Source organism: Neltuma alba, unplaced genomic scaffold, assembly GCF_004799145.2.
Source record: "Neltuma alba isolate B1F8T4 unplaced genomic scaffold, ASM479914v2 tig00005247_pilon, whole genome shotgun sequence".
In the NCBI taxonomy this organism is placed as follows: Eukaryota; Viridiplantae; Streptophyta; class Magnoliopsida; order Fabales; family Fabaceae; genus Neltuma; species Neltuma alba.
Window position 1 is genome coordinate 1 of NW_021634035.1, and position 53086 is coordinate 53086.

General features: G+C 34.8%; 4 protein-coding genes and 2 pseudogenes across 6 annotated transcripts; 2 read left to right on the top strand and 4 right to left on the bottom strand.

Moving 5' to 3' along the window:
• Positions 1 to 32: 32 nt before the first annotated feature.
• Positions 33 to 5263, bottom strand: LOC114747203 (citrate synthase, glyoxysomal-like; annotated as a pseudogene).
• Positions 5264 to 6879: 1616 nt separating this feature from the next.
• Positions 6880 to 11086, bottom strand: LOC114747206 (protein MAIN-LIKE 2-like; annotated as a pseudogene).
• Positions 11087 to 13359: 2273 nt separating this feature from the next.
• Positions 13360 to 22037, bottom strand: LOC114747204 (serine/threonine-protein phosphatase 5-like). Of its 3 annotated transcripts, none has more exons than XM_028935495.1 (14): positions 21976 to 22037; positions 21101 to 21262; positions 20672 to 20841; positions 20509 to 20580; positions 19335 to 19485; positions 17177 to 17350; positions 16621 to 16729; positions 16416 to 16533; positions 15327 to 15474; positions 14860 to 15108; positions 14579 to 14704; positions 14402 to 14502; positions 14006 to 14080; positions 13360 to 13869 (listed from the first exon to the last, which is right to left on the bottom strand). In XM_028935495.1, the coding sequence occupies exons 2-14, from the start codon at positions 21168 to 21170 to the stop codon at positions 13810 to 13812; spliced, it is 1623 nt and encodes a 540-aa protein (XP_028791328.1). In that variant the 5' UTR covers positions 21171 to 21262; positions 21976 to 22037; the 3' UTR covers positions 13360 to 13809. The 3 variants fall into 3 exon arrangements, with proteins under 3 accessions (XP_028791328.1, XP_028791327.1, XP_028791329.1); XM_028935494.1 differs by having other exon boundaries at positions 17144 to 17350; XM_028935496.1 differs by lacking the exon at positions 17177 to 17350.
• Positions 22038 to 35165: 13128 nt separating this feature from the next.
• LOC114747208 (uncharacterized) lies at positions 35166 to 43503 on the top strand. The gene is made up of 3 exons (XM_028935499.1): positions 35166 to 35263; positions 35441 to 36596; positions 40660 to 43503. Exons 1-3 carry the CDS (start codon positions 35232 to 35234, stop codon positions 43384 to 43386), a joined length of 3915 nt encoding a protein of 1304 aa, XP_028791332.1. The 5' UTR covers positions 35166 to 35231; the 3' UTR covers positions 43387 to 43503.
• Positions 43504 to 45016: 1513 nt separating this feature from the next.
• On the bottom strand, positions 45017 to 46162 carry LOC114747209 (HVA22-like protein f). Its single transcript, XM_028935501.1, has 4 exons — positions 46026 to 46162; positions 45879 to 45905; positions 45668 to 45790; positions 45017 to 45333 (listed from the first exon to the last, which is right to left on the bottom strand). The coding sequence occupies exons 1-4, from the start codon at positions 46070 to 46072 to the stop codon at positions 45045 to 45047; spliced, it is 486 nt and encodes a 161-aa protein (XP_028791334.1). The 5' UTR covers positions 46073 to 46162; the 3' UTR covers positions 45017 to 45044.
• A 2890-nt stretch (positions 46163 to 49052) lies between these two features.
• On the top strand, positions 49053 to 51273 carry LOC114747207 (zinc finger BED domain-containing protein RICESLEEPER 2-like). The gene is made up of 2 exons (XM_028935498.1): positions 49053 to 49144; positions 50035 to 51273. Exon 2 carries the CDS (start codon positions 50044 to 50046, stop codon positions 51271 to 51273), a length of 1230 nt encoding a protein of 409 aa, XP_028791331.1. The 5' UTR covers positions 49053 to 49144; positions 50035 to 50043.
• Positions 51274 to 53086: the final 1813 nt, after the last annotated feature.

Sequence of the window (53086 nt, forward strand, 5' to 3'; positions counted from 1 at the left end):
TTTCCTTACAGGCTTCGGATACCAGCTTTTATTATTTATCCAGTGCACAGTTTTACTGATTAATCCAGATTAAGGCTATAAGCCAGATCCAGCAAGTCGCCGCCTTGAGGCGTTTGATATGGCCAGTTGACCAAGCTCGTCAGCATTACTTGATGCAGATCGTTCATAACAGGCGTATAATGCCGCAACCATTCCCCAACGTAAGCCTGAAGTGAAAACAGATTGATGAAATCAGGAAACACAATCCAATGATTTCTGATTGAACGGAACAATCTAATATGATGCTAAAATAATTCAGTGCTCAATTGATTGATGGTCGTAACATGTTATATACAGACAGGTAATCATATGTTCTTAATCCATCACATGTTGGAACATACCGCCACCTTATTCCACCACCAATCCTAAAACCAGCCATAAACTGCTCAGATTTCCAAGCCAATAGTAAAAAAGTAGATTACCTTCAGTGTGCTGCTTCGGGCTGTTTTAGGGATTAGGCGGCTTTCTTCTTTAAAGAGTGTTCATACTTGTTATCTTGCTTCTCTATTTGAAAGATGTATTTTGCAATAAATGCCTAATACATGCATTAGGTAGGAATTGCAGCCTTAAAATGACCCACGAAGCCCAACCATTTTTCAGTAAATCAGAAGCTATGGAGATCAACACCATATGGCCAATTCTAATTTCCCTAAGCATGAAAAGCATAACCAAAGTAAGCATAAGGGGAAGTAACCTGTTGAGGTCTCATAATCTTCGTATCAGGATCATCCAAGGACTCTCGCCAATGCGCCAAGTACCCAGCCATTCGAGGGATTGCAAATAAAACTGTGAAAAACTCAGGCGGAAATCCCATGGCCCTGATTACAAAAATTCATCATTCCAAACCCTGTTATATAGGCTGGGAAAAATTGCACATCTTATCCATGTTAGTTACAAAACTGAATTCAATGATAGATTACCTATAATTAACCCAGAGTAGAAGTCAACGTTAGGATATAGCCTCCTCTTAATGAAAAATTCATCAGATAACGCAACCTTCTCCAAGGCAACTGCAATCTGCACGGCCGAAAAATTTTACCCGCAAATCAGAAGTTAACCAAATATATTGAATTGAATTCACATTAAATAAAGCAGAAGTTCTCCCACTGCGATATTTATATATATATAGTGGTATTATAAACATTAGCCAATAATCTATTATAATGAAACAAGTTGCTCAAGATTTAGAATTGACTCTAGACCCTGACCAGAAGTGGATGGCTCCTTTTTTCCCTGGACGAAATATGACTTCTAATGAATGCTCATGCAAACACATGAAAAACATAAACCAAATCAACATTGTCTAAAAGCAAGTGCCTTAAAATAACCCCCCCCCCCAAAGCTTATGTCCCCAATAACAACCCTAATATTTCACAAAAGTGATTCTATTTTCCTGGAAGAATACCAAACTGTATTAAAGAGCATGCAAAGTTGAAAATCTAGTGGTCTGTTATTGTATTCATAACCCATGGCCAGAAAAGTTTAAAGCTTCAGGAATATTAAATAGGCAATTAGAAGAAAGAAAACCCATGGGATAGATAAACACCTCAATAAGAGGGTCCCGACCAACAATGGAAAACACTTCATCTGCCAGTCTCCTTAGGACCCTTGCTCTGGGGTCATAGTTCTTGTAAACACGATGTCCAAAACCACTGAGCTTTCGTTTCCTAGAGAAAAGATAAAGCACAGGATGACAGGATAGATATATCAATTATAACTTTCATTTTCACAGCTAGCAGTGAAGGTCTGAGGCAAAACCACATAAAAGGAAGGCACCATAATGACATCACCATTTCAGAGTAAATGATAAACAGGGGGAAATAAGACCCCAAATACAAGAAGGTAATAATCACCTGGCTTTGACACCCTCAATGAATTCTGGAATGTTCTCAACCGTTCCAATTTCACTCAGCATCTTCAGGACAGCCTATAGAACCATCAAAGGTCACATTATTATGCTTGCCAAAAGTATTGTGTTTACGCAGGGAAATGGTCAGAAACAAGCTATAGTGAAAAGTTAGTGATAGTTTGCATGACGCATTTAGAGGTACCTCATTGGCTCCACCATGAAGAGGCCCATATAGTGCTCCAACAGCACCAGCAATAGCGGTGAATACATCAACACCACTGCAAAGGATAAGGTGGTTAGGATACACTGAACGTAGAATGATTTATGTTGTTTAACAATTTTGAGCCTCAACCTTGAGACGAAAGGTGCCGGACAGCGGACGTAGAGCAGTTCATTTCGTGTTCCGCATGCAAGATGAAGATAATATCTAGTGCGCGAGTTAGCCTAGGATTCGGTTTATATGAGCGATTGCCTCTGAAAACATGCAAAAGAAAATGTTATTTGAGTTTAAAGCTCCAAGATGATGTAATTACCGTGCATGTGTATGTGTATTATTATATCATCTTAAGAATACTATATACTTTGTGCCAGAAAAGAAATTATTCCATGCAAGCAAGAGCAAGAGACCAAAAAAAAAAACTAGTGAGTACTGATGATGATTTACCTCACTCGGACAAAAAAATTAAATCAATAGAAATTGAAGCTTTATATCATTCCATATTAACAATAAGACCTTTAAAAACACATAAGACATACAAAGAATCCAGCATGTATAGGAAGTTCTCCGTGTAGGAAGGTGGCTGGATGGAAGCACTGGTGGCCTTCCTGCCAATCTAAGATAAGCTGCTGCAGCAATTGTTGTTATCTGCAATCAAAAGAAAACATAATAGATATATTAGGTATATTGCGAAAATGCATAAACTTGTAAGGTAGCTGCTCAAAACTCCGCAGAATGCAAGCTGTAAACCCAGTTCTAGACACACCAATATCAGCTAAATAAATTACGCGTGCCTAGGTAGAAGGGTAAGGAGGAACGAGGGGAAAAAAACTGTATATGCAAACCTTTCCAAGGATTCGTGCTATTTGTTTGTCTCTTACTTGTTTTGACTGGTATACATCAAGACCCTGCATCGAATTTTAATATGCATTAAATAAGAGTAGAATGGGAAAATTCTACTAGTTATGAGAGAAGTATATATTGCTAAAAAAAAAAAAATCAAGATCCACAAAACTATATGTCACCATCATAAATGTGCAGCATTGTAAAACAGTGCACAAGCTGAAAAACTTTAAAAGTAACTCGTCTTGCTTACCCTAAGAGCAGGATTTGCATCTGGGTGAAAAACTGACAGAGCACTTATGGCACTAACAAGTACACCCATTGGATGTGCATCATGTGGCATTGATTGTATGATATCCTACAACACAAAAGTAAAAAGATAACACTCCATTAGGTTAATAGACATATTTCTCTGGGGGAAAAAACTCAGTTACTCCCCCTAAAATGATCACTGCAAGGAAATAATTTCCACAAACCATAATTAAAATACAGACTGCCGCAGTAAAATAAAAGTGAGTTTCTAGGACATTTTGTCCAAAAAAGCGCCCCAGGGGGAATAATAAGGACTTGCCACTTCAATACTTAGCAGTAATGATCAACCATTCAAATTGAGGCTTCTTTAACATTGCTCTGCTCTTTATCATTTTACTACATGCTAAAAATACAAAATTTTATCTCCATGGGATACATGCAAGTTAAGTCACCCATTAACAAACAAAACAAACAGATGAAAGAAAGGATGAAAGAAGTAAAAGGAATAAAAATTTATAGCATGAAATGATCAAATAAAACAATAAAAGTATTACTGAACTTGATTAGAATAAACAATCCACAATATCATCACATAGCAGAGAACCTCACCAGAACTCCTTGCGGAACAGCTGAATGCTGAGATATAGCAAACTCCCAATCGGCTAACTGACTTTGAGTAGGCAAATTTCCATACACTGAAAAGGCAGAAACGGATGAGTCAAACAGTTGACAGAAACACGCATGCTATAAATAAATTGAAGTATATTGCTATCATAATTTAGAAGTTTGGGCACTGTGCTTGCCCAAGGGAATCATCATTTTAGAATTTTTATGGTTTTACAGAACATATATGCTGCAGATTAGTTATAGACTGGCAATATAGTTCTTGAAGATGCTCACTTATGAGATATGCAACTTCCATATAGGTGCTTTTCTCCGCCAACTCCTCGATTGGGTAGCCTCTATATCTAAGGATTCCCTCATCGCCATCAATATAGGAAATTTTTGATCGGACAGGAGCTGTGTTCAAATATCCCGGGTCGTATAGTTTGAGCCCCTTGTCATTCTTTCCGGTCGATATCTGCACGTTAACAATTGGAGTCCCACAATAAAAAATCCATAACGCATAAGACGGTAAGTTGCACTTGTGCTGCAAATCCAAACTACCCCATGGCACACTTGGATTGATAGATTCTGAATAGCATATGACTAAAAAATTAATAGGCAGAATGCTAACATTAACAATAATTGGCCGCACAGAAAAAATACGCATCCAACCGATTCAAAGAAGCCGAACAGATCAGAATTGACCAAATCCCAGTTAGCCAATCACAAAAAGCTTTCAAAATCAAAGCTTACGTATATAACTCATTGATCAGAAAATACCTTCTTGAAGTCAGCAGCCTTGATCGTTCCCTCTTCGGAGACCTCAATCTGGTACTTTTTCCCAGTCCTCTCGTCGACGATCGTCAAAGACCCCTTGAGGTTGCCGGGTGGCAAGATTGAAGTTTGAGCAGAGAGAGGGAAAGGGTCGAGCGAACGTGCGTGATCAAGTTGCTCAGTGTAAGAAGGTCGTAGGTGAGCAGTGAGCCGGGCCAAACGGCCCCGAGCAAGCACCACCGTGGATTCGGAAGAATCGTGGACATTCCGTATTCGCTTTTTCAGTTTCGTTACAGAATTGAATGGAAACAACGTAACTCAGAAAAGAAAGACTGGGGAAGAAGACGAGAAGATCGCAGAGAAGTTGGGTACGCAATTGGATCGTTCAAGAGGAAGGGAGAAAATTTAAGCAAACTAGCTGGATTACGTGGAGCCTGGTCGGTATATTTGGATCGACCAAGACAAATTGAAATTGCAATTTACAAATAAATACATTTCTCCTTGGGATTCGAAAAATAAAACCTTATATTCCAAAAGATAACATCGAAAATTGAGCTCACAGGTTCTATCCTTCAACACAGTAAGAGTGTAGACGACAGGTGAGGGAACTTTATACCGATTGAATATGCAGTGCAGACAATGTGCACTGTGAAAAGAGTATATACTTTCAATTGATCATACATATTTATCACTTTTAATTATTTTTAACAGTTTTCTCAAACATGTAATTCAGTTAGTTATAAATATAAATTATACGCAGCGAATAAAATTCAGCTTAAAATATCTATGCGGATAATGATTAATGATGTTGATTTAAGGGACCCACCAAAAGAAACAAATAGGATATGAGCATTTGGCGAAAGGATCTAAAGAAAATATAAATATAAATATACTACTTCAGCTTTTTAATATGAAATTACTTACCTAATTTGAATAAATTAAAAAAATTAGTTAAATTAGTTATTGTAATAAATAGGTATTTTTTTCAAATATCATTGCTAATTAAGTGTATTGATCAGAATACCATTATTACAAAACTACCTTAAAAAAATAGACAGATATGAGAGACAATGTCTTATATTTAGTATCAAAACAAAAGTCAAATGAGTTCCTATATTAAAAATTGAATAAAATAAGCTCTTACGTTGAGGAGCAGTCTATTTATTTTTGGAAAAAAGGCACTATATGCGTAGAGGCTTTGGCCAAAGAATTTATCTACCATACGCTTAAACAAAATGAATTTAATCGTTTTATAAGTAAATACTTGAGTTGTGTGGCTCATTAATGTATTGAACATTTTATTGAGAAAAATTATAATATCGGTACGATATGTGCTGAAATTTCGGAATAGTTTTCCAGGGAAGTAATAAATAAAATTTTTATAAATTGATATAATATCCAAAAAAATTTAGTCATTCTTCATTGATATTATATATTGAGTGAATTATAATACTTTTTATAATAAATTCCAATTACACTTACTTTTATTTTAAAATTATGCTGGAAAGAATAGTTTAGCTCCACAGTTTCATATCTATGGTTGATGATGATTCATCCTTGGGAATTGGCCCGTGAGTTGCAGATTGTTTAGATTCATCTGGACAGGCAGTCAGGGTCTTATCAATGAATAATTATTTGTTAATAAAGTAGAGATAAATTCACTTTTTCAAGATAATTTTAAACCATGATGAGACTTATTTCATGACAAGCTGACAACTTGGGTCGCTCAATCTTGCCAAATATTCAAATATGGCATGCAGTAATAATCTGGATCTTTTCAGTCACAATAATTTGAATCATTTCAAAATTAAATTACATTTGAGTTTAATATTAGACTTTTTTACTGAGATAGTTTTTGGTTAACTCAGTAAATTTTTTCAAAAAATCCAATGCAAACAAAAATTTTTACCAAAAAAGAAAATAGAAATATTAGTTATTAAATTAACACTTGATATCCAGTGACAAAAATTTTGAAAATTAAAGTATAGTTTATATTATAAAGCTAAAAATTATACAATTTAAGGCCTTGCCCCTATACAGCAGCCACCACAATCACCTTGCTCTGTATGAGAGATCAGTTGAATTGCATTGTGGTGAGCTCAATACCAATCCTCTTCATTTATAAAAACCAAAGCATAATTGCATATAATAAACACATTCAAAGAGAGATGGAAAAAAATTATGAATATAAATATGATATCTGTCTCCCAAATCCCAGTCACATTCTTTTTGGTCATTCTCTCCGAACACATACAAACTGTAGAGGATCTAATTTAGTGATGAGTGGAGCTGACCTTGCTCAAGTCACATGATCTGAGTTATTGGCCTCTAATGAAGCATCAGAAGGACTGGTGTTCTTGATCTCATGACTTGCACCAGAGAGCTGTGAATCATCAACTTCCTTAGAGATATCAGAAGGTTGTACATCATGAACCTCGTTGTTAGTTGCATCCATTTGCTCAGCATTTTCATCGCCATTCACTTGGTTCAGTTCTTCCTTTATAACTGCATCAGCTGAATGCTTCAGTTCTTCATTGTTACCTCAGAAGCCAGATGCCAGCTTCTTCACTTTATTTCAGAAGCTAAATGTTTTAGTTCTTTGTTAACCTCACCAGCTGCATGCTTTAGTTCTTCATTGTTAACCTCAGAGATATATGCATTGGCTCCTCATTATTTTCTTCACCAGCTGCAGAGGCTAACGCTGACTGATCCATCTCGAAGTTTGCATCACAAAGATGCAGATTCTCACCACCATTGTCACCATCTGCATGAATTAACAGGACAGAATTGACCTCATTATCTAACGCATAGATTTGTGATTGATCCGGTTCTCTGTCGACTTGACTTAGTTGTAATTCTTCAATCTTCATAGCAGCACCGTAGAACTGAGGTTGCTCGTCCTCACTAGCTGCATTATACTGAACTGCATCATCATCTTCATCTCTCCGCAATCGTTTACCAGAACCTTTTCTTCTGACCCTCTCCTTTCCTCTCACCCTCTTTCCAAGCTCAACTTGTGGGGTGGCTGGCACTATGGCTGGACTACCAAACTGGTCTCTCAAACATTCATGTGCAATTAATCTTATTCTAGAAATTGATTCAATTTGATCTGCATCCAGCCCATCAGTTGCAAAAGTGTCCGCTATATGTGCGATATCCCTCAAACCAGCATTCTGAAAACATTTGGGTTTGTTCTTTAAAAAGCATTTCAAACTTAATCTATAATATCTATAAGATGTAAATGCTAATTCGTGAAACATATATACTCACTGTTCTTTGAAACTCGGATGAGAGAGAAATAGGCCTTCCCACAAATCTGCGAGAGTAATTTTTAGATACCATTGTATGTACTCATTTTCATCTACCTCATCATAACCCTCGACAATATGGAGATGCCGGTCCATCCATTCACTAAGCTCCGATTCCATTTTCCCTGACAAATTGACACCACCATCAACTCCTCGACTCTTCCTCTCCCAGTGCTCCACATGCTCTGGAATTGATTGAAGCATGCCATATTGCCTTAGGCATCGATTCGGAAGATGCCTCTCTGCCTTGTCAAAACATATCAACATTGTCTTTGACCTCCCAAGAATTAAAGTGCTTTTGATGTCTTCTGGAATTACCGTACTGTCCATGCTTTTGTATGGCAGCCACTCCACCTGTGCATCAATTACACTAAACAATATTCTCTCTTGACAATATATGAGACTCTAATCAGATCACGAAATGGAGATAAGCCTCTTTTTGTGTCCATTAAAAATGGTAAGATATCGATTTGATACTCCAAAGGTTTTTTGTATCACAACAATACCTATATACTTAGTTTGAATTTCCCCTTTCCTGTGAAATTAAAATGATGCTATAAAATCTCTACAGAATCAAATCTCCTATAATTTGAAACATAATCATCTCATCAAATCATTTTTAAAAAAAGAAAAGAAAATCTACAGAGAAATCTAAGAAAGAAAAACAGAGAGAATTTTCGTTTAAAATAAATAATTAAATATAAGACTTACATCACTTGGTTTTAGGGAATCCAAAGCCTTCCGGTAGAAAATTACATCACGATTTGCTGTTGGACCACTTTGTTTTCCTTTCCATCTTAGCACAAATGGAAATTGATCACGCATAGGATCGTGGTTAAGCTTTGGCCGGCCAATATTCAGGTAAAAGTAACTCCAGCACTGCAGAAGTACAAAGACTAGTTAGACAAGCATTTTGAAGAACGTTAAAAAGATAGCATTAAAAAAATTATATTTAAAAAATCATATGAGCAAACTTAACTGACCTGCAGTAGTGTTAAACAGCCACTAATAGTGCTTTGAGTTTTCAGAGAGGCATTTCCCAGAGCTCTATATAAAAATGCTAATGCTGCTGCACCCCAGGCATATCTTCCACATTGCTCAAAATTCCCAAATAACGGCAAGTACATTACGGGGACTTTGTTCCCAGTGGTGGTGGAAAATATGGTACTACCTACAAGATAAAGAAGATAGGCACGAGTATGTTGTTCTATTACTTCCATTGAAGCATTTTCAGGACAGTGAGAAAAGAACTCTTTCAACCAACTCAGCTTCACCATTCCACCACTTGTATAACCAGATTCAGGTGCTTTGCCAAGGTACTTTTCACAGACTGAACTGCATGCAGTATATGTTATACCTATTACAGGGTCCCCATCTATAGCCAGACCTAGTAAGAGAGCAACATCTCTGAGGGTTACCGTCATTTCTCCAACATTTAGGTGGAAAGTATTTGTTTCTCTTCTCCACCTTTCAACCAGGGCAGAGATAAGAGGGTTATCGAGACTAATGGCTGGAATTGATCTTAAGTACCCAAAACCAGCCTTCTGTACCAATTCAATCTGTTTATGAGTAAGTGTCCACTGATCAAGCTTTGAAGTGTGTTCATGGCATCTGAGAGCACCACGCTCCTGTTGATTCATTAACAAGACAACAATATAGCATAAGAAATCAAGACAGTGACGAGATTTTTCGAAGACAAACAAAGATGAAGAAAAAAGGACTGCCAGAAGGGAAAACTGCACCTGTCCTTCCCAAACTGCCGTAGATACATGCTTATCTTGATCATATAAAACTGAACCATCAATTGGTCCTGCATTAGTCGCATAAAGGTCCGCCACTTCTACTTCCATCAGTATAACTAATGAAAGAAACCCAAAACGAACATAAAATAAGAAGGAGCACCTTACAATTATTTAGGTTATCTTAACACATAAAAGAAAGAACTTGACAGGAAGGAGAGGAGTACAATAACAAAGGAAAAAGCATCCTATTAAAAGGAACAAAGAACATATAACGAAATTCAACATAACAAATCAAATCCCTACAAAAAGTCATTAGCTTATGAGTAACATATTCGAATAAATGAATAAACACAAATCAATTTGATGTAAGATGAAAAGAATTCCACCTTAAAAGGGGGGGTCTAAAGAATGTTCGAATGTAATACTTGAGAAAAATGAACGTCTAGTCAACTTCAAAGTAGCATTAAGCATGAATATAGGGAACAAAAATAATTTTCATTACTTGATCATATGTCTATGTTCTCGCGTCTTAAAACCAACATAAACAAATGTTAAAATCAATCTACTATTATTACCAAAGACGTCAAAGGATTTATACAGCGGATTCTAGTGCCCCCTCCAAAATAATTCTTTCGACAACAGTAGACATTAAAATTGATTGCTGTGAAGACGTCTTTAATTAAAAGCCCAAATTTATAAATAGTTGGCTTTCATATGAACGGCAAACAAGCAAACACATCAATCAATGAGAAAAGAAATAGTTAAAAATTACTTTCAATTGATCACTTTTCAATTTTCATTCAACGGCAATACGGATAGTATTAAGTTCATTAATTCACTTATTTGATTCAACAAAACCAGCTTCCTTCAAACTTTCATTCTTTCCTTCTTTTTTAAGATCAAGAACTCTTCAGAAAACAAATTCCTCCTCGCACCCCATGCCTTTCTCAGACCCCACCAACGTACTTCAATAATCATCACGTTTCCAGGAGGTTTCCTCAATCAGCTTTAAGGAAACAAAAACACGATGGCATTTACATTGCATTGCAGAATTATTTATTAAACCAAACAAAAACCCTAAAATAATCCAATTTGACAACCTTCAAGCTAGGGCTTGGCTGAGCATTGCCAACAATTTCTCAGGGACACAAACCCAGAAGAGAGCAAGCAGGGGAAGCAGCTGGCCCCCACTAGTATCTGGGATCAAGAAGCGAATCGAAACATCGGAAGAGATTGAAAAAAGAGAAGAAATCTGCATGGCCATGGCAAGGACTCGGACGAAGTAAATTGACATGCGTTTTAACTCCGAAAATTTGAAACGAAACAAAAGATAAAAGAGAAGTGAATTGTGAGGGAGAAGAAGGGAGGGGGTGATGGGTCCTTACAGTGAATGGAGACGAACACGATACGACCTCCTCCGGCGTCGTTGCTTAGCTTAGCAGAGTGAGGGCAACAAACAAAAGAGTACAATTATTATTTATTATTATCTTAAGTGCGGCAGAAATAGGGATTTTCTTTTTTAATGGGCCCGAACATTACGTTGATCCGCTACGAGCCGCCCAACTTGGACCAACTTGTAAACAAATAAAAGATTACTGATTACAAAGGGTCGGGTGTAAGTTACAGAGCCCGTGCTTTACAATGTAATGAATCAAAATTCAAATTCTCGCTTAAAAAAATATTCATATTTACCAACAGGGATTAGGTCTAGTGAAAAGGGCTAGTCCCTCACAACGTAAAGAACCAAGGTTCAAATCCCCACTAGGAGAGATGTCCACATTTAGTGCCCTACAGTGCCTCGAATAAGATTATCTCTAATAGAAGGATACTTATGTTTTAGCAAAACAAATATTCATATTTAGTGCTCCGACAGTGTTTTAAATAGAATTGGCTTTAATAAGAGGATACATGTACCTAGCAAAAAAATATTGATTACAAGGAAATTATCCAAAAAATATATATAATGAAGGTTGATTTAATTACCAAAGTGCAACTCATAGCCTAAAAAATATGACAAATACTTTTAATTGTTTGCCTGACCTTACCAGCTGTGAATTAACAATCTAAAATTACAAGTGAGGTTGTACACGTAATTTCTCAGTTACAGAAGAATGTATTGCTATTAGGCTATAGGGCTACTGACAAAAGCAAGATTTTTTTGGCTTGTTTAGCTAAGGTAATTTCTCCCATGTTGAGGCTTGAGCACTCGGGGATTTCAGGGGAAAAAACGTGAACAAAAATATTTTAATCAAATAATTAAAAATTCAATGCAAAAACAAATCAGATGTTTCACATGGAGTTATATAATTTAAGCGCTTAATTTTAACATGTAATTTAGCACTTAATATTAAAAAAGTTCTTCTAACTTTATTTTTGGAGGGCCAAATAATCCTTAGTTGAATCAAAATCAAACATTGAAATGGCATTCTAAGTGTTTTAAAAGAAATAACGGTTTTGAGAATAAAAAAAGCAGTTCCTAACCTTAAGCAATTTCCAAGTAAAATAATTCATGATCTTCCAACCCACTCTATATCATGACTTTCCTAAAACATACTCCTTGTCTGCATTGTAAGAACTCTTTTTCTAGAAGAAATTTTTTAGCCGAGGTTTTCATAATTTCAGTGAGGATTAACATAATATTTGTTCCTTCAAGTTTGTCTTTTATTTTAATTTTAATCTATCAGGTTTTAAACCATAAGTTTTACTCTCTCAAAAAACAAAATAGTTTAAATTTTTATTAAATTATATAAATCAATGTTTTAAATGAAAATAAATTTCGGAGACTAAAACCTATGATTTTAAATTTAAAAAATCAAAACTAAAATGACAATAAACTTAAAATATCAAAGTTTGTATTAACCCTTTCAATAAATATTTATTATTTTTTCTCCTATGCCCATTTTAATAAGGGTAACGAAAGAGAGTAAAAATTAATATGATATTAAATTGTTATTTAATCAATGAAAATAATACCACCCTTCACGAATCACTGGTAGTATATTTAATATTTATTTTTTAATCTTGTCCTTGTTTAATTTCCATTAAAAAGAGAGAAAGAATGCTGAGATATGAAAATAATTTGTAAATGTCGAGAGATAGATAACTTTAACAAGAATAAAATTAAAAAATTTTGTCAATTTAATACACTTCTTAATACATGAAAATATAAGTGACTTTTATTTAAGACTAGCAACATACTTAGAATCACTTAAATTTTATAATAAATTTGATGCCTTTAACTAAATTCATTTTATGGATTAATATTTTAATCCTTCAATTAGGATCACGTACTACAACAAACCCTTCAAAAATTCAAAGCGCAGCAAGACACTAATCACTTTTTGTAAAATTCATTTCCTTAACGGAAGTTCATCAGTGCTGCAAACTCGTTTGGTTAGAGCCTGCACTGAGTCAGATCAAAACAGGAACTAAAACAAAAGGCCAATTGGCAATTTCACTTTCTAAAATTCAGAAGAGCTTGAGTGACACTTGACATTTTGATAGGGCCAGTCCATCTTTTTCAACGCAAAAGCATTACATATTTATATATATTTATTTAGTTTAAAAATATTTGACCCTTTTGAACAAACATAACATAATAAGCAAGTTTACAACAAGAGTATTTTCTGCAACTTACCTGTTTCGAATTCAATCCCTACAATTGAAAGAAAAAATCAACATAATTCAGGAAATAGTTAAACATTTTAAATATCAGAAGCTCTAATACACTATAGGAACAAGTTCTATTTGATGCAGTAGAAAACAACACAAGCATCTTAAAAATTAGCAGCTCAAGATGCTTAACAGTTGGTATTACAAAATGAGCGATTTCGGCTCCATTTAACTTAGAAGAGGAAGCAACAGAAAACGACCTAAGCACAGCAATTAACAAAGCTCACGAAAAAACAACATTAAGAGTTTCATAAAGCTAATAAACCTTACTCCGTACTTCCCTGCACATGGTTCACACAAATAACCAAAATGACAAAATACAGAGGGAAACTTGTGGGGAAAAAATGAATTTGAATAACGTTAAGCCCAAAAGAAAAAAAAAAGTATATATATTATCACAAAGTTGTCAACTTGTACTGGTTATTCTATGGCCGAGTTCCGAATCTTGCAGTTGTTGGATTGCAGAGATGTCACTAACCAGAATGAACCCCAGAAAGCCATGCAAGACTATGAGAACATCCGAAGAAAGTTGTTTGCATAAGCCATTGGCTTCACATCCGGGTGTGGCTGCAAATTCCACAAACATAAAGATCATGAGAACTGAAGAAAGTTGTTTGGGAATCAGAAGCACATCAAAAGAAGTGGCTTCAAACTGGAAAATCATAAAGTAACAGCACAAATGGAAAGCACAAAAGATACTAACCACTGCTGAGTACGTAACAATGTTTGGCTTCAAATCAGGTGCTTCAAATCGAATAAATGCACCTTTGTTACCCATCTGCATGGAATGGAAATATCAACATTTTACTGATGGTAACAACAAACACCCAACTATGCTTCAGTGAGGGCAATTGATTCTATTAGATATAAACGGAAATCTCCACATGTTAAGCATGCCATATGTTCATTATATTGCCCATCCCATTGAAAACAAAATCAAGCCAACCTTCCCTACCGGCCCCCAGGCCCCAAAAAAAAAAAAAAGCCTTCATATACAGAGCATCAAGCGAGAAAAAACAAATAAGCAGTATTTATAATTTTATATCACTTAACTACTAGAAAGCATTAGATTGCTACAGAAAATGGAGGATTTAATTACCTGGTCACAGTAATTTGGAGCAGAGAATACAGTTATGAGTTTACCATCATGTTCAATCTCATAACCCTCATCCTTTACTTCATGAGATCTGACAACTAACTCTGAAAATTGATAGAGAATATACATTAATTCACGGATTAAAGAGCAGGAGCATTATCAAACTGGTAGCAAAGATACCTAAATTATTTTCCTGCAAAAAGCTTTTTGTCACATCTGGACCAAAAGAAAGACCGACACCACGCTTGCTTGGGCCCCGTCCAGGAAGAGGTTGTGGATCACTCCATAGCAATTCACACATTAATCCTATTCATATGAAACCCAGATTCATAAGACTCCCATTAAAACAGAGAAAACAAAAGGGGAGGCAACTATGAAGCACAGGAATATTTTTGTTCAAGGCTTAAGGTACGTGACGTCAAGAACAACTAAACCAAAAATAACAAAAGGGTGCATCTAACCTTCTTCCGGAGGCTCGCAAAATCGGTTTATTGCTCTGATGTCAGAGAGTTTCACCCCATCAACACTAAAAAGACCTCCATGAACCACAAATACCTTATCATTGATCACATGAGCCAACGGTAAACAGCAGAAGACTTCTGCAAATAGTTCCACAAATGTGTCGCTTAGCTTCGAGCGAACCTCGCCCTCAAAACCATATATCTTGTTCATGCTCTTGCTCTCATGATTCCCTCTTGCTAGATATATGGCTGGAAGTCAAATGAAAAGAAAATAAGATATGATACCCAGCACATACAAATTTATGAGAATCCAATCATACAAACAGCAATAGATAATTAAACATATCCCAAAAAAATCAACTTAAACAGCACACATCTAGATGCTGCCATTAATGAAGCCCAGCTGCACAAAGTATCCAAAAAAATAACAAAACAAACATAGTGACGAAGGTGTAGCAAGGATTCACCTGAGGGAGACATGCACTTGAATGCAAACAAAGTGAGGATGACTTCCAGTGAAAAAGATCCTCTATCCACAAAGTCACCATTAAAAAGGTATGGATTCTCTTCTGAGGGAAGCCCATTAAGCTCAAAAATATTTAAGAGATCATAGTACTGCAGGAGTTTTGAAAGAAAAACATTAAGTTCTACAGATAGAGAGCTAATGAGAGAAAATTTCTCCGAAAAACCAAGCAGCATGGTGGTAGTAAAAGCGTAAAACAGTTTTCACATTCAAGTATACAAAGCAAAAATTGGAGAACTGAAAGAACTATGAGCACAAAATGGTTTCAAAAAAAAAAAAAACCAAGACATGAAACTCGACAATAGAATGAAAATTTATGAGCGAGTTTCGCATGATTATGGTTATTCACATTACTTTAGCAACATTATCCATTGCATTGTTGAGAAAAATGAGGACTAAACCTCATGCTAACATTCAAGCCTTACTCTTCATGCATTATACATCAAGAAAATAGAGAAGTAATTTAAAATCAGGCTACCATTCCATTAAGAAAAAAGGGAAACAAAATTGCAATCCTAGTGTTTAATGGTTCCATTATATTATGGCTTGAGTAAGATAGACAAAGATGCACTCCCTCCAGTCCTATATATCCGTCACCTTCTAAAACAAACTGGTGGTCCTAAACATTAGTCACTTCGGAGAAAAATGCGGAGCTCCAAAATTGACCCTTGTTTACATCTTCCTAGAATTTGTCTTTCTAAATTCATGCTTTTAAATAGGGGTAAACTTGCAAAATAATTTTGCTTTTAGACCATTCTAATGATTTAACTACCTCAATGATTTTGATGAGGTAGTTACAAGTACCTCATATCTAGGACACGAGAGTGTAATATGTCAAAGTCGCATGTGAATTTCCAGGACACCTAACTGAAAACTTAATTGAAGATGACTTGGAACCGATGCTGAACAGTTATATCCGATAATTAAAAGTTTAAAACAAGGTCGCTCCTATCAACTTCTGCTGCCAGAAGTCAAAGACAGAGCTGAAAACCAAAAGCGATTCCATGCAATTTGAAAACTATAAAGTATTTACCTGACCATGCACATCACCACAAACAGTGAAATGTTTGCCATCAGGAACATTTATATCAACAAGAGGAGGCAAGGCTAACAACATCTCTCTTGTTTGCAATACAATTTGGTAGGCATACCTACAAAAGTGAAGCAAGATCATGAAGAAGACAATACAGTAAACCTTCAAGAAACACAGAAATAAATGATAGATTCTGCTTCAATACCTTTTGTGTATGCACTTTTGGTTCTTAAAATCATCCATCATTTTTTTCACAAAATCCAAAGTAACAACATCCCCCTCTATTCTTGCTCCTGAGTATTGTGGCTCCACATCTAGCATTATAGAACACAATTTTGTTCAAGCTCCATGAATACAGGAACACAAATGCCAGAGTGTATATTTCGGCAAGGACAAAACCAAAAACACATCACATCGAATACAAAAGTAGCCCAAATAGTTCATTTTCATAGTAATGCAGACCTTCTTATAAAGTATAAAAAGATTTTAGATAGGAGGGGGGAAAATCGAAAAAATCCAATACAGGGCCACGATTTTGTTTTCTAATAAGAAATATATCATTATAATGCACAACAAAAAGACGTTAAATTTTCTCAATGCATTATTAATAATGATTCGACTGGTTTGCTGTAAATTTTTCAGATGCCTGAAGTTTATGATTTAGACCATATGAAATTTTAAAATGATTATCAACTGAGCTCAGATCTTGATTTGCTTTTAGCTCAGACCTAGGTCATGTAAATCACTCCTGCTAATTATACCAGCATCGTAGCTACTCCACCAATATGCCCCAAGGAGCAACAGCAGACCAACCACAACTGCAGCTACCATTGTGGCCACTGATGTCCTGAACAACATCACAACTGCTGCCATAACTGCCACTGTCACTGCTGCTATAGCCAATTCGGTGGGCATCAAAGAATTGTGACCCTTTCCTAAAATAATACAGTATATACACAGAATGATAATTCATAGTAAACCACGACTGATGTCCAAACACAAACAAAAATAACAGAATGACCCCAGCATTCATGATAATAGGAATTGGGGAGAAAAGGCAGGCGCTGCTTGTGTGATTGGACTACTTATCATTAACTTAGAAAAAGAAAATCCCTTTGACCTCATACAAGATGAAGAAAGGACTGAACACCAAAAATGGTGATTAGATTCTAAGCATTGTTGGTAAGACATATTCTTTCACCAAGGGACAAAACCTTTTGAGAACAAGGTATTTTGCTAACAATTACTGATAGAAGGAAGGAGATAGAGACTTGACAAGAATTTAGGAGTTTAAGAAAAAAGAAATTACAACAAAGAAAATTTTTTGAAGAAACTACAGTAGACAATATGTTGATTGATGAGGATAAATTGTACAAGATGTCAAAAGAGATCAGGTCAAACAAGAATTTTGATTTTAGAGGCCCTTCATGCCTTCATGTAGCCATGATTTTATTGAATGTAAACAACTGAGGAAAGAACTGGGAAAGAAACCAAAGAACAAAAGAAAGGCCCCAGTCCAATCCCGAACCTTTTGATTTCATGAAATGAGGAATATAACATCCTTTGGGAGGCAAAAGGTTTGCAGTGATACAGTTTTTACAGAGGGGGAAGAAGGCTTTGTGTTGGAAGGCTGCATAATATTGCCATTTCTGCATCTCTATAAACTAAACTAAACAGTACGCGCAGGTCTTAGCATATTCAAATGTTGCGGGGGTGAAAGCAAGGTAAACTAGAGACAGACTGGTCGCCCCCAGCTAAACTTAATGCTCAGTGAGGATAACCAGTTAATGACATGAACAAAATAAAATTAACGGAGCAATATTAAAGGAATAAACTGGATCCACTAAAGGAGTCTGACTAAGAGAAACAGAAATTGCAACCATAAAATTGAAATGACAACAAAGTGAATTAAGAATATCAAGCTCCTGTATCTTGGAATTGAACTAAGTCACACTTTCATCAGTCCTTTTCAAGGGGTAGAAATTGTTAAATATAATTAAAATATGGAAAATGAAACTGTCATTTTCGGGAGGTTAAAATTTTGTTTCTTCTACCACCAATCTATTAAATGCCCTTACGAAATATGAAGGAAAACAATATCCCCATCTAAAGGGAATCCTAGAAACACCAGACAAGGCTAAACATATTTTGGTTTAAGAACTAATGAGAGGCTAGACTCAAGTGAAGCGCCCAGCATTTCAACAAAATAGAACCCTACGGCAAAAGGCATCAATGGGAACAATCAAAATCAACAGCCACGATACATGGTCAGATTGGATAGAAGCATGAACTTGCAGCATCACCCTTGTTGATGCTAAAGAATGCCCTGGCCAATAATATTAGTTCCTTCAATTTAGTAATCTCTACTTATAATAGATTCACTTGAACTTGTAAAGCTCTGCATACTCGAGTTTTTTTTCCCTCTGATGACACATGCTCAAGTTTTAGATATGCAAATATAGTTGTTTTCTGCCAAATTATTTTTTCCCTTCATGAGCAAATTCATGAATGGCACGAAAATCATAGCCAAAAGACTTGATTAATTGCTTGGCTAAAAGAATTAAAAACACAAAAGGTTGCTCCATGACAACTTGTTTCCTTCAAGAGAATCAAAACACATTTATACACTGATCTATTTAAGAGAATGTCAATCTAAATATCACAACATATTCACATCATAGGGCATGATACAAAGAATAAAAAGATAATATCACATCCAAGTTATAACAATTGTACCTGGTATAGACCCTAATATAGACACATGTCCAGAATAATGGGCAACATAAAACAATAAAAGAACATAGAAATAGTATACAAATAATCACATTAAACAATAAAGAGAAAACACTATCGGAAAGAGAGGATAAAAAAAAATGATAACTCAAAAATATCAGCACGATGACATGTTTAGAATAGTACCTATAGAACGGAAATCTATGGATTCAGCTACTGAACGCCTTTCAGCATCTGGTGCAGAAATTGCTTCTTCAAATTTAAGTTTCATAACTGCCTTTTCACATTCCTTTAGTTTCCTTGTCGCATCAGGATCATTTGGGCACATTTTCTTGACCTAATTCCACATAAGTAAATTAAAATAAATATGGATATATTTCAACAGAGTACATGTTACAGACTAATAAAAGTGAGGTAGTCATTTCACCAAAAGGGTGAGGTAGTCAAAGTTATTTTTTGACGAATTAATACCTAAAAGAGAACATTTATCAAACCCCAGCAATTTCCATGAACATTATAATAATTGTCTTTTTCCTCTTTTGGCAAAATTTCATTGATAGAACAAGAAATTGATTTTTGAAAAGTTTGCTTCTACTGAGACAGAATTCCACAATGAGAAATTTATTAATAAATTCGAAGATGAAGAATAGACTACTGCTAGAACAACCAAAAGCTTTGGAGCAGCCTTGACTGGTTCACAGTTCACATCACAAGACAGGTGGCTAATACCTTCCTCACTCCCTCTCTTGCTAAGAAAACAAACCCTTTGTTTATATTGATTGTGGGCATGCCTGAAAGTCGCCCCAACTTTTAAACCCCAAGACAGCATTTCAGAAAATATTTCTAAACTCAGTAAACCAGTTTCTTCTATGCTACATAGTATGTCCCTTCTATTCTGTCCAGTCATTTCTTTCCATATCTATGTTTCAGTATCATCTTTTTCTCTAGCTCCCCTGTGTTTTCAAATAAATTACTACAGATATTCCGGACCATCTTTATTGTACAGCAATGATAACTAGTTGGTCTGTCACTAAAAGTACACATAAGAGATCACAGAGATCTTCCATATAGCTAGGAAGGTATCAATCTCTTCACCAGACCTAGGCAGGTAGCGAAAGATTTCAGGCACACCTAGCAACAGGTTGATTTTATATGCTCAAATTCTGGGAGATCTGTTCCATTCTCATATTTCGACATCCTCTAATATGCCTGGATTAATAACTGCCAATAAAAATAGTTAATTTGAAGATACAGCGCTAAAAGGCCTTTTCCCCCCTGAAATTTGGATGTTTTACAGTAAATCTTCTGGCCTGGTACAATTATTGCCCATCACTGTTTAATAATCTTGTGAGAAGGCTACCTGCTGAAAATCCTTCAGTGCTTCCTTGAACTTCCCCATGGCAAGATGAGCAGCACCTCGCCTGTAATAACCCTGCAACAAGAAGCCATAATCAGGATATATTCATCAACAATCCATTCATGCAAATGTAAGTAGGCCACATTAGCTTTAGTATGCACAGCACCTTTGTATATTTAGGATCAACTTCAATAGCCTTTGTAGCATCTTGTATCGCACTACCATATTCCTCAAGCCTAAGATGTGCAAAGGCACGATTGGCCCAGTAAACAGCATTTCGACTGTTCAGTTCAACTGCTTGTGTATATAAATCAATAGCTTGGCCATATTTGCGAGCTGAAAAGGGAATTCACACTATCAACAGATAAAGTAGACTAAAGAAGCAGCACATCAAGGAAAAGATCATTTAATAATAATGAGAGCAGGAAAATAAAGCAAGTCTAATATCTGACTCCAGTTTGAGAACCAACAAAGGAATACAAAGGCGATGCTAACGAAAATTTGCACAAGTTACAAGGATTTAGCTTATATTTAACAACTAGACAAAGAAAGCAATATAATCACATCAAAAAGTTATAATCAGAGTATTAATTACCATTGAATGCTTCGTTTGCAAGGATTTTGAATTCTTCAGCCTTTGACACATCAGAATTTTCAGTTTCCATATTGGAAATATTTTTTGTTAAAGTCTTTGATAAGAGTTTCAGAAGAGAACAGCGTCCATTTTTTACCGCTAATTTTCTTTACAATGTTTCACCTGCTCCATTAAAACAAAGAAGACAAATTAGCCATGTGATTGCAACCGCCACAGGAATACTCGTATAGGAGATAAAATTCAAAAGCATACAGTTTCCATAGCTAAATTCAACTTAAAGCGACTTCGAATACTATAGTAGCACGGCAAAGACTGACATAGTCACATGGGCGGATACCCTACTCCTTGCTGCTGCCATTTATAGTAAATCAAGATACCCCAATCATAAGGATGTTCAATCTTTTTAATCAAGTTAAAAATGCATAAAAAATGGGAACCAATTCAGAATACATGGAAACTCTAGTACAAGGGTCTGCCAATATAACTTTGAACTCCATCATTTCTATTCCTACTTAAAATCCAAATTTTAAAGCCAATACAATCAAAGTATTTGCTTTTGTTCCTCAAAGACGAGACCATTCACCAAAACGATTTCACTACACTATATGGATCAACAAATTGACTGAATCCCAAGAGATAATGAAATATCATGTTCTTCTGTATTCAGTAATCCCAGAAAAGGAAAAAAATTGATTATCTATTTAAGCTTTGAAAGAGGCTAGTCATTACGGGGAGTAAACAGGTAGTTGTAGTAGTTCTGACAAAGAAGGGAGTGAAACAACATTGAAGTAGAAGATCTGAGTATAGGTCGATTGCACGTGTGACGAGACAGGAGGTGGAAAGAGAGAAGAAGAGAGGGAAAGACGGAGACTTACTGGAAAGAAGGAGGCGACGCTCTCCACTTTCACCGGCGTCGTCGCTGGAGGGTTCAGGAAGTGAGTATTAAAAGACTGATTTATGGAAATTTTGACAATCTCAACCGGGTTTCGCCGACCCGACGTGTTTCTAACTTTTCGGCCCCAGATTGTCTCATTTTGGCGGGCCTGTTGGTGAAGTGGAGTTATGCCACTTAAATGGGTAGGGCTTACTTTTAAGTGTTCAGGATTTTCTTAAAAAATACACTTGATTCCTATTAATAGAATTCATAGATAACCAACAGAAATTGAGTCTAGTCACAATATAATAAACTAATATTCGAATCTCTGCTGAGAGAAGTATCTATATTTAGTGTCTGACAGTGTCTTGAATAGAATTGTCTCTACTAGGAGGATACCTATGTTTTAGCAACAATAAAAAAAGAATTCATAGATACATTTCTCAGTAAATTTTACTAATAGAATTCATAGATACATTTTTCAGTAAATTTTAGTAACAAACCACGTTATTCAAAGTTGAGGGTAAATGTGTAATTTTAACTTAATCTATTTTTTAGGTGCAATTTTATCCCAGATCTTTGGGTCTAATTAAATTAATCAGGGATAAAATTGCGTATCTAAAATGATTAGAGATAAGATTACATTTAGAAATAATATCAGAATTAAAATGGCACCTAGACCAAATGTAAAATTAAATACATTTCTATAAATCCAATAATACTAGTATACTATATGCGTACATTTTTAAGTTCTTAAATACTGTAAGCGAGATTAAGCTCACATTGTTCATTTACATGAAAAATTTTATGCATTAAACTATAAGATTATTGGTTATAAACTAGTCGTTAAAATAATATTAAGGACGTGACATGTAAAGAAGAACTCCCAAAATAAATGAAACTGCGAAAAGATGACATGGATTTTATTTATAATTTTATATATTCTGAATAAACAAAAGGTAGGCAATAAATATTTTTCTGAAGCGTGATGCGAGACTGTCATTTATAATTAAGCACGCATGAAAATATCTTGTCAGTTTCATTTATGAATAGCTGAACCGAAAATGACCAAACCGCCACCATAACATGTTATATATGGCAGTGAATATTAATATAGAGTGTCAGGAATTGTAAAAACAATCACAATCACGCTGGCACTTAGTTCAGGGGGACTCACGTATATACCATCAGCTGTTTATAATCTACGAACGAAATCTTATAATTATAACTCATAGTAATTTATTATTGTTATTTGATTGATGTATCCGACGTTAGGTTGATCGGAACATACAAGACACCTTGTCACTCTAAGAGAATAATTAGACTTTAATAATATTAAGAGAGCTACTTAATTAATTTAATTAATTAAGTTAAATAAATTATTTTGTGCTAGCAAATGTGAAATATACAATAAGGAGAATTGTAGTAAAGTCCTGATAAAAAATATAATTATTATAAAGTCTTAATAATAACTCAGAAGCTTATAATAACAAGTTCAGAAATGACAACCCTTCATTTGTTATTAATTAAGACTTTTTTGCCATTATTTTTTTTATACGAGACTCTATTACAATTCTTCTTATATGATATCTCTAAGGCTCTATACTTTTTTTTCTTTTTTACTGAGTGTTTATTATTTACTGTATTAATTACCTCACCGTTTTTTTTGTTAAAGCCTATGTATCCTCTAATATAAGGCAATTATATTTAAGACATTGTCAGGTACTAAATGTGAGTACTTTTTTTAGTAGGAATTTGAATTTTGATTCGTTATATAAATTACTAACTCCCTTCACTAGACCCAACTCTATTAGTATTATCTCAACCCTTTTAACTAAGCCGTTAATTAATCGACGGTGAATGAGGTGGCAACTGAGCACGCTGATCTTCCCCTTCTTCCTCGTTTCTCTCTCTACTCCTCCCAGTCTCCTTGATGTTAAAAAAAACAGAGGGAGGTGCGAACAGCAAGGTGCAACCAACTCCTTTGTTATTACTACCCTGCTCTTTAATATAATAGCTGATACATTAATTTGAGTAGATTAAGAAAATTAGTTAAATTAGTTATTTGTAATAAATAAGTACTATTTTTACTATATTCAAATGTATTGACTAGAACTACCATTATTATAGAGACTATTTTAAAAAATATATATATAAAAAAAATTGAGGTATTATATTTAGGAGCTCTTATAATTTTGTAACAGATGATTCCAGTGTAACCATGAGAAGCTTCAGATGCTTTATTCTTGCTAGTTTCCCCATTCCTCGTACATCCAAAAATTGGTTCATATTCACGGAAAAATTGGCTGCTGTCAAACATTATGAAGGTTATAAATTTCCTTGTTTTCCCCCGTAAAACCATAAGTAACGTTGAAGAAGAAGATGCTGAAAGGTGAAGGCCAAACAAAGGAGAACATGAACAGTTTAGTTTACTTCGAAGCAGGCTTGAGAGGAATAGAGAGAGAGAGAGAGAGAGAGAGAAACCGAGGGAGGAGGCGAAGATCAGGATGCTCAGTTGCCACGTCATTCCCTGTCAATTATTATTTTAACAGCCTTGTTAACAGAAGGGCCTAGATAATTAATAGAGTGAAAATAAGAACTTAATAAAAAGAAGGAAAAAAACTACAGGAATTCGATTCAAAATTTGATAAGATCATAAGAACTATCATATTAGTTTTTCCTCTCTCTAAAGCATCTCTATATAAATATTAAATTGGATTATTATCGTTAGTAATCTTTACAGTGCGACAAGATTTTGGTTCTAATTCGTATAATTTCATAATTTTTTGGTCTGAGTTCTAGATACTTTTAATGCATTTTATCTTTAGTTTTTATACTTAGACCAAGTTCTTATATAATTATAAGGATCAAAATTAATTATTTGAAAATACAAGGACAAAAATCAAATTGAATCAAGCTGTAAAAACCAATAATAATATTAACCTTATATATCAATAAATTAGTTTGAAAAAAAATGATAAATATTAAAAATAAAATAAATTAATATCTTATAATTTAAAACAAAAATCAACTTTTTAACTAGTTCTTACATTAAAAATTAGGAAAGTATACCTCCGCTCTTTACTATTACACCCAATTAACTAATTTAAAAAGATTAAGAAAACTAAATAAATTATTTATTATAACACACATCACATGACCTCTCTAAAACATCTATGTGTATTATTAGATTATATATTAATTTATAATTAAGTGAGGCAAGTTAGCTTTAAAAAAATATATAAATATTTTAAAGTAATTTATGTAGCTTACTTAATCTCCCAAATAAATTAATTGAGTGTTATATTAATAATAGGACTTAGTATAATTTAACGCCATACAATAATATTATATTGTATGCTTCGTAGGAGGTATATGTCCCGCTGTTATCTAAAATGTCCGAAGACGCCATTGATAGAGGGACAAGAACAATCTTAGAGGATTGAGCTTGTACTACTTGGGATTTTCTCAAGAAAAATGTTGAGGCATTCAAATTCTTTCCTCGTCCTTAATTAATTTAATTATCTACTACCATGTCCTAAGAGCAAACACTCTTTAAACTAAGAGACACAATGATTTTGCTGTATGTCTCTTGTTGTGCACAAAATACTGGTACCTTATGACTATATATAAGAGGAAGATTTGAGGCAGAGATTAGGGGAATAAGGCTAAGCACTTCATAAAGCATTTTAATACATATTTCTCTCGAGTCGAGTTATTTGACTCACCTGACACTTTGTACTTTTTTAAACTTTGTTTCAGGATGAGGTTGTGTGTTTGACTCTCCATGAATACAGTAGATGTATGAGTTAATTCTACTAAGTGAAGGTCGAAAAAGAATTTTCTCTCAAACAAATGCTTATTAAAACATCTATAAATGATCTCTTACTCAGTTTTTGTAACCATGATGGATGGGACATTAATTCTCTGTTTAGCTGGCAGGAAATTGGGAAGGAAAGGAAATGAAAACAAAGGTTTTAATGAGTTCAATTTAAAAAATGAATAAATGGGATTATCAAATTTTAACAGGAAGAAGTAAGAGGAAACAGTGATAAAAACTGATTAAAAACTTCAATATCATTGTCAAAGAAGTCCTAAATATAAGACCTTTTTTGTGGTGTAAATTACACCACAAAAAAAGTTTTATATTTAAGACAAGAGAGAGTAATTATCAAAAAGTCATATTAGAGGTAGATAGATCTGTCCTCAATAATGGAGATAGCGCCTGTGGCCGTGCTATTTGGGATGAGGAAAAGAGATGGCTGGATTAGCGCCAATGGAGGTGCTATTACGGAGTTAACTGTTATAACATCGAGGTGCTATTACAGTGTTAATTGGTATAACATCGAGGATACAGTTTCGCAGGGACAAAAGTTATAGAAATGTGTTGCTTTTCTCATACTGCATGGAAGGGGAAGAGACAGAAATCACCCCTTCTGTAAATCTCATTGATGAGTTTGCTCTATCCTTGTGCACAGAGGTTGGACTGTAACTATTACTCACCCTCCTAGGAAAGCATTTGCTTGTCCGTAAGTGTCTCGCTGAGGCCTCACATAATAAAGAGGTCAATTTCTATATTCTTGCTCAAACTCTATATCTATTCTTCAGGTACTATTTATAAATAACTTTCAATTGTTTTACATACACCAAGTAAAACCTTAAATTTTATTAATTCTCATTTAAAATTTAATAACTTTTTAACTTTAGCCCTATTTATAATATATATTATACCTCATGTAAATAAAGTCAATATAATACTACATCCGGTCCTTAATATAAGATCATGTTTGACTTTTATTTTGGTCCTAAATATAAGACCCCAATCTACTTTGTCTCTTATATTTATGCATTTTTTTTCTAAGATAGTCCTTCTTATAATTGTAGTCTTAGCCAATATAGTTGATTAGTAAAGATATTTTAGGAAAGACAATACCTATTTATTACAAATAACTAACTTAACTTCTTTCCTTAATCTCCTCAAATTAGTCAACTGGGTCTTATAATTAGGACTAGAGGTAGTAATAAATAGGGGAAAAATTGTATATCCATATAAAAAAATTTGGGAAAATGACAATAAAATACCACTTGAATTCTAAAAAGACAGATAAGGGACCTGAATAAGCAAAATGACAAATAAGGCACTGGGTACCAATCTGGAATTCATATTTTCGGCCAAAAGACCAAAATGCCCTGATGAATGCGGGAAGACCGAAAGTTGAAAGTGAGAGAAAGGAGAGAGGAAGACCGACGCTGATGAAATGCGGGAAGAAGGAAAGAAGAATGTTGGAAATGCTATTATCTTACTCTTTCGCATCACCATTCTGTAGAGATTGTTGATTTTGGTTGTGGGAAAGAGGATTTGTAGTGAGAGAGGGAGTGAACCGAAGCGGAAATCAGCAAGCAATTACGTAACGTAACTGCTGTCATATGCCTGCTGGTTTTTGGTAAATCCCATTACGTGAATGGTAAATTTCACTATACATGTAGTTAATTATGAATTTTACAAAATACATATTGTGATTTATAACTTTTATAGTGAAAGTGACTACTTTGTTAATGGGTTTTGCAACCTGTTTTCAAGAGATAAACAACTTGTTTGTAAAAACTAATAAAATTTCACACTAAATTTGACAAAACGTATAGTGGGATTTACAACTTCCGTAGTAAAAATGACCACTTATTCAATGGGTTTTGTAACTTGTTTTCAGGGGATGGGCAGCTTGTTTCTAAAAACTAATAAAATTTCCTACTAAATTTGACAAAACACATAGTGAGATTTACAACTTTCGTAGTGAAAATTACCACTTCTTAAATGAGTTTTGCAACCTCTTTTCAAGGAATTGGCAACTTGTTTCTAAAAACCAATAAAATTCCATACTGAATTTTACAAAACAGAGAGTGATATTTACAACTTTTGTAGTGAAAATTACCACTTCTTAAATGAGTTTTGCAACCTCTTTTCAGGGGATGAGCAACTTGTTTCTAAAAACCAATAAAATTCCATACTGAATTTTACAAAACACACAGTGATATTTACAACTTTTGTAGTGAAAATTACCACTTCTTAAATGAGTTTTGCAACCTCTTTTCAGGGGATGAGCAACTTGTTTCTAAAAACCAATAAAATTTCATGCTAAATTTTACAAAACACAGTGATATTTACAACTTTTGTAGTGAAAATTACCACTTCTTAAATGAGTTTTGCAACATCTTTTCAGGGGATGAGCAACTTGTTTCTAAAAATCAATAAAATTTGACGCTGAATTTTACAAAACACACAGTGATATTTACAACTTTTATAGTGAAAATGACCACTTCTTAAATGAGTTTTGCAACTTCTTTTCAGGGGATGAGCAACTTGTTTCTAAAAATCAATAAAATTTGACGCTGAATTTTACAAAACACACGGTGATATTTACAACTTTTATAGTGAAAATGATCACTTCTTAAATGGCTTTTGCAACCAGTTAATTCAACGTGACTACAAAAGTTGTCACTTTTATTAGTTTTTACAAACAAGTTGTTTATCTCCTGAAAACAGGTTGTAAAACCCATTAACAAAGTAGTCACTTTCACTACAAAAGTTATAAATCACAATATGTATTTTGTAAAATTCATAATTAACTACATGTATAGTGAAATTTACCATTCACGTAATGGGATTTACCAAAAACCAGCATGCATATGACAGCAGTTACGTTACGTAATTGCTTGCCAGTTTTCTGATTTCCGCTTCATCTTTCCGCTTCGGTTCACTCCCTCTCTCACTACAAATCCTCTTTCCCACAACCAAAACCCACCAAATCAACAATCTCTACAGAATGGTGATGCGAAGGATTTAGTTTCGTCAACTGGAGAGGGTTCGGTTTCGTGGAGTGAAGGGATTGGTTTCATCGAGTAGAGGGGTTCGGTTTCACTGAGGGGAGGGATTAGTTTCACCGAGTAGATGGATTGGTTTCGCCAAGTGGGGGCAGTTTCTCTTTCGCCGAGTGGGGGGAATTGCTTTCGCTGGGAGGAGGCGAACACAATAAGGGCAATTCAGTCTTTAGGCCAAAAATCAAAATTCCAGATTGGTACCTGATGTCTTCTTTGTCATTTTGCTTATTCAGGTCCCTTATGTGTCTTTTTGGAATTCAAGTGGTATTTTAGTGTCATTTTCTCAAAAAATTTCCTCAATGCCTCTCTCTATCCTATAAATAGGAATATTCGTTAAGAGGCGGGGATGATGAAAGAACGAATATGATGTGTTATTGCTTTGTTGGAACGATATATGGTTCACACTAAAAAAAAAAAAAAATTCTCTTCATGTGCTTGGTGAATAGGATTGAGTGACTAGTATCCTCAAATTTGTTGGGATCATATGTGGGAAGGAATAAAGCGGAAGTCACTTGTGGAGGTGAGATGAGGGAGAGAAAAGGCGGGGATAAACATGAAAAAAGGGGAGCATGGGCTGAGGTGGGAGGGAGAGGGAAGGAGTGGGTGTAGGGGCCAAATGGAGCAGCTTTTTATAGTTACGGGCAGGTAAGGGGACACTGGTCGTTTTCCTCCCCACCACTCCTTTTTACTTCACAAATTACTCACACACAAGTCCCCTTGTTTAGTTCTCCTGACACTGACTTGTATCTCACTCTATCCTAATCTAAAAACTTAATGCTGTTAATAATAATTACTCCTCCGCTCTTTAATATAAAATTTAATTATTAAGTTGATTTTAGTTCTAAATATAAGATTTATTTCTTATATTTATTAATTTTTTTAAATTACTCCATGTATACTCCCTTAACGATAATCAAATAGAAAAGGAAGAAAGAATATTTAAAAAGATGATTATAATGTTTTAAAAAAAACATGTCATATTTTTTTTATAATTAACTAACTTACCTAACTTTCTTAATCTAATCAAATTAGTTAAATATGTCTTATATTAAGAACCAGAAGAGTATCAAGAAATTGCATATAACGTGCGTGAGTTTTGTGTGTGACTGAGGAGCATCTCGTTTCCCGGGGTCCACCGTATTTAGATATATATGGCGATTCACGGGGCTCCACGGTGGATGACAAATTCAACCAACTTGTAGGACTACATATAAAACTTGTTTGAAATAATTTATAAATAAATTTTTAATCATGATTTATGAAATATAAGATTAATCATGATTTATGAAATATAAGATAAATATATGGAAAGAGTTTTTTTTCTCGGAATGAAACATACTTACAGATACCTGTAAAAGCAAATTCGAACGAGCTGGTACCCTTTATGTCACCTATAATTTATTCTTGACACGTTAATGGGCAGTTGTTCCCACAATAATACTAACCATTACACTCGGATGAGGTTTTGGATTTAAACTCAGCATTAAGCATTAAGATGATTGTGTGCGTGTCCGTTTAAATTATATAAATTAAATAAAGTACTACTAACACATTTTATGAGAATCAAGAAATACCTTAAATTTTATTATCTATTTACTTGTATATTTATTATTATGGTATTAATAACTATCTATCTGCTTTCAATACTATTTCTTTTGAATTCTTAGGAAGGAAAACTTTTAATAGACAAGCTTTTATTTATCTCTACCTGTGTTAGCTTCTGATATGTAAAGACCTTATTTATTAATATTATTGTGTCTTTATCCCGAAAGAAAATATTTGTATAGACACCACTTCCTAATATATATCCACTTCTGGAATAAGACGCTGTCTCAATTGCAAATGTATATATCCATACATATATTTAGGAAGAATTATAATTAAGTCATAAATAAAAAAATATTTTTCAATCTCATTTACAGGTCAAACTTAAGTATCTACCTTTAACATTTTAGTCTTTATACATGATTTAAACATATAAATAATGAACTTTTTACTTAGGTCCCGCATATCCCATACTCATTTGTCCCACACACGTGCCACGCCAATATGCTCATTTGATCTTGCTTATAAAGAACTTTTCGATAAAATTTATTAGAGAGGCTTAATTTTTTGGGAAAATTACACTCAGGTCTCACAAAGCACAATTAATATAAAAAAGGTCCTTCGAAATCACAAAATGATTCTGAAGTCCCCAGGGACTTGTGTGTAATTAATTCTAATTGTAAAATTACGTAGTTACCTCTGTTAATTTGAACCTATTTACAACCTCAACAGTGGCTGTTAACAACCCGAAAAGAGGTGGTTAACAACCTCAACAACGCCCCTGATATTCCACAGAGTGAGTTGTCATGAGCACTGCCGAGGTTGTCAATCACGTCTTCTCGAGTTGTTAACAGCCACTGTTGAGATTGTAAATGAATTGCTGCAATAAAATTAGAACATATTTACAACATCAACAGTGACTGTTAACAACCCGAGAAGAGGTGGTTAACAACCTCAACAACGCCCCTGGCATTCCATAGAATGAGTTGCCATGAGCACTGCCGAGGTTGTCAATCACGTCTTCTCGGGTTGTTAACAGCCACTATTGACATTGTAAACGAATTGTTGTAATAAAATTAACAGGGGTAAGTAGGTAATTTCACAATTAGAATTAATTACACACAGGTCCCTGGGGACTTCAGAATCATTTCTCGATTTCTTGGGACCTTTTTTATATTAATTGTGCTCTGTGGGACCTGAGTGTAATTTTCCCTAATTTTTTTTATAATATAACATTTATTTTGACAAAGCATTTAATGAGTTTTTTTAATTTTATCCTCACACATTCTCTTTCTTATTTGATTCAATTATTTCATCTTTTACTTATTCTCTTTATTAATAAGAGCATATCTAGAAAAAATATGGTTTATATATTTATTGTTTCAAACTGATTTTAATTAGTTTCTTGATAAATGTAAATAAAAAAAGTTTAGTTTACATTTTAAACCAGAGTGAGTATTGTGTTAAAATTAAGAAAAACTTTAAATTTTGTCATTTTAAAATTTAATATATTTTTAGAAATTTGTCTCTATTAAATAATAATATTTATAGAATAGTAAATTAAAAACTAAATTATATATTCAGATAACACATTTAATAAAATGATTTACATAGAAGCACAAGCTAGGGGGGGAGGGAGGGACATCAGACGTGGTGGTGCCGGAGGTAGGCCTAAGATTCGCCTTTTTAGGTGCGGAGAGGGGGGGATAGAGATTATCGGAGAATCTTGTCATCATCGTCATCATCGACTGCAGGCCATCCTTATGAAGGGTGGGTCCCATATCTGCTCTTAGTCCATTCTTGTCCTTTTCTACGGCCACGTTCCTCTTTCTTTCTTTCTTTTTTTCCAAATAAAATAAAAATCCTGCCTCCTCTTCCATTATCTCACAATTCACCCGCACAGCACTGCAAATAATCCCTAATTAAAAAAGTGTTTGGTTTCAGTAAAATCACTTTTAAAAAATATAAAATTTCTATTACATGTTTATTTTGTATATGATAAAATTATTTTTCTAATTATGATTAGTTTTTATCCAAACATTCTCTAAATAGTAAATAATCATAGTAATTTTTTAGATAAATAATTTTAGCCCCACAATTTTTAATATATCTTCATAATGAGGATTTTATTAGACAAAAGTTGTGCTGCAGTCAAATGTCTCAAGGCTATGGAATCAATTCGGATTCCATTCTCTTGATCCACACAGAACTTTTCCAGTCAAATGGGGCATTTGATTGCCAAATATTCATGAAATTACATCTCAATAGAAGCACAATAAAGCCCCCAACATATATTAAGCCTATGAGTTTCTTTTTACTTACCACCTCTGTCACTCAGTACAAAAGTTAAATAGCTAGTCTGAAAATATTAAAAAAATTGGTTAAAATAGTTATTTGTAATAAATATATCTTGATTTTTTTAAAGTATTATTTTTAATTATATGCATTAAAACTATCTCTTGATTAGAAATTCACTTTATATGTGTAACTAATGAGAATATCCTAAGCATAAAGTTATAAATCTGAAATCTTATATTTAAGATGAAAACAAACTCAGTTTATTTTTTATACTATCTCAAGTTTTCAATATAAGACTAAATTAACTAATTTGATGATATTAAATAAATTATTTTAAACCATTTAAAGTTACTGTTTCTCTTTAAATTAATTTTTCACATTTATAAATCGATATAGAATGTAATTTAATAATACATTTAAAATTTCAGAAAGATTATGTAATATTTATTATCATTAAATAATTTATTTAATTATTAAATTTCTCAAGTAAGAGCTGTTATTTGAGATAGTGTTTTCATGTAGTGTTCCTCTGGGTCGGATTCGTCTTTCCCTTAAAATCCTGATGTTTTCACGAATTGGTCTGGAAAAAGTGAACTTGTACTGAACTGGTTTGTCTAATGATAGTTTGCTGCCCCACCCCACCCAAAAAAAAAAAAAAAAGACATATTCTTTTAATGTATCTGACAAAAGAGTGAAAAGGTAGGTCCAAGATAAATGGTGGATTCCTCAGTCATTTATTTTCACCATAGCGCTTTCTGGGAATCAATGTCTCGTCCTTGCAGGAAATAAAATTCCGAATACGACCATATCACCAATAGTGATTTGTGGGGGACAAAAAAGAGAACAAAACAACCAATTTTACCCCTGAACGTATCGTTTGGTGTAGTGTTAGGTAAAAGTCAGGTAATGGGTACGATTTTCCTTTTTTAATTTAATTATAAGACCATGGTCTCAACCGGACAAAGAAGACTAGACTTGTTAACAATTGAAGAAGTCTTGCAAAACCGAGCAGGTTTATTGTCATTAGCTGCATCCAAATTTATATCATTCCATAATCATTATAATTTTTTTTTTGTTATTACATTCTTTTCCTTTCATGAGATTTTATAATAATTTTCTGGATTAATATAATTTTTAATCTATGAAATTTAAGCATATTTTGATTTTAACTTCTTAAATTTTGAACTCGTAATTTTAGTCCTTAAAATTTAATCGTTTTAAAATATTAGTCTCTAAGAGTGTAACAATGTTAAAATCTACTAAAGTGTCATAAACATCATTAAAATGGTGATGTTGACTCACCAAATGATACCTAGTTAAATCTTGTATAGACAACAGAAAGAAAGGAAAAGAATATGCTCTCAAAACACAACTTTTTAGCCTTATGTTTTTTCTTCCTCATTGTTCATTTCGAGAGTTGTGTTGTTGTCCTATACTTTGTTATCTACACATGATCCAGTTAAATACCATCCGGTAAGTTCACATCATCACTTTAAACATCATTGGTGACATTTCAACATATTTTAATACCGTTACACCTTTAGGGATTAATGTTTTAAAACAAGATAATTAAAATTCCACAAATTAAAAACCAAAATTTTAAATTTGAGGAATTAAAACCAAATTACCTCGAATTTAAAGCGCACAAATTATATTAAACCCCAGTTTTCCTAAATAAGTTCTTTTATCCCTTATATAGCTAATGAGAGGATAATTGTGGGAGAGCTGATGAATGAGATTGACTTGTTTGATTTCTTGTTTTGGAAATTATTTTTTTTTAAAAAAAAAGATAGCTAATTCGTAGGTCTGTGTTGTTTCAATCAAGTTTTAATGAGATCTTTATAGTTTTCACAAATTCACATTTTTTTTTAAATTCTGGAGACTTATCTGTTATAGTTTTATTTGTGATGAAGCCGCCCATGTTTATACACACTAGTTAAATGAGGCGCTTATTTTATTGGATCATTCTCTGTCCAGCGACAAAGAATTCACAAGAGCTTTAAACTTTAGGCTTTTGAATTCAGGCTCTCGCGTTTTCTTTTGCATTTTCATTTTCAGTTATTAACTTTAGGTTCATTTTAATATCATTTATTTACACTTTCTTGGAAATTTATTTTATTTCAGACTACTATTTATAACTTGTGAGCTTATATCATCTAATATCAATTTATTCTTTTTTTAAAAAATTAATTTTTCCCAACAGGTATTTGGGGCCATTTTTATTATTATTAAACTAAATTTATATTTTCAATAAATTAAAATTAAAGGAAAAGGACTTGTATAATAAAGCGTCGGGGAGGGGCACGTCGCTTTCAGTCATAAATTAGAGGAGAAAAGGAAGCGCTCCAGAAAAACACACACTGTCGTCCCTACCCTTTCCTGTTTCCTTCTCACTCTCCTTCCCTCTAGCGCGAAACATTGTCCACCCACCACTCCTCCTGTTTCTCTCTCTCTCTCTCTCCCCGTCTCTCTCTAGTTCTTCATCTTCTCTTCTCCACCATCTTTCATGTCCCCCTCTCCTCCTGTCGCCCTTCGATCATGGCCTTCGCGTTCGATGGATTCTCCATTAGGTATCTTCTTTGCCTCTTTTTCTGTTTTTTTCCCCTTTCCGTTTACTTGTTTGGTTTTTTGTTTTTAAGCTTTGAATATTTGCCTTTTTTCTGCTACGAACCAACAAGTGGTGATGATAGATTGTTCTACCGTCACCGTGACTTTTGCTGTTTGCGGTTTTTGATTCGGTGTTGCAGGGAGTACACCTCCAAGATGAGGTCCGTTGACGTGTTGAAATGCTGGCCTTTCAGTATAACTAACTCCAGTGACGTCTCTAAGGAAGATTTGAAGTCCTGCCTTCCTCCCATGACTGTTCCCAAGTTCCGGCGGCGGCCCGAGCAGCTAGAAGCCGTGAGATCCGATCACGATGATCGTAGAAAATCTGAGCAACAACTGCCGGATGGCGAAATTTCCGGGAGCGAGAGTGAATCGCTGAAATCGGAGAAGTCCATCAGCGCAGAAGAGGACAGATTGGTTTGTCCGGTTTGCCGAGTTTTCAAAGCGGCGACACTGACTGCGGTGAACGCTCACATCGACGGATGTCTTGCACAGACGATGAGGGAGGAGCGGCGGCATATGAAAATTATGAGTTTGAAGCCCAAATCAAAGGCGCCAAAGAAGAAGCGCTCCATCGCGGAGATCTTTGAGGTCGAGGTAGAACAACCGCCGATGGAAAATCCGTTCAAAATTTGGCCCCTCAATAAGAATCCAGATGAGGTATCAATCACGGTTACCGAGTTCCGGTGGTGTTCACGGCAGATTGAAGCGCTGGGATCCAAACAATCGGAGGGAGAAAGTTCTAGAAATGGAAACGAATCGGGGAAGTCAGATGAGGGACGGGGTGGGGAGGACGAGAAATTGGAGATGGTTTGTCCTGTTTCTGGAGCTGTCAATGCTTCAACGTTGACCGCAGTTAACGACAGCATCGACGTGCAAGCTATGACGGAAGAACGACAGCACCTGAGGATGAATTTTAAGCCAAAGCCTAAGGTGCCGAAGAAGCGGTCAATTGCTGAGATTCTCACGGTAGCGCCTCAGATCGAAGCGAAGTGTAATGAGTTGATTGAGATTGACGAAGAGGTGGAGGAGGAAGAGAAATCTGTTGGTGATGATGATTCAAGTAGGCCTACTGCTGCTCCTGCTGTCTTTTCGACAACCCATAGCAAGAGGAATAAAAACAAGAATAAGAAAAAGAAAAAGACGGAAAGAAGATGGAAAAAGAAGCTGAAGAAGAAAAAGAAGTTGGAAAAGCATAGTGGTGGTACCGTGACTCTGAACAATGATAAGGAGACGCTGAATCAGAATAAAAAGAAAAAGAAGAAGCTGCTTCACAATGGGTTAAATGCAAAGAAGGTACGTACGTGGTTTTCAACTCTCACAAAATATAATCAATCTGACTTACATACATTCATTAGACATATCAGTTTCTTGTTTTTCAGTTGATTCATGAAATTAAAGCACACAATACATGAACTTTATGCCATAAAATGATAACAATTATTACTGTAGTCTTGTGTATGAAAAATATGCGTGTACCAGACTAATAAAGCTTTGCCAACACTTTCCTGGATAAACTTAGTGCTGAAAAAACAGCTGGTTTAGAGAGAGCTGATCATTTGTGGAGGGAAGTGAGTGGGTAAATATGGTATAGTACCTATGCGAGATATGGTGTGACAAGTGAAAAGTTGCCAAAAGCGAGAGTTAATTAATTAAGGTTAGGGCTCCATCCGGGAATGGGATGAACAATAATGTCGCTAGCTCCAGCTGTAAGCCGTGTCTTATTAGTACAGGTTGTTTAGGAAAGGCGATGAGTGGGTTTTCCTGCTGATATCTTCCCGTTGGAATAGTGTTTCGGATAATCAGCTTTTGGTGAAATTTGTATCTTAGTCGCTCTCCTCCTGAGGGATAGAGGAACGAGAGCGACTTATACTCTTGGTTTATTTTAACCAATCTAGAATTCTAGAGATCATTTAATTTACCAAGTTGATTGGACTTGAAACGAAGGATGCTGTCAAAAGTCTATATTTTACATGAATGATAGCCTAAAATACATATGTTACGATTGGTGGTGTGGATTGTTATCACATGGACGTTATCCATTAAAGTGCGTTCCCTTCATCAGTCATCATCAATGGATTATCTACCCATGATATAGTTAGTATCATGTCAGATGGGAAATGAGAGTCCCTCCTGATATGGATTTAATTCCATTCTAAGCCCCCGTCACGAAGTAATATTGATGTATCACATTCACCTGAAGGCCAGTGAGTAGGAACGATTGTACGTAAGTATATAAATAGATAAACAGCTTGGCCAAAAGGGGCAAAAAGGCGCGGAAGCATGTTTTGCAGCGATCCATTCTTGCTTCTGATTTCACCGTATTAATAATTCTTTCTTTCTTTCTTTCTTTTTTATCAATTGTTTGAATTTTTAATTAGATTTAGATTCATTTATCTGAAAAAATTATTTGACTTCCTTTCAAAGAGAAGATTTATTTTTCAAATTGATATCTTCAGCTTTCAGTAAACTCTCGTTCTAAAATACTCCATTTCCTTAAAATGCTTTTCATGTTTGTTATTATTAGTGCGGTAATATTGCAAGATTTATACTTATTTCTCAAGCCTTAACTCTCTCTCAGTCTCTCCCCATACATGGGCGCGCGCATATTAGCAGCACTATAATTATATCTTTCCATTGATGTTGATATGGTAACTAAACAAACTGATAAGATGGTCTTTCTAAAAGTATACCTTCTTCAATATTATATTTCGGAAATAATTTTATCTACTTTAATTCCTTCGAACAAAAATTTAATTCCTCGAATGGGTTGTTTAGGCACAAATTGTGGTTATTAAGTACTCATGTCTGATTATAATTGTCTTAAATAGAAGGAGTTAAACTACTGAAATTCTAGTTGATAATATTAAAAAATAAATTATATGTTTCGGACCTCTTGACTCTTGTTGAAACAATATATAAATATTTCACACGAAAGCTTCCATTTCAATTATATATACTATTTTAATTTTTAACATTATGTTTATATATTTACTTAATTGTAAGATTAATGAGCATTTTAACTTGTGTTTTTTTAAAATCTGTTGTAAGCTGGTTATATATGCTTTTGTTTTTGCGGCTAAAAGCTTTTTCAAGTAAGATTATGTTTTAAAAATCTTTGTAATATTTTCCTGTATGTTATAGCTGAGATTCCTTCCTGCTTTTTTCTTGCCACGCATCATCTATCAAACCAAAAGTTGCACTCTTTTTGTTGCGTTGGGTATCCATTTTTTTAAAAAATATTTATGGCATATTAAATATTAATTTTGATATCTATAGTACATTTTTAGTATGTACACTCAAAAGAGTACTGACGTTTTTAATTAGTTCCACCCAAAATTTGTACAGTGCCACGAAAAGTTTGAAAAGACGAAAACTTCCTATTAAAATGCTTTCCTTATTGTTTTTTTTTTTCAAAAAATAAATTCATATTCCTTAACTTCGCGAACCATATAACCTTTGTAGATCAATTAAGAGATACTTGAAATGACTGTATTCTATGTATAAAATATGAATACTATTTCATTTTATAAATCAAAAGTATGCTAAACTTAGTTCGGATTACGGGATAGCCAATTAAACAAGGAAAACCATTTTTAAGATGAGTTTGTTGTTGTTGTTTTTTTTTTTTTTTTGATATTTTGGAGGTACGAATACTGCATTTGAAGACTATTGTAGTAACTCTTTGAAATTTAGTTTGAACTTTTGGGAAGATATCACCGTTAAATGGTAAAACCCGCGATACTAGTAAACCATGTTATTATATACCTCCCGAATTCTGAGGATAGCTTTTGCAAGAAGTTGATGACAAGAAAATATTGCTATTGTTTTCTCTCAAGACATTGAAAATAAAAAAAACACGTGGAAGAATGGATGGGCTAATATATAACATTACTCCATAAAATTACTTTCTCGTCGGTATCCTTTTCATTACAAATTCCTTTCTTAAACACAGCGATATAATTTTGTAATTATATTTATTTTATTGTTTTTTGAAATAATTTATTTCATTGTTTTTGACACGATCCAGATTGCATATAAGGATTTTATAACGGTAATAAATAATGATACTATTAATTAAAATCTCAAGCGTATTACTTTTTTTTTGGTAACATTAAGTTTACTAATTTTAACAATGAATATGTTAAGTTCTGTACTGTGATCATTGATTCGTTGAATACCGCTTTTTTAATTTGATAACATAAAAAAGATAAACGTTTTAGAAGGGAACACACTGTTGACATAAATGTTTCTTTAATTTGGAATCTAATCATTTGTTTATATGATTAGGTTGCTTTTGTGAGTTAGGCTGAATTCCTTAACCCATCGTCGATCAGTCAGATCTATGTTCTTCATTGCTTAAGGCATATTTATTACTCTTATTTATTTAATTAATTATTTTTGTTGTGTTCTTCTATTCTACGAGAAGGTTTATCATTCTTTTTTAAGAATAATAAGCAAATGTAATATATGCATTTATTTTTCTCTTTACACGAAATACATCAAATATTAAAAAGACGAGTTTTTCCATGTACTCAATATATATAAATAATATGTAGCAATTAGCTATGGATCCTTGGAACAATTAATTTATAATTTGTATGCCAGATGCTATATTTAGGAAATGTATCATAGCCTGGTCAAAAAAGAAAAAGTCTTACAGAAAAAATAGACTACCTTTGAATTAAAACATTTGATAAGTCGATTTAGTTTCTCTCTTTCATTTTTCCCTTTTTCCCCCCCCCCCAAATACACATGCTTTAATTATGTCTTGATACTAGTATGCATTTTGGAAAGACGAAGTGATGAGTATAATTCTGCGTGTGTCACGTGTGTATGTGTGTGTGTGAGAGGGAGAGAGAGAGAGGAGCTAAAAGCAACTGAATGTCAGTATAATTTAGAATCCTGGAAGAGTACTGGGAGGATTAGAGATTTCTTGATGCCCTTGGCTAGTAAGTTTATTGTGCAATGTACATGAGATGCTGTTCTGTGGTTATGATTCTACCTATCACCACCTGCTCTCATTCCTTTGTTTCAGTGCAGCAGTGGTGTGGAACTTATGTTTTTCACCTTTGACCTCATATTTTATTAACTATGGTGTTGTCTTTTGTTTGAATACTATAAATATTTATTTTATTCTATATAGCTGGAATTTCCATTGCAACCCGAAACTGATGTCCAAGCAGCAGAGTTGCATTGCATTTCTGTTCTCGGGTGTTTGTAATTTGAGTGACATTGAACCATTTTGTCTTTAAACAACGAGTATTTAAACGGAGCCTACAATTTTGACAACTAGTTGAAATTGAGTTCTCATGGAGCATCTACAATTTTGTTTAACTTGTCAACTTGTCTGTCTTAGGATGATACTTACAGGCGAGAAGTGAAAACTCCAGCGAAGAGTTCCAGAAAACTAAAAGGCACGATTGGTGGTAAAAGAGCTGCACTTGATGACATCAATGCGTCTGCACATAAAAAGAAAGCAAGTCTAAAGCGTGCATCTATTGGAAAGAAGCGAGAAGCAACGGAGAATTACTCAACGCATATGTTTGGGAAGGCATCAAGTGGCTGCAATGTTCAGGATGGTATTGAAGACAAAACTCGTGATGCCCAAGAGCAAATATTAGCCAGGCATGTGACGTTCTCTAATAAAGATAACATGCTTGGTCCGAAAAAGAGAAGCTCATCTGATGAAAAAGTGTTCTCTTCCGATGGACAGGCTGCTTCATCGGTAAAGGAGCAATCCTCTGCAAGTGATGAAACTGCTTGTCTGGAGGTAAACAGAAGAGATAGCAGCATTACCTTTAATACGGAGAGGGGAAAGGAGTTTTGTCCTGTAGTTGAAAGTAAACAGTTTTCTACTGCTCCTGAACGAGTTCCTCCAAAAGAATTTTTGAGATCATGTGCCACTTCGGACAAGAAAAAGCATTTGGTAGGGAAGACTGAATCATTGATAGAGGTGGCATCTGATGATAATGATAATCTACACCTGTTTGATACGGGCAACACAACTGCACTACACTGTTCTTCCCAATCTTCAATTTCCAGATCTCTTTCTGCATATCAGGAAGGAGGCATTTCTTCTGTAAGTACTCGTGTGGGTGACTCTGGAGCTCACCACTCCCCTGGAAAATTCATGGATCATCATGGGGATTCTGCTCATCAGGTTTCTGCAGCGGACTCTGATGCAAGCATGAGGACATTTGTGCAGTCTTCATTGCATCACACTTTATATAGTCAAGGCAGTGAAAAATCCTTATCATCACAAACTTATGAAGATAACAGCCAAACTTTGGGTTATAGACCTTTGTCTCACATGTTTTCAGCAAATAGCTCCATGGATGAGAACTTCTTTGGTTTGCCACTCAATTCTCAAGGTGAGCTAATTAATTTCAGTTCATGCTCAAAAGGAGGGATTAACCAGTCAGAGACATCAAGTATGTTAAGAAGTAGCAGATTACTCTTTGACAACATTGCCTATAGAAGTAGCCATGAATATTTAAGCATTAATGAGAGTCATCTTGTTCCGAAGACATTGTCACAAGGTAGTGTAAATAAATTTCCTCACTATCCCGCCAGGCTAGGTGTGACAAATCAATTGCAAGGTATTGGGAGAGCAGATGTGCACCAGTTTAATACTTATAGGGATTCCAATCAGTTTGTCTATCCTCTTGATTCGGAATTGAAGCCCATGAAATATCCTTTCGTTGAACAGAATCAATATGACCAGGTGCAGAACCATAAGAGAAATGAGATGATTCATCTGAAAAAAGGTTCAGATCTTAGTTCACAAAGTTCCACCCAACCAACAATGCGGTTGATGGGGAAAGACGTTCCAATTGGTAGAAGCATCAAAGAGGAAGATGTGTGGGCTGAACAGCAATGTATAAGAAGCCATTCTTCTAGAGAAGCTGCATTAGAAAATTCGTCTTTGGAGACGTGTTCTAAGCTGGATCACTTACGTGGCTCACCATTACAAAGCACCGCAATGATAAATGGTCCAGAATTTGAATTTCCTCAGCCATTTCTTGATTTGCAAACTAATTATGTACCACAAAATGGAAACTGGGGATTCAGCAAAACTGCTAGTTGTTATTCTCAACCTATTACTCATGCCCACACTTCAGGTTCAGCATCTAATAAGGCACGTCAAGACTCGCCAGGGCAGTCTGTATGTGGACCTAAATTCCAAGGACTTGGTTCTCACTTACAGGCACAACTTGCTACGTGCAATTACAACCAACATACTTGTCAAAGCAATGGTGACCTGTACGCCAGGAAGAAACTCCCTCTTGTGACAAAATCTGCTTTTGAATTTCCGTTGGTGCACCCGGCTTTTGGAGAACATGCCAAAGCATCCTGGTTTCAGAGCTCCAATGGAAGCTCTCCACCGTGGCTGCTAGCACAAGAAAAGGTACCGGGTACCTTATGTCAACAAATACCTGGCCCGAGTAGTATATGTCTTCCTCATACTCAATGGGGAGGTAGGTTTCCCACCCCTGTAAATCACTCAATTCTAAATTGTTCACCGGTAAATTACTGTCACATGAAAACACCTATTAGTCCAGCTTCAGTTGTTCAACCTCCACTTCTTCCTCGAAGGCCTGCCATTAATCCTTCCTCAACTATACGTAGTGGTTGTCGAAATGAGGCAATGGTCAATGACAGAGTGATCTTAGAAAACAGGACAACAAACGACCATGGTTTGTGTAACAATACTAGGAAGAGACCTGCTGCTAATATACATGGATCGACAAAACTGATCAAGTTGAATGAGATAGAAGTGCGAGAGAACTTAAATGGTGTGCCTGGTCTGATTCAAGAGAACACAAGCGGTGAATTTCAAAGGACCACGAGAACTGTTGAAGTTGCTCCACAAGGGGATAGTTCAAGACGTAAATGCTGTTGCCTCAATGAAGCTCAAAATATGATGTCTAAAACTTACCTGGGCCTGCAAATCTCAGGTCCTGGGAGACCAAGTCCAGGTACTGGGCATATCCGTAAACCCTCCCCGAATGTTGCTGCAACTACTGACACTGATAGGGATCTAGATTTTCAGAGAAAATTGACGAAAATATACGAATTTTAGGTGTAAGTCCACGTACATCTTTATAACTCCGTCAGTTTTGCCTTCACAGTACACCCACTTGTTGAAGATAACGGAATCTAGTGGAAATTTCATATGATTTCATCCGGTATTTTGTGATGATGATGCTTTCTATTTTATTTTTTATTTTTTTGGGGAGCACATGAGGAAGATTTGGATGCTGATCGCTATCTACATTCCACCCATCTCTGCAACATGAGTTTTTGAGCTTTTTATGGTTCTCTCTGACTCTGTTTGGGATATGTTAACAAAAATGTGGTTCCTAAATTTTAATACATTGATGAAGAACTTGGCAGTTAAAATTGATAAATCTCTCATCTGTTGGGCAAGCAAATTTTAGATTTTGAAGAAATTAAAAACTTGTTTTCAGGATCTTTCTCCTAACAAGTACGGAAGTGCCTTGCGAAAATAGAAAGAAAAGAATCTCGTTCGTTTCTCAGGCCAATGCTGCTAGTTCTCTTCTCTCTCTTGTTTGTTGCATTTTTTTAGGCTCCCAAAATTTGTATTTTTGTACCTTACACATTTATGTATTTAGAGATAAAAAGATATAGAAAAAGATGTGTTTGAGAATGATTCTATTTTTATTTATGCATTCATGATTTTTTATTTATTTTTATATTTATCATCTCTTTTCCTCAATCTTTTGTTGAATTTATCGTTTCTAGATGCGGAGTGATTTTGCTTCTCCAATATTTCATCTAGATTTAATAAGTTTAAACGTAAATTTTCTGTTTTTAGATCCACATACTACAATTTTCTCATTATTATGGATTCATTCCTATAAATCGTCAGTCAGCATCAATATATACAAGACAAATGATGGTTAGACGGGTAAAAGGGCATTGTTTTGTATTTTTGAACTAAAAAAAAAGTCATATTTGGAGGAGTGGTTTCGATTGGGCCTGAAAATAATATTTAAATATAAATTTAATTTTAAGAGTAATATTAATGAATATTGTAATTATCAACGGCAAATTATTTTAGCGGTAACGTCACACCCGCTACACTGAGATGACATAGCTCTGAGTTTAGCATTAATATGTTTGTGTGCATGTTGTTAACTGTATAAAAAAAAAAAGAATATTGTAATTGTCATTTCATAATGAAATATTAATATGATAAATGATAAATAATAACGTAACTTACATCTCAGATAAAATATTATTATTGGTGAGAAGAGGATAGGTGAGGGGTTCCTTGAGAGGACAGTATTGGTGTTTGGGACAGTGTTAGGGTGAAAATTGCCTCACGTTCCCCCCATTCTACTGCTCTTATTGTAAACTGCAGCAATTTCATTGGATTTCGAAGCATTACCTCCCTTTCCCACAGCATTAAGAAAATAAACTAATTAACCTGTAATTTAAGTCTGTCCATAGTTTCAAAAATATAATAGAAGAATTAAACTGCCATCTTTCTATATTTCACATCAGAAAATGAATATATACCAATAAGATTTTGATATCAACTAAGGAAGGTGGCTGAAGTTGAAGCGGTTATAATGGAACCACAAATTCTGAAATAAGACTCAGTGTTCACAGTGAAACACAAACAAATTAAATCACAAAATATACTAAACCAATACCCAGAAGATACACACACACACACACACACACACACACATATATATATATATATAAAGATCAGTGCTTTCTTGCTTCTTTCTCAGCAGCTTTGATGACTCGCTCGAAGGACTCAGGGCCATAAGTATCGATGTAATGTTCAACAGCTTTTCTTGCATCGAAGGTCATCATTTGAAGAGCCTCTGGATATTTCGACGAAGAAGAAGAAGACGAAGGGGCGAAGCCAAGTGTTTGCATGTTCTTCAGCCACTTCCTCGCGTAATTCTCATATATGTAAGCTGCTCCATTGAACATTGGCAGTACCAGCCACATGCATATCAGCAACTTCACCAGCGACCACAGTGGAAACCTGTACGTTCATCCACATATATCATATCATCAACTTCAACAGCAATGGTCATTTCTGTTAAAAAAACTAACATTAATTATTAAAAGAAACTAACACTAACTGTTACAATTTTTAACAGAAAGGGCAGCCTTGCTTTTTTCTTAATACTTTTGGGGGAACAGTGAGGGCGAAAAAAAAAACACTTTCAAATATTCATACCTCATCCGTGAGTACTTTTAATACAAAAATGACCCTTCATCTTTAATTCTCCAACTTTTGGAAGTCCAATTTCAATCAATCAACTTTAAATGAACTAGTTTGGAGATGGAACAGCAAGCTAAGGGTGCGTACGTACCAGGCTAGGACTTTGTGGAACGAAAGCTCAAAGAGGGTTAGGAATGAGTACAAAACCCAGTACGTTAGCCATTGTTGATCGTCCAATGTTGAAGGACTCTCGATCGCCCTCATAGATGCATATCTGCTCATTATTTCGATTAATTTTCATATACAAACTCATTATAATTAATCAGTAAAATATTTTATATATATGCAATTTCATCACTTACAAGGGATAAAGAAGCATCACGCCTGGCCTGTAATTACCCAACAAAAGGAAAAACAAAAAGTAGAATACTGTTATATATGTGTGCTTGTTTGTGGTAAAAACAATAAAAGAAAGGGATTATTATGAAAGATGATAGCACAATACTTACCCTACAATTGTATCCAAATGTCTGGCCATTGTTCCAACGAAACCCATAATGAGGAAGGAAATGAGAAACTACTGATGAGTTTCTGATACGATCTTAATGTTTTGTATATGATGTAGCTCTAGGTTTAGGAGCTTTCCAGATGAATTACAGAAGATGAAGATGAAGATATATATACATATATATATATAGAGTGATGAAAAATGGAGGAGTAGGGTTAATGAAAGAAGCAAAGAATTTGGTGTGGGGATGAAGAAGACGACCCACAAGTCTTCTTTTCTGCGATGCCAAGAAAGGACATATTGGGAATGTCAAAAAGTTTGGTATTTACAAGATGCATGCATGCAAGATGTCTTTTTGTTGGAACCTTAACATATTCCTTTCTTTTTTTGAGTGAAACATATTGCTTTCTTTTACTTTACTTTCTCTTCAGCTTTAGAATCCTTAGCATAAAATAATAAAACTCGCACTGAGACATCTATATATATAGAGAGAGAGAGAGAGAGTAGTGTATCTGGATCGAATTCGAATTTGGAAGTAGCAGTTCGGTTTAAGAAAGGTTTATCTATAAGAGCAAGAAGACAACCTTTCTCGAAATCGATGATGATCAATCAACAATATTACTTCTTAAAAGATTATTAAAAGCTTTGCAAGATCAGACCTGTCTCTCTGGGATCTCGATTTCCTGCCCATTTTTCTCCGTGGGTGTTCTCCTGATTTTTTTCTTTTTAACTTGCAGATAAAATGAGATGCCTTTTTCTCTAAAATTTTAGACTAGTCTTTTTATTTTTATCCTCGTTAAATATATCTATGCAATAAATTTTTACTCATTATTTTTCATGTATTCTTTTTACAAATAAGGATATAATTAGAAATATATATACATTCGACACATTTATCACTTTTAACTAAATTTAATTAACATTTTGAATCTTGTAATTTTAGTAGCTATTTTTTTTAAAAATAATTATGAATGGAGGGAGCATAAATGAAGATGTATGTGTGTGTATATACTACCTCCGGTCCTTAATATGAAACCCTGTTTGACTTTTCTTTTGGTCCTAAATATAAGACCCCAATCTACTTTGTCTCTCATATTTATACTTTTTTTTTCCAAAGTAATCCTTCTAATAATGATAGTTCTAGTCAATACACTTAATTAGCAAGGATATTTTAGGAAAGATAACACCTATTTAAGACAAATAACTAACCCAATTTATTTTTTTAATCTCTTTAAATTAGTCAACTGACTCTTATAATTAGGATCGAAGGTAACATTAGATATATACAAGCAAAGCCTGTAATTGTGTCTTCCAATGATGCCTCTTTTTCGTTACCATTTTGGTGCGAAGCCGCGTTCCTGCTGATAAAATGCGTCACAATTCACCGATAATCAAAAGTTCTCTCTTGTGCGATCATTTTAACAGCACACTTCCTCCTATGTTTGATACATCATTCTAGGATTTTCTCCCACACTGCTCTGTAGAGGCAACAATGTTATGATGCAGTAATTATTATTACCTCCTGAGATTAATATAAGAGCTAAATAATTAATTTGAATATTTTTTTTAAAAATAGCTAAGTTGATTATTTGCAACAAATATGTATTGGTTTTACCAAAATTATCTTCATTAATAATGTACATTGGAACTATTTTTTGGTAAAAATCTTTTACAATCAATAGAAAGATTTTGAGAAAAAAATTATAAATTTAGAAAACAAAATGTATCAAATTCTTATATTTAGAACAAAATTTAATCATTCAATTAATTAACTTTTATAATAATGATATGAGAGATAGTACATGCTTTTCACTAACATTAGATTAGATATAATTGCAGCATGTCATCTCATCAAATGTGAAAAGCTATGGGAGTTGGGTTTAATAGAATATACTAATTTCTCATAATTTGATGAATTAATATTCAAATTTCTAGAGGAAAATGTGTCCACTTCAATAGTTAACCATATTTTGAATGTAAGAGGACATCTATACTTATTACTATTATTTTTTAAAAGAGCATTGTGAAAAGCAGACCAGAGAAACCGCTGCTTTTGGTTTTACAATACATACATGAAACACAACAAAGTGTAAATTAAGAGAACACACACACACACACACACTGGTTGTCCCACTTCCTTGGATTTTTTGATCAGGAAAAAGTTCTTCATTGGTACCATTATCAAATCATTTGAATAGTTTTAAACGCTTAAACCATGATAGAAAGGGTAAATAATGTTTAAAACTCATAAATTAAAGATTATATTTAATTTCTTGACAATTACGTTTAATATAACTAGAAATTAAAAATGTTATGGGAAGCTGTTGTGCGGCTGTGAAATCTATAATACAGTGCATTTTATATTTTTTTATTATTTTAGATTCAAAATTTAAAAGAATCCATTCCTGCAGTCTTTTGTATCTGTTACTAATTTAAAGAGAGAAAAATTACTCGAGGGATTTTGATAATTTGCATCTCAACCCTTGCTAAATAGTCAAATTACATTTCGCGCTTCTGAGTTCCCACCGCTGAGGCACTGACCACGCTATCCGGATTTGCCCCATTGATACTTTCTATGTTTGGATTGGGTCTTCTCTAACCGTACCCTAACTTCCTTCTGCTTCAGCTGTAACAAACACCGATCGCATTGCTTCTGCTTCTTCAGCCACAGTACGCTCTGAAAACCCTAATTTGCCCTCTATATTTCTTCTTCTAAGTTTAATTCTGTTTTGATTGCCTTTAATCTCCGTTGTTGAATTTAAATCTATGTATTCCGGTCATGGATCCGAGTCCGAATGTAGTTAGCATTGTTTTGCCCGCTCTTTGATTATATATGTCTGTGTTTCGACTCCGATCCGAGACCCACACCTACTCGTCATCTGACCCGATTTCACAACCCGTTTCGGGCCGGTTCTGTCGGGCGGGTTTGGATGGCTCCTATTATGTCCAGAGGCGCCTGGGGGGGTCGATTCGCCATCGTTTCTGTATTTATTTATGGTTGACATTGCCCAGCCTCGACTAGGATTCGGAAAATTCTGCCTCTGAAGAACCGTAAATAGAATGTTTGTCAGTGTTTTTGTTTTTACAAAATACTGGTTTGTAAAAATGTGAATATATGAGGTTTGTCATTGAATTGCTTGTTGTGGATGCGCTATTTTGATTGCTTGCTTCTTAGCTTACGGGATGAACCTGTAAGTTAGCATGCAGTTTTGAAGTCTTGGAATTATATTCATTTTGGGATGACCAGGACTAGTTGGGGTCTTTGACCGATGAGCTCACTGAAAACCATTGAAGATTTGAACTCAGCATGAAAATCCGTCCTGCACTTGTTACAGTAGTTTCTATGTGAAATAATGAAATGATCATTTATAGTTTAGTTGAACACTTCCCACTTCCCTTTTGGTAATTCACAGCAGTAAGCACCGACATAGCAGCCGCCCTTTTTTTTTTTTTCCTCTCCCGCTTGCAGATTTATATTAAAGAAAAAAAGCTGTTATTGTGTAACAATGGGCTATTTAGTCGCTACTGCTAATTTGTGTTTTCTCTATGAAATTTTTCAGAGAAGTTCTTTACTGGGACAAATTTTGGAATATTAGATGTTGGAAACAGTGTGTTTTCGAAGTTCCTCTACGTTTATGGAATGTTAAGCTTAGATGTTCGTGATTTTTTTTTTTTTTGGGAAAAAATTCCACTTAAAGTATTTACTATTGCAGGTTGTGTGTGGTATGGAATTGTTGGTGTTCCTTAATTGAAGTTTACAGATTTATTAGTTTTGCTTGTATTTTTTCAGTCTTGAGAGAGGCTTCTTGAGTTAGATTTTGCATATCATTTCATCATAAAATCATTTAATCTTCTCTCTTTCTTTTTCTCTTCCTCTTCTTCAATATTGTCTTTGCACTTGTAGTATTATGCACTTAGGCACTCAGAAAAGATGCTCTGCATGAATATGCTTTATATATTCCTTAATATGGATACTATTTGAAAATTTTAATGGGCATGTATTGTGCCAGGTTCATGCAATGGATATGTCAGATGCGGTAACAGCCAAATCTAGCCGGCTAAAATCTGTTGTGTGGAATGATTTTGATAGGGTTAAAAAAGGCGATGCCTGTGTGGCTATATGTAGGCATTGTAAAAAGAGGTTGAGTGGATCTAGTAGTAGTGGAACATCTCATTTAAGGAACCATTTGATCAGGTGTCTGAGGAGATCTAACAATGGAATATCACCATCCGTTTCAGCAAGGGAAAAGAGGAAGGAAGGGGCTCTTGCAATATCAAATATCAGTTTTGATCAAGATCAGAAAAAGGATGATGACCTTAGCCTTGTGAACATTAAATTTGAGCAGGAGCAGTTGAAAGATGACATATTCAGCAATGGAAACAAGAACTTTGATCAAAGACGGAGCCAATTGGATCTTGCTCGCATGATTATCTTGCATGGATATCCATTGACTATGGTCGAGCATGTTGGTTTTAAAGTATTTGTGAAAAATCTTCAGCCACTGTTTGACCTTGTGACAGTGAATAGCATTGAGGCTGACTGCATTGAGCTCTATGAGAAAGAGAAACAGAAGATGAATGAAATGTTGGATAAATTACCTGGTAAAATCAGCCTTAGTGCTGATGTGTGGATGGCTATGGGTGATACTGAGTATCTGTGTTTGACAGCAAATTACATAGATGAATCATGGCAGTTGAGAAAGAGAATCCTAAATTTTATCATGATCGATCCTTCTCATACTGAAGACATGCTTTTGGAGGCTATTACGACGTGTCTGATGGACTGGGATATTGACCGTAAGTTATTTTCCATGACATTGGATACTTGTTCCACCAATGATAACATCGCCAAGAGAATTGGTGAGCGTCTTTCACAGAATAGGTTCCTTTATTGTAATGGTCAATTATTTGATATACGCTGTGCTGCAAATGTTATTAATATAATGGTTCAGGATGCTCTGGGAGCAGTAAGTGACATAGTCAATAAGGTTCGAGAAAGTATTCGTTATATTAGAAGTTCACACTCTGTATTGGAAAAGTTCAATGACTTGGTTAAAGAAGTTGGGATCCAGAGTAAAAAATATTTATTTCTTGATAATCAAATGCAATGGAATTCCACCTATTCAATGCTTGAGACTGCCTTGGAATTCAGGGATGTACTTACTCTTCTACAAGAAAATGACAATGCGTACAGAATCAGTCTTTCCAATGTAGAGTGGGAGAGAGCGACTGCAGTCACTAGTACTTGAAATATTTTGCTGATGTTACAAATGTTTCTCACAAGAGCAAGTTCCAACGGCAAACATTTACTTCCCTGAGCTTTGTGATGTAAAGTTGCAGTTGATGGAATGGTGCAAAACCTCAGATGAATGTATTAATGGTTTGACGTTAAAGATGAGAAGCAAGTTTGATGAATATTGGGAGAAATGCAGTTTAGGCAGCTTGGCGTTGCAGCAATGTTAGATCCTCGATTCAAGATGAAATTGGTAGAGTATTACTACCCACAAAATCTATGTAGCACTTCTGCTGGTCGCATTGATGAGGTCTTTGATGGTGTGAAGGCCCTGTATAATGAGCTCTCAATCTGCTCCCCATTCTTCTTCTCATGATCAGGGATTAGCTGGCAGGTTGGAATGGGACGCTTTGTTTACCTGGTAAGGATTCGAGGGATAGATGATGGGGTTTGACAATTCCTCCATGAAACTTCTCAGGGTGAAGATGTGAAATCGGATTTAGAAAAAATACTTAGAAGAACCTCTGTTTCCACGAAATGTTGATTTCAGCATATTAAACTGGTGGAAAGTAACACACTCCGAGGTATCCTGTCTTGTCCATGATGGCAAGAAATGTATTAGGGGTTCCAATGTCAAAGGTTTCACCAGAGTTGGCCTATAATAATGGAAGAGAACTTGATCGTGATTGAGTTCACTTAACCCTGCCACTGTTCAAGCCTTGGTGTGTTCACAGATTGGATACAGGGTGAACTGGAAAGTTAAAGAACTGCTTTTCTCCTGCCTTTGACTTGCATATGTTGATTCTTCTCTTAAGAAATTCCTTTGTAAGTTATATCTCCTAACGTTACAAGTCAGTTATCCTTAAAATTATGTCATATTCTAGTTTTATCCATCCTTGTGCATTAAACAAGTTGATTTCTTAAGTCTTATTTTTGGCATCTGTGTTCTTTTTTCAATGTTTTTGGCGATCAATTGCATCTTATGAAGTCTTCCCTTCACCTTTAGAAACAAAATCTGCGTTTGCCTAGGGATATCCTGGTGTTTATTTATCCCAATCACCCTGCACAGAAATATTAACTGAACCACACTGCTGGAGTGCTTGCTTGAAGATCTCAGCATCCTTGGTCATCCACGATCCACTCAGCATCCTTGGTCATCCACGATCCACTTAGCCTTGGAGCATCACTCTGGTCATTGGTGTGCCTATGCCCTTGGAACTCCCTGGGGTTTTTGAGCTTCATAGATGTTTGAAGATCAGAAAAAAGACCTCCTTCCATATGGATTCAAAATTTGAGCATGGATCTCCATCTGGTGACAACTGCAATTACTTTTCCTTGTTGAGACCCCCCATAACAAAATCAGGATTTTGTCTCCCCTGCATATCTATATAATAGATGCACTGCATCCCCTTTGCTTCACGAGCCTACGAAGACATTGTCGTGAACATCCGGTCTCGGCCAAGAAAATGGTGTTTGGTTAGGTGGCCTTTAGTCAGCTGCTCAAGTCATAAAATTATCGAGGGGCAGCTTAGGCCCAAAGCCTTGGTATTTTTCACGAGAAAATGATTCCCCTTAAACCCCCCCCCCCAAAAAAAAGTGTCTTCTGTTTGTCTATCGTTGTAATTATGCTTAACAGTTTTTTTTTTTAGACATTTTCAGTGCTTTTCAAAAATATGAGCATGTTCATCGGTAAAGTTTTTTTTTTTAAATTATTTTTATTCAATTCATTTATATTTTTTTGCGCATCAAAACAGTTTGTAGTTGTCTACAGTGTCTGATGCAGATATTTTCCGCTAGTTTTGAATATCTTCAACTATGCGGAAAGCAGA

Coding starts and splice junctions, on each gene's coding strand:
- LOC114747204 (XM_028935494.1), bottom strand. CDS start 21,170: ATGGAAACTGAAAATTCTGATGTGTCAAAGGCTGAAGAATTCAAAATC. Junction 20,842..21,100: donor TGCAAACGAAGCATTCAATG/GTAATTAATACT, acceptor TTCCCTTTTCAG/CTCGCAAATATGGCCAAGCT. Junction 15,475..16,415: donor GTGGTGATGTGCATGGTCAG/GTAAATACTTTA, acceptor AAACTCCTGCAG/TACTATGATCTCTTAAATAT.
- LOC114747208 (XM_028935499.1), top strand. CDS start 35,232: ATGGCCTTCGCGTTCGATGGATTCTCCATTAG. Junction 35,264..35,440: donor TTCGATGGATTCTCCATTAG/GTATCTTCTTTG, acceptor TCGGTGTTGCAG/GGAGTACACCTCCAAGATGA. Junction 36,597..40,659: donor ATGGGTTAAATGCAAAGAAG/GTACGTACGTGG, acceptor TGTCTGTCTTAG/GATGATACTTACAGGCGAGA.
- LOC114747209 (XM_028935501.1), bottom strand. CDS start 46,072: ATGGGTTTCGTTGGAACAATGGCCAGACATTTGGATACAATTGTAGG. Junction 45,906..46,025: donor CATTTGGATACAATTGTAGG/GTAAGTATTGTG, acceptor GGGTAATTACAG/GCCAGGCGTGATGCTTCTTT. Junction 45,791..45,878: donor GTGATGCTTCTTTATCCCTT/GTAAGTGATGAA, acceptor AATAATGAGCAG/ATATGCATCTATGAGGGCGA.
- LOC114747207 (XM_028935498.1), top strand. CDS start 50,044: ATGGATATGTCAGATGCGGTAACAGCCAAATCTAGCCGGCTAAAATCT.